A 72,089-nucleotide genomic window follows, 5' to 3' on the forward strand; every position below is an offset into this window, starting at 1 on the left:
GAGCAAAAGCAGTGATTATCGGGGGCCACAGTGCAAGACTTGCTCATTTTGATAGAACCTTTCCGTTCTTCTTCTATATACACGTAGATTTCCTCGAGCGCCTCAACGTGGAAGAAAACCTGTTGTCAAAAGAAGATCTTGCTTTCTTTTCTGTGGTTCCTCTGGTGGATTGGCTATTACTTCTATGGACTGCACAGCAGGCTGAATAGTTTTTCTTTACCTACCAGATTGAAGAACACAAATTATCCCCCACTTCCTTGATTTATATGGACCTACATTATGCCTCTCTGCTGAAGGTGCTTTTGGTGAGTCTGGGAAAGCATATGTGGTAACTCTCGTACTTGCACAAGGTCTATAACTCTTTGTTTCCTTCCGTTTCCTTGATACTTATGTTTCCTTTTTTTCTTTTTCAAACAGTTATCCCGCCATTGGTCCCTAGGACACCCACATCGCTGGTGGTTCTTTTTGGTCTCTCCATTCCCTTGGGATATCTTTCTACCCCCGGTATCCTAGCTCCTAGGGGTGGATATATTCTGCGGGAATGGTTAGACATTATCTTTGCTTCCGTGGATATTGGTCTGACGGTTCTGGAACATAAAATTCCGACAGTCTTGACCCTGTGCCTCATGGTAACAGTCCATTCCGAACTGCCAAGCTAGTTCCTCCCTGGACTGGAAACAAGCATCCTAGGACCGGTTTCGGGGTTTCACCCCTCTTCAGCCAGGAAAGCTTGATTGCAGTGGCATGGAGAGCACGGGACCCACGTCTGGGCATACCCTTCCCACTCGGGGTGAGAAATGCAAAAACAACAGTTGATGGACAGAATGCAGAACAATGTCATGCATTCACTCCAGTACAGAGATCTGCGGCTAAATCCATCGTTTTTTTGCTCACCATGCCATTCCAGTTTGATCCCAGCCATATGCAAATCAGTCTTGACCCTGTGCCTCATGGAAACAGTCCAGCCCGAACTGCAAAGCCAGGTCCTCCCTGGACTGGAAACAAACATCCTAGGACCGGTTTCAGGGTTTCACCCCTCTTCAGCCAGGATAGCTTGATTCCAGTGGCATGGAGAGCACGGGACCCACGTCTGGGCAAACCCTTCCCACTCGGGGTGACAAATGCAAAAACAAGAGTTGATGGACAGAATGCAGAGCAATGTCATACATTCACCCCAGAACAGAGATCTGGGCCTAAATCCATCATTTTTTTGCTCACCATGCCATTCCAGTTTGAACCCAGCAATATGAAAATCAGTCTTGACTCTGTGCCTCATGAGAACAGTCCAGCCCGAACTGCCAAGCGAGGTCCTCCCTGGACTGGAAACAAGCATGATAGAACCGGTTTCGGGTTTTCATCCCTCTTCAGCCAGGATAGCTTGATTCCAGGGGCATGGAGAGAACGTGACCCACGTCTGGGCATACCCTTCCCACTCAGGGTGACAAATGCAAAAACAACAGTTGATGGACAGAATGCAGAACAATGTCATCCATTCACCCCAGTACAGAGATCTGGGCCTAAATCCATCGTTTTATTGCTCACCATACCATTCCACTTTCAACCCAGCCATATGCAAATTTGTATTTGTATTTGTAGGGGAATTTATATAGCGCATGTGTACCGACAGGTGTCTTACCGGTTTCGGGGTTTCACCCCTCTTCAACCAGGATAGCTTGATTGCAGTGGCATGGAGAGCACGGGACCCACGACTGAGCATACCCTCATACTCGTTGTGACAAATGCAAAAACAACAGTTGATGGACAGAATGCAGAACAATGTCATACATTCACCCCATTACAGAGATCTGTTCCTAAATCCATCGTTTTTTTGCTCACCATGCCAGTCCAGTTTGATCCCAGCCATATGCAAATCAGTCTTGACCCTGTGCCTCATGGGAACAGTCCAGCCCGAACTGCCAAGCTAGTTCCTCCCTGGACTGGAAACAAGCATCCTAGGACCGGTTTCAGAGTTTCACCCCTTTTCAGCCAGGATAGCTTGATTCCAGTGGCATGGAGAGCACAAGACCTGTGTCTGGGCATACCCTTCCCACTCAGGGTGACAAATGCAAAAACAACAGTTGATGGACAGAATGCAGAACAATGTCATACATTAACTCCAGTACAGAGATCTGGGCCTAAATCCATCGTTTTATTGCTCTCCATGATATTCCACTTTGAACCCAGCCATATGCAAATCAGTCTTGACCCTGTGCCTCATGGGAACAGTCCAGCCCGAACTGCCAAGCCAGGTCCTCCCCGGACTGGAAAAAAGCATCCTAGGACTGGCTTCGTGGTTTCACCCTTCTTCAACCAGGATAACTTGCTTGCAGTGGCATGGAGAGCACGGGACCCATGTCTGGTTATACCCTTCCCACTCAGGGTGACAAATGCAAAAACAACAGTTGATGGACAGAATGCAGAGCAATATCATACATTCACCCCAGTACAGAGATCGGCGCCTAAATCCATCGTTTTATTGCTCACCATTCCATTCCACCTTCAACCCAGCCTTATGCAAATCAGTCTTGACCCTGTGCCTCATGGGAACAGTCCAGCCCGAACTGCCAAGCCAGGTCCTCCCCGGACTAGAAACAAGCATCCTAGTACCGGTTTCGGGGTTTCTCCCCTCATCAACCAGGATAGCTTGATTGCAGTGGCATGGAGAGCACGGGACCCACGTCTGGGCATACCCTTCCCACTCGGGGAGACAAATGCAAAAACAAAAGTTGATGGACAGAATGCAGAACAATGTCATACATTCACCCCAGAACAGAGATCTGGGCCTAAATCCATTGTTTTTTTGCTTGCGATGCCACTCCAGTTTGAACCCAGCCATATGCAAATCAGTCTTGACCCTGTGCCTCATGGGAACAGTCCAGCCCGAATTGCAAAGCCAGGTCCTCCCTGGACTGGAAACAAACATCCTAGGACCGGTTTCAGGGTTTCACCCCTCTTCAGCCAGGATAGCTTGATTCCAGTGGCATGGAGAGCACGGGACCCACGTCTGGGCAAACCCTTCCCACTCGGGGTGACAAATGCAAAAACAAGAGTTGATGGACAGAATGCAGAGCAATGTCATACATTCACCCCAGAACAGAGATCTGGGCCTAAATCCATCATTTTTTTGCTCACCATGCCATTCCAGTTTGAACCCAGCAATATGAAAATCAGTCTTGACTCTGTGCCTCATGAGAACAGTCCAGCCCGAACTGCCAAGCGAGGTCCTCCCTGGACTGGAAACAAGCATGATAGAACCGGTTTCGGGTTTTCATCCCTCTTCAGCCAGGATAGCTTGATTCCAGGGGCATGGAGAGAACGTGACCCACGTCTGGGCATACCCTTCCCACTCAGGGAGACAAATGCAAAAACAACAGTTGATGGACAGAATGCAGAACAATGTCATACATTCACCCCAGTAAAGAGATCTGGGCCTAAATCCATCGTTTTATTGCTCACCATACCATTCCACTTTCAACCCAGCCATATGCAAATTTGTATTTGTATTTGTAGGGGAATTTATATAGCGCATGTGTACCGACAGGTGTCTTACCGGTTTCGGGGTTTCACCCCTCTTCAACCAGGATAGCTTGATTGCAGTGGCATGGAGAGCACGGGACCCACGACTGAGCATACCCTCATACTCGTTGTGACAAATGCAAAAACAACAGTTGATGGACAGAATGCAGAACAATGTCATACATTCACCCCAGTGCAGAGATCTGTTCCTAAATCCATCGTTTTTTTGCTCACCATGCCAGTCCAGTTTGATCCCAGCCATATGCAAATCAGTCTTGACCCTGTGCCTCATGGGAACAGTCCAGCCCGAACTGCCAAGCTAGTTCCTCCCTGGACTGGAAACAAGCATCCTAGGACCGGTTTCAGAGTTTCACCCCTTTTCAGCCAGGATAGCTTGATTCCAGTGGCATGGAGAGCACAAGACCTGTGTCTGGGCATACCCTTCCCACTCGGGGTGACAAATGCAAAAACAACAGTTGATGGACAGAATGCAGAACAATGTCATACATTAACTCCAGTACAGAGATCTGGGCCTAAATCCATCGTTTTATTGCTCTCCATGATATTCCACTTTGAACCCAGCCATATGCAAATCAGTCTTGACCCTGTGCCTCATGGGAACAGTCCAGCCCGAACTGCCAAGCCAGGTCCTCCCCGGACTGGAAAAAAGCATCCTAGGACTGGCTTCGTGGTTTCACCCTTCTTCAACCAGGATAACTTGCTTGCAGTGGCATGGAGAGCACGGGACCCATGTCTGGTTATACCCTTCCCACTCAGGGTGACAAATGCAAAAACAACAGTTGATGGACAGAATGCAGAGCAATATCATACATTCACCCCAGTACAGAGATCGGCGCCTAAATCCATCGTTTTATTGCTCACCATTCCATTCCACCTTCAACCCAGCCTTATGCAAATCAGTCTTGACCCTGTGCCTCATGGGAACAATTCCAGCCCGAACTGCCAAGCCAGGTCCTCCCCGGACTGGAAACAAGCATCCTAGTACCGGTTTCGGGGTTTCTCCCCTCATCAACCAGGATAGCTTGATTGCAGTGGCATGGAGAGCACGGGACCCACGTCTGGGCATACCCTTCCCACTCGGGGAGACAAATGCAAAAACAACAGTTGATGGACAGAATGCAGAAAAATGTCATACATTCACCCCAGTACAGAGATCTGGGCCTAAATTTATCGTTTTATTGCTCACCATACCATTCCACTTTCAACCCAGCCATATGCAAATTTGTATTTGTATTTGTAGGGGAATTTATATAGCGCATGTGTACCGACAGGTGTCTTACCGGTTTCGGGGTTTCACCCCTCTTCAACCAGGATAGCTTGATTGCAGTGGCATGGAGAGCACGGGACCCACGACTGAGCATACCCTCATACTCGTTGTGACAAATGCAAAAACAACAGTTGATGGACAGAATGCAGAACAATGTCATACATTCACCCCAGTGCAGAGATCTGTTCCTAAATCCATCGTTTTTTTGCTCACCATGCCAGTCCAGTTTGATCCCAGCCATATGCAAATCAGTCTTGACCCTGTGCCTCATGGGAACAGTCCAGCCCGAACTGCCAAGCTAGTTCCTCCCTGGACTGGAAACAAGCATCCTAGGACCGGTTTCAGAGTTTCACCCCTTTTCAGCCAGGATAGCTTGATTCCAGTGGCATGGAGAGCACAAGACCTGTGTCTGGGCATACCCTTCCCACTCGGGGTGACAAATGCAAAAACAACAGTTGATGGACAGAATGCAGAACAATGTCATACATTAACTCCAGTACAGAGATCTGGGCCTAAATCCATCGTTTTATTGCTCTCCATGATATTCCACTTTGAACCCAGCCATATGCAAATCAGTCTTGACCCTGTGCCTCATGGGAACAGTCCAGCCCGAACTGCCAAGCCAGGTCCTCCCCGGACTGGAAAAAAGCATCCTAGGACTGGCTTCGTGGTTTCACCCTTCTTCAACCAGGATAACTTGCTTGCAGTGGCATGGAGAGCACGGGACCCATGTCTGGTTATACCCTTCCCACTCAGGGTGACAAATGCAAAAACAACAGTTGATGGACAGAATGCAGAGCAATATCATACATTCACCCCAGTACAGAGATCGGCGCCTAAATCCATCGTTTTATTGCTCACCATTCCATTCCACCTTCAACCCAGCCTTATGCAAATCAGTCTTGACCCTGTGCCTCATGGGAACAATTCCAGCCCGAACTGCCAAGCCAGGTCCTCCCCGGACTGGAAACAAGCATCCTAGTACCGGTTTCGGGGTTTCTCCCCTCATCAACCAGGATAGCTTGATTGCAGTGGCATGGAGAGCACGGGACCCACGTCTGGGCATACCCTTCCCACTCGGGGAGACAAATGCAAAAACAACAGTTGATGGACAGAATGCAGAAAAATGTCATACATTCACCCCAGTACAGAGATCTGGGCCTAAATTTATCGTTTGTTTGCTCACCATGCCATTCCAGTTTGAACCCAGCCATATGCAAATCAGTCTTGACCCTGTGCCTCATGGGAACATTCTAGCCCGAACTGCCAAGCGAGGTCCTCCCTGGACTGGAAACAAGCATCCTAGGACTGGTTTCGGGGTTTCACCCCTCTTCAGCCAGGATAGCTTGATTCCAGTGGCATGGAGAGCACGGGACCCACGTCTGAGCATACCCTTCCCACTCGTTGTGACAAATGCAAAAACAACAGTTGATGGACAGAATGCAGAACAATGTCATACATTCACCCCAGTACAGAGATCTGTGCCTAAATCCATCGTTTTTTTGCTCACCATGCCATTCCAGTTTGATCCCAGCCTTATGCAAATCAGTCTTGACCCTGTGCCTCATGGGAACAGTCCAGCCCGAACTGCCAAGCTAGTTCCTCCCTGGACTGGAAACAAGCATCCTAGGACCGGTTTCGGAGTTTCACCCCTTTTCAGCCAGGATAGCTTGATTCCAGTGGCATGGAGAGCACAAGATCTGTGTCTTCGCATACCATTCCTACTCGGGGTGACAAATGCAAAAACAACTGTTGATGGACAGAATGCAGAACAATGTCATATATTTACCCCAGTAGAGAGATCTGGGCCTAAATCCATTGTTTTTTGCTCACCATACCATTCCAGTTTGAACCCAACCAAATGCAAATCAGTCTTGACCCAGTTCCTCATGGGAACAGTCCAGCCCGAACTGCCAAGCGAGGTCCTCCCTGGACTGGAAACAAGCATCCTAGGACCGGTTTCGGGGTTTCACCCCTCTTCAGCCAGGATAGCTTGATTCCAGTGGCATGGAGAGCACGGGACCCACGTCTGAGCATATCCTTCCCACTCGTTGTGACAAATGCAAAAACAACAGTTGATGGACAGAATGCAGAAGAATGTCATACATTCACCCCAGTTGAGAGATCTGGGCCTAAATCCATCGTTGTTTGGCTCACCATGCCATTCCAGTTTGAACCCAGCCAAATGCAAATCAGTCTTGACCCTTTGCCTCATTGGAACAGTCCAGCCCGAACTGCTGAGCCAGGTCCTACCTGGACCGGAAACAAGCATCCTAGGACCGGTTTCGGAGTTTCACCCCTTTTCAGCCAGGATAGCTTGATTCCAGTGGCATGGAGAGCACAAGACCTATGTCTGGGCATACCCTTCCCACTCGGGGTGACAAATGCAAAAACAACAGTTGATGGACAGAATGCAGAACAATGTGATACATTTACCCCAGTAGAGAGATCTGGGCCTAAATCCATTGTTTTTTGCTCACCATACCATTCCAGTTTGAACCCAACCAAATGCAAATCAGTCTTGACCCTGTGCTTCATGGGAACAGTAAAGCCCGAACTGCCAAACCAGGTCCTCCCTGGACCGGAAACAAGCATCCTAAGACTGGTTTCGGGGTTTCAACCCTCTTCAGCCAGGATAGCTTGATTCCAGTGGCATGGAGAGCCCGGGACCCACGTCTGAGCATACCCTTCCCACTCGTTGTGACAAATGCAAAAGCAACAGTTGATGGATAGAATGCAGAACAATGTCATACATTTACCCCAGTAGAGAGATCTGGGCCTAAATGTATTGTTTTTTTGCTCACCATGCCATTCCAGTTTGATCCCAGCCATATGCAAATCAGTCTTTCTCAACCTCTGAGCCTCTTATATCTCGTCCCTATCTGTTTCCAACACTCACAACACTACATCTCCCATAATGCATTGTGGGGGCTATCACCCTGTATGCTTTCCCATGCTGCTCTGAAATGCAGGTCAGCTGACTTCTGGTATAAAGGCCAACCACGTCCGTTATCCAGTGCTTGGCTTCCTCTTTTGAGTTAGAACCACGCCCCCTTTTTTGAATTCCTTGAATCTGCAGAGTGAAGTTCTCTATCTGGACTGGGTAATATAGAGACTACCGCTCACTAAGAAGATCTTGCCTGGATATTACAGGCTGTGTCCGAACCTGAACCTATCCTGCAGCAGTGCGAGTTTACGCTGCATTCTCCCTTTCCTTGACAACGCGAGGACGCGTTGTAGCCTGATTCACTTTCCCAACCCCGCCCAGCTCTCGGTAACACGAGGACGCATTACCGTTTGAATTATCGGGACTCTCCTGGCTTCTGAAGAAACTGCGGAGAAAGAGCGCAAGGAAGTGCTGGTTACTTATTTTTGTTTTCTTTGGAGAGACACATACACACTTCCCCTTCGGCCGAGAAAGAGCGCGAGAAAGCGCTAACTATTATTTTTGATTATGCCTCTCACACGTCACACGTACTTTAGGAAATCTCTCTGGACATAGAAAGCTGTTTGTCCCGTGGGTGTGTGAGAGCGGACTTTTTCGTGTACACTGAGTCAGTCTGCTGTTTGTTCGTCTACCACAAACTCTCTGTAAAACGTGCGCCTGAGCAAAAGCAGTGATTATCGGGGGCCACAGTGCAAGACTTGCTCATTTTGATAGAACCTTTCCGTTCTTCTTCTATATACACGTAGATTTCCTCGAGCGCCTCAACGTGGAAGAAAACCTGTTGTCAAAAGAAGATCTTGCTTTCTTTTCTGTGGTTCCTCTGGTGGATTGGCTATTACTTCTATGGACTGCACAGCAGGCTGAATAGTTTTTCTTTACCTACCAGATTGAAGAACACAAATTATCCCCCACTTCCTTGATTTATATGGACCTACATTATGCCTCTCTGCTGAAGGTGCTTTTGGTGAGTCTGGGAAAGCATATGTGGTAACTCTCGTACTTGCACAAGGTCTATAACTCTTTGTTTCCTTCCGTTTCCTTGATACTTATGTTTCCTTTTTTTCTTTTTCAAACAGTTATCCCGCCATTGGTCCCTAGGACACCCACATCGCTGGTGGTTCTTTTTGGTCTCTCCATTTCCTTGGGATATCTTTCTACCCCCGGTATCCTAGCTCCTAGGGGTGGATATATTTTGCGGGAATGGTTAGACATTATCTTTGCTTCCGTGGATATTGGTCTGACGGTTCTGGAACATAAAATTCCGACAGTCTTGACCCTGTGCCTCATGGTAACAGTCCATTCCGAACTGCCAAGCTAGTTCCTCCCTGGACTGGAAACAAGCATCCTAGGACCGGTTTCGGGGTTTCACCCCTCTTCAGCCAGGAAAGCTTGATTCCAGTGGCATGGAGAGCACAGGACCTACGTCAGGGCATACCCTTCCCACTCGGGGTGAGAAATGCAAAAACAACAGTTGATGGACAGAATGCAGAACAATGTCATGCATTCACTCCAGTACAGAGATCTGCGGCTAAATCCATCGTTTTTTTGCTCACCATGCCATTCCAGTTTGATCCCAGCCATATGCAAATCAGTCTTGACCCTGTGCCTCATGGAAACAGTCCAGCCCGAACTGCAAAGCCAGGTCCTCCCTGGACTGGAAACAAACATCCTAGGACCGGTTTCGGGGTTTCACCCCTCTTCAGCCAGGATAGCTTGATTCCAGTGGCATGGAGAGCACGGGACCCACGTCTGGGCAAACCCTTCCCACTCGGGGTGACAAATGCAAAAACAAGAGTTGATGGACAGAATGCAGAGCAATGTCATACATTCACCCCAGAACAGAGATCTGGGCCTAAATCCATCATTTTTTTGCTCACCATGCCATTCCAGTTTGAACCCAGCAATATGAAAATCAGTCTTGACTCTGTGCCTCATGAGAACAGTCCAGCCCGAACTGCCAAGCGAGGTCCTCCCTGGACTGGAAACAAGCATGATAGAACCGGTTTCGGGTTTTCATCCCTCTTCAGCCAGGATAGCTTGATTCCAGGGGCATGGAGAGAACGTGACCCACGTCTGGGCATACCCTTCCCACTCAGGGTGACAAATGCAAAAACAACAGTTGATGGACAGAATGCAGAGCAATGTCATACATTCACCCCAGTACAGAGATCTGGGCCTAAATCCATCGTTTTATTGCTCACCATACCATTCCACTTTCAACCCAGCCATATGCAAATTTGTATTTGTATTTGTAGGGGAATTTATATAGCGCATGTATACCGACAGGTCTCTTACCGGTTTCGGGGTTTCACCCCTCTTCAACCAGGATAGCTTGATTGCAGTGGCATGGAGAGCACGGCACCCACGTCTGGGCATACCCTTCCCTCTCGGGGAGACAAATGCAAAAGCAACAGTTGATGGACATAATGCAGAAAAATGTCATACATTCACCCGAGTACAGAGATCTGGGCCTAAATCCATCGTTGTATTGCTCACCATGCCATTCCAGTTTGAACCCAGCCAAATGAAAATCAGTTTTGACCCTGTGCCTCATTGGAACAGTCCAGCCTGAACTGCCAAGCCAGGTCCTCCCTGGACCGGAAACAAGCATCCTAGGACCGGTTTCGGGGTTTCACCCCTCTTCGGCCAGGATAGCTTGATTCCAGAGTCATGGACAGCACGGGACCCACGTCTGAACATACGCTTCCCACTCGTTTTGACAAATGCAAAAACAACAGTTGATGGACAGTATGCAGAACAATGTCATACATTCACCCCAGTACAGAGATCTGGGCCTAAATCCATTGTTTTTTTGCCCACCATGCCAGTCCAGTTTGTACCCAGCCAAATGCAAATCAGTCTTGACCCTTTGCCTCATTGGAACAGTGCAGCCCGAACTGCTGAGCCAGGTCCTCCCTGGACTGGAAACAAGCATCCTAGGACCAGTTTTGGGGTTTCACCCCTCTTCAGCCAGGATAGCTTGATTCCAGTGGCATGGAGAGCACGGGACCCACGACTGAGCATACCCTCACACTCGTTGTGACAAATGCAAAAACAACAGTTGATGGACAGAATGCAGAACAATGTCATACATTCACCCCAGTACAGAGATCTGGGCCTAAATCCATTGTTTTTTTGCCCACCATGCCATTCCAGTTTGTACCCAGCCATATGCAAATCAGTCTTGACCCTGTGCCTCATGGGAACAGTCCAGCCCAAACTGCCAAGCTAGTTCCTTCCTGGATTGGAAACAAGCATCCTAGGACCGGTTTCGGAGTTTCACCCCTTTTCAGCCAGGATAGCTTGATTCCAGTGGCATGGAGAGCACAGGACCTATGTCTGGGCATACCCTTCCCACTCGGAGTGACAAATGCAAAAACAACAGTTGATGGACAGAATGCAGAACAATGTCATACATTCACCCCAGTACAGAGATCTGGGCCTAAATTCTTCGATTTTTTGCTCACCATGCCATTCCAGTTTGAACCCAGCCATATACAAATCAGTCTTGACCCTGTGCCCCATGGGAACAGTCCATACCGAACTGCCAAGCCAGGTCCTGCCCGGACTGGAAACACGCATCCTAGGACCGGTTTCGGGGTTTCACCCCTCTTCAGCCAGGATATCTTGATTCCAGTGGCATGAAGAGCACGGGACCCACGTCTGGACATACCCTTCCCACTCGGGGTGACAAATGCAAAAACAAAAGTTGATGGACAGAATGCAGAACAATGTCATACATTCACCCCAGTTAAGAGATCTGGGCCTAAATCCATTGTTTTTTTGCCCACCATGCCATTCCAGTTTGTACCCAGCCAAATGCAAATCAGTCTTGACCCTTTGCCTCATTGGAACAGTGCAGCCCGAACTGCTGAGCCAGGTCCTCCCTGGACCGGAAACAAGCATCCTAGGACCAGTTTTGGGGTTTCACCCCTCTTCAGCCAGGATAGCTTGATTCCAGTGGCATGGAGAGCACGGGACCCACGACTGAGCATACCCTTCCCACTCGTTGTGACAAATGCAAAAACAACAGTTGATGGACAGAATGCAGAACAATGTCATACATTCACCCCAGTACAGAGATCTGTGCCTAAATCCATCGTTTTTTTGCTCACCATGCCATTCCAGTTTGTACCCAGCCAAATGCAAATCAGTCTTGACCCTTTGCCTCATTGGAACAGTGCAGCCCGAACTGCTGAGCCAGGTCCTCCCTGGACCGGAAACAAGCATCCTAGGACCAGTTTTGGTTTTCACCCCTCTTCAGCCAGGATAGCTTGATTCCAGTGGCATGGAGAGCACGGGACCCACGACTGAGCATACCCTCATACTCGTTGTGACAAATGCAAAAACAACAGTTGATGGACAGAATGCAGAACAATGTCATACATTCACCCCAGTACAGAGATCTGTTCCTAAATCCATCGTTTTTTTGCTCACCATGCCAGTCCAGTTTGATCCCAGCCATATGCAAATCAGTCTTGACCCTGTGCCTCATGGGAACAGTCCAACCCGAACTGCCAAGCTAGTTCCTCCCTGGACTGGAAACAAGCATCCTAGGACCGGTTTCAGAGTTTCACCCCTCTTCAGCCAGGATAGCTTGATTCCAGTGGCATGGAGAGCACGGGACCGACGACTGAGCATACCCTCATACTCGTTGTGACAAATGCAAAAACAACAGTTGATGGACAGAATGCAGAACAATGTCATACATTAACCCCAGTACAGAGATCTGGGCCTAAATCCATCGTTTTATTGCTCTCCATGATATTCCACTTTGAACCCAGCCATATGCAAATCAGTCTTGACCCTGTGCCTCATGGGAACAGTCCAGCCCGAACTGCCAAGCCAGGTCCTCCCCGGACTGGAAAAAAGCATCCTAGGACTGGCTTCGTGGTTTCACCCCTCTTCAACCAGGATAACTTGCTTGCAGTGGCATGGAGAGCACGGGACCCATGTCTGGTTATACCCTTCCCACTCAGGGTGACAAATGCAAAAACAACAGTTGATGGACAGAATGCAGAGCAATATCATACATTCACCCCAGTACAGAGATCGGCGCCTAAATCCATTGTTTTATTGCTCACCATTCCATTCCACCTTCGACCCAGCCTTATGCAAATCAGTCTTGACCCTGTGCCTCATGGGAACAGTCCAGCCCGAACTGCCAAGCCAGGTCCTCCCCGGACTGGAAACAAGCATCCTAGTACCGGTTTCGGGGTTTCTCCCCTCATCAACCATGATAGCTTGATTGCAGTGGCATGGAGAGCACGGGACCCACGTCTGGGCATACCCTTCCCACTCGGGGAGACAAATGCAAAAACAACAGTTGATGGACAGAATGCAGAAAAATGTCATACATTCACCCCAGTACAGAGATCTGGGCCTAAATTTATCGTTTGTTTGCTCACCATGCCATTCCAGTTTGAACCCAGCCATATGCAAATCAGTCTTGACCCTGTGCCTCATGGGAACATTCTAGCCCGAACTGCCAAGCGAGGTCCTCCCTGGACTGGAAACAAGCATCCTAGGACTGGTTTCGGGGTTTCACCCCTCTTCAGCCAGGATAGCTTGATTCCAGTGGCATGGAGAGCACGGGACCCACGTCTGAGCATACCCTTCCCACTCGTTGTGACAAATGCAAAAACAACAGTTGATGGACAGAATGCAGAACAATGTCATACATTCACCCCAGTACAGAGATCTGTGCCTAAATCCATCGTTTTTTTGCTCACCATGCCATTCCAGTTTGTACCCAGCCAAATGCAAATCAGTCTTGACCCTTTGCCTCATTGGAACAGTGCAGCCCGAACTGCTGAGCCAGGTCCTCCCTGGACCGGAAACAAGCATCCTAGGACCAGTTTTGGGGTTTCACCCCTCTTCAGCCAGGATAGCTTGATTCCAGTGGCATGGAGAGCACGGGACCCACGACTGAGCATACCCTCATACTCGTTGTGACAAATGCAAAAACAACAGTTGATGGACAGAATGCAGAACAATGTCATACATTCACCCCAGTACAGAGATCTGTTCCTAAATCCATCGTTTTTTTGCTCACCATGCCAGTCCAGTTTGATCCCAGCCATATGCAAATCAGTCTTGACCCTGTGCCTCATGGGAACAGTCCAACCCGAACTGCCAAGCTAGTTCCTCCCTGGACTGGAAACAAGCATCCTAGGACCGGTTTCAGAGTTTCACCCCTTTTCAGCCAGGATAGCTTGATTCCAGTGGCATGGAGAGCACAAGACCTGTGTCTGGGCATACCCTTCCCACTCGGGGTGACAAATGCAAAAACAACAGTTGATGGACAGAATGCAGAACAATGTCATACATTAACCCCAGTACAGAGATCTGGGCCTAAATCCATCGTTTTATTGCTCTCCATGATATTCCACTTTGAACCCAGCCATATGCAAATCAGTCTTGACCCTGTGCCTCATGGGAACAGTCCAGCCCGAACTGCCAAGCCAGGTCCTCCCCGGACTGGAAAAAAGCATCCTAGGACTGGCTTCGTGGTTTCACCCCTCTTCAACCAGGATAACTTGCTTGCAGTGGCATGGAGAGCACGGGACCCATGTCTGGTTATACCCTTCCCACTCAGGGTGACAAATGCAAAAACAACAGTTGATGGACAGAATGCAGAGCAATATCATACATTCACCCCAGTACAGAGATCGGCGCCTAAATCCATCGTTTTATTGCTCACCATTCCATTCCACCTTCAACCCAGCCTTATGCAAATCAGTCTTGACCCTGTGCCTCATGGGAACATTCTAGCCCGAACTGCCAAGCGAGGTCCTCCCTGGACTGGAAACAAGCATCCTAGGACTGGTTTCGGGGTTTCACCCCTCTTCAGCCAGGATAGCTTGATTCCAGTGGCATGGAGAGCACGGGACCCACGTCAGAGCATACCCTTCCCACTCGTTGTGACAAATGCAAAAACAACAGTTGATGGACAGAATGCAGAACAATGTCATACATTCACCCCAGTACAGAGATCTGTGCCTAAATCCATCGTTTTTTTGCTCACCATGCCATTCCAGTTTGATCCCAGCCTTATGCAAATCAGTCTTGACCCTGTGCCTCATGGGAACAGTCCAGCCCGAACTGCCAAGCTAGTTCCTCCCTGGACTGGAAACAAGCATCCTAGGACCGGTTTCGGAGTTTCACCCCTTTTCAGCCAGGATAGCTTGATTCCAGTGGCATGGAGAGCACAAGATCTGTGTCTTCGCATACCCTTCCTACTCGGGGTGACAAATGCAAAAACAACAGTTGAAGGACAGAATGCAGAACAATGTCATACATTAACCCCAGTACAGAGATCTGGGCCTAAATCCATCGTTTTATTGCTCTCCATGATATTCCACTTTGAACCCAGCCATAAGCAAATCAGTCTTGACACTGTGCCTCATTGGAACAGTCCAGCCCGAACTGCCAAGCCAGGACCTCCCTGGACCGGAAACAAGCATCCTAGTACCGGTTTCGGGGTTTCAGCCCTCTTCAGCCAGGATAGCTTGATTCCAGTGGCATGGAGAGCACGGGACCCACGTCTGAGCATACCCTTCCCACTCCTTGTGACAAATGCAAAAACAACTGTTGATGGACAGAATGCAGAACAATGTCATATATTTACCCCAGTAGAGAGATCTGGGCCTAAATCCATTGTTTTTTGCTCACCATACCATTCCAGTTTGAACCCAACCAAATGCAAATCAGTCTTGACCCAGTGCCTCATGGGAACAGTCCAGCCCGAACTGCCAAGCGAGGTCCTCCCTGGACTGGAAACAAGCATCCTAGGACCGGTTTCGGGGTTTCACCCCTCTTCAGCCAGGATAGCTTGATTCCAGTGGCATGGAGAGCACGGGACCCACGTCTGAGCATATCCTTCCCACTCGTTGTGACAAATGCAAAAACAACAGTTGATGGACAGAATGCAGAACAATGTCATACATTCACCCCAGTTGAGAGATCTGGGCCTAAATCCATCGTTGTTTGGCTCACCATGCCATTCCAGTTTGAACCCAGCCAAATGCAAATCAGTCTTGACCCTTTGCCTCATTGGAACAGTCCAGCCCGAACTGCTGAGCCAGGTCCTACCTGGACCGGAAACAAGCATCCTAGGACCGGTTTCGGAGTTTCACCCCTTTTCAGCCAGGATAGCTTGATTCCAGTGGCATGGAGAGCACAAGACCTATGTCTGGGCATACCCTTCCCACTCGGGGTGACAAATGCAAAAACAACAGTTGATGGACAGAATACAGAACAATGTGATACATTTACCCCAGTAGAGAGATCTGGGCCTAAATCCATTGTTTTTTTGCTCACCATACCATTCCAGTTTGAACCCAACCAAATGCAAATCAGTCTTGACCCTGTGCTTCATGGGAACAGTAAAGCCCGAACTGCCAAACCAGGTCCTCCCTGGACCGGAAACAAGCATCCTAAGACTGGTTTCGGGGTTTCAACCCTCTTCAGCCAGGATAGCTTGATTCCAGTGGCATGGAGAGCCCGGGACCCACGTCTGAGCATACCCTTCCCACTCGTTGTGACAAATGCAAAAGCAACAGTTGATGGATAGAATGCAGAACAATGTCATACATTTACCCCAGTAGAGAGATCTGGGCCTAAATGTATTGTTTTTTTGCTCACCATGCCATTCCAGTTTGATCCCAGCCATATGCAAATCAGTCTTTCTCAACCTCTGAGCCTCTTATATCTCGTCCCTATCTGTTTCCAACACTCACAACACTACATCTCCCATAATGCATTGTTGGGGCTATCACCCTGTATGCTTTCCCATGCTGCTCTGAAATGCAGGTCAGCTGACTTCTGGTATAAAGGCCAACCACGTCCGTTATCCAGTGCTTGGCTTCCTCTTTTGGGTTAGAACCACGCCCCCTTTTTTGAATTCCTTGAATCTGCAGAGTGAAGTTCTCTATCTGGACTGGGTAATATAGAGACTACCGCTCGCTAAGAAGATCTTGCCTGGATATTACAGGCTGTGTCCGAACCTGAACCTATCCTGCAGCAGTGCGAGTTTACGCTGCATTCTCCCTTTCCTTGACAACGCGAGGACGCGTTGTAGCCTGATTCACTTTCCCAACCCCGCCCAGCTCTCGGTAACACGAGGACGCATTACCGTTTGAATTATCGGGACTCTCCTGGCTTCTGAAGAAACTGCGGAGAAAGAGCGCAAGGAAGTGCTGGTTACTTATTTTTGTTTTCTTTGGAGAGACACATACACACTTCCCCTTCGGCCGAGAAAGAGCGCGAGAAAGCGCTAACTATTATTTTTGATTATGCCTCTCACACGTCACACGTACTTTAGGAAATCTCTCTGGACATAGAAAGCTGTTTGTCCCGTGGGTGTGTGAGAGCGGACTTTTTCGTGTACACTGAGTCAGTCTGCTGTTTGTTCGTCTACCACAAACTCTCTGTAAAACGTGCGCCTGAGCAAAAACAGTGATTATCGGGGGCCACAGTGCAAGACTTGCTCATTTTGATAGAACCTTTCCGTTCTTCTTCTATATACACGTAGATTTCCTCGAGCGCCTCAACGTGGAAGAAAACCTGTTGTCAAAAGAAGATCTTGCTTTCTTTTCTGTGGTTCCTCTGGTGGATTGGCTATTACTTCTACGGACTGCACAGCAGGCTGAATAGTTTTTCTTTACCTACCAGATTGAAGAACACAAATTATCCCCCACTTCCTTGATTTATATGGACCTACATTATGCCTCTCTACTGAAGGTGCTTTTGGTGAGTCTGGGAAAGCATATGTGGTAACTCTCGTACTTGCACAAGGTCTATAACTCTTTGTTTCCTTCCGTTTCCTTGATACTTATGTTTCCTTTTTTTCTTTTTCAAACAGTTATCCCGCCATTGGTCCCTAGGACACCCACATCGCTGGTGGTTCTTTTTGGTCTCTCCATTCCCTTGGGATATCTTTCTACCCCCGGTATCCTAGCTCCTAGGGGTGGATATATTTTGCGGGAATGGTTAGACATTATCTTTGCTTCCGTGGATATTGGTCTGACGGTTCTGGAACATAAAATTCCGACAGTCTTGACCCTGTGCCTCATGGTAACAGTCCATTCCGAACTGCCAAGCTAGTTCCTCCCTGGACTGGAAACAAGCATCCTAGGACCGGTTTCGGGGTTTCACCCCTCTTCAGCCAGGAAAGCTTGATTCCAGTGGCATGGAGAGCACAGGACCTACGTCAGGGCATACCCTTCCCACTCGGGGTGAGAAATGCAAAAACAACAGTTGATGGACAGAATGCAGAACAATGTCATGCATTCACTCCAGTACAGAGATCTGCGGCTAAATCCATCGTTTGTTTGCTCACCATGCCATTCCAGTTTGATCCCAGCCATATGCAAATCAGTCTTGACCCTGTGCCTCATGGAAACAGTCCAGCCCGAACTGCAAAGCCAGGTCCTCCCTGGACTGGAAACAAACATCCTAGGAACGGTTTCGGGGTTTCACCCCTCTTCAGCCAGGATAGCTTGATTCCAGTGGCATGGAGAGCACGGGACCCACGTCTGGGCAAACCCTTCCCACTCGGGGTGACAAATGCAAAAACAAGAGTTGATGGACAGAATGCAGAGCAATGTCATACATTCACCCCAGAACAGAGATCTGGGCCTAAATCCATCATTTTTTTGCTCACCATGCCATTCCAGTTTGAACCCAGCAATATGAAAATCAGTCTTGACTCTGTGCCTCATGAGAACAGTCCAGCCCGAACTGCCAAGCGAGGTCCTCCCTGGACTGGAAACAAGCATGATAGAACCGGTTTCGGGTTTTCATCCCTCTTCAGCCAGGATAGCTTGATTCCAGGGGCATGGAGAGAACGTGACCCACGTCTGGGCATACCCTTCCCACTCAGGGTGACAAATGCAAAAACAAGAGTTGATGGACAGAATGCAGAGCAATGTCATACATTCACCCCAGAACAGAGATCTGGGCCTAAATCCATCATTTTTTTGCTCACCATGCCATTCCAGTTTGAACCCAGCAATATGAAAATCAGTCTTGACTCTGTGCCTCATGAGAACAGTCCAGCCCGAACTGCCAAGCGAGGTCCTCCCTGGACTGGAAACAAGCATGATAGAACCGGTTTCGGGTTTTCATCCCTCTTCAGCCAGGATAGCTTGATTCCAGGGGCATGGAGAGAACGTGACCCACGTCTGGGCATACCCTTCCCACTCAGGGTGACAAATGCAAAAACAACAGTTGATGGACAGAATGCAGAGCAATGTCATACATTCACCCCAGTACAGAGATCTGGGCCTAAATCCATCGTTTTATTGCTCACCATACCATTCCACTTTCAACCCAGCCATATGCAAATTTGTATTTGTATTTGTAGGGGAATTTATATAGCGCATGTATACCGACAGGTCTCTTACCGGTTTCGGGGTTTCACCCCTCTTCAACCAGGATAGCTTGATTGCAGTGGCATGGAGAGCACGGCACCCACGTCTGGGCATACCCTTCCCTCTCGGGGAGACAAATGCAAAAGCAACAGTTGATGGACATAATGCAGAAAAATGTCATACATTCACCCGAGTACAGAGATCTGGGCCTAAATCCATCGTTGTATTGCTCACCATGCCATTCCAGTTTGAACCCAGCCAAATGAAAATCAGTTTTGACCCTGTGCCTCATTGGAACAGTCCAGCCTGAACTGCCAAGCCAGGTCCTCCCTGGACCGGAAACAAGCATCCTAGGACCGGTTTCGGGGTTTCACCCCTCTTCGGCCAGGATAGCTTGATTCCAGAGTCATGGACAGCACGGGACCCACGTCTGAACATACGCTTCCCACTCGTTTTGACAAATGCAAAAACAACAGTTGATGGACAGTATGCAGAACAATGTCATACATTCACCCCAGTACAGAGATCTGGGCCTAAATCCATTGTTTTTTTGCCCACCATGCCAGTCCAGTTTGTACCCAGCCAAATGCAAATCAGTCTTGACCCTTTGCCTCATTGGAACAGTGCAGCCCGAACTGCTGAGCCAGGTCCTCCCTGGACTGGAAACAAGCATCCTAGGACCAGTTTTGGGGTTTCACCCCTCTTCAGCCAGGATAGCTTGATTCCAGTGGCATGGAGAGCACGGGACCCACGACTGAGCATACCCTCACACTCGTTGTGACAAATGCAAAAACAACAGTTGATGGACAGAATGCAGAACAATGTCATACATTCACCCCAGTACAGAGATCTGGGCCTAAATCCATTGTTTTTTTGCCCACCATGCCATTCCAGTTTGTACCCAGCCATATGCAAATCAGTCTTGACCCTGTGCCTCATGGGAACAGTCCAGCCCAAACTGCCAAGCTAGTTCCTTCCTGGATTGGAAACAAGCATCCTAGGACCGGTTTCGGAGTTTCACCCCTTTTCAGCCAGGATAGCTTGATTCCAGTGGCATGGAGAGCACAGGACCTATGTCTGGGCATACCCTTCCCACTCGGAGTGACAAATGCAAAAACAACAGTTGATGGACAGAATGCAGAACAATGTCATACATTCACCCCAGTACAGAGATCTGGGCCTAAATTCTTCGATTTTTTGCTCACCATGCCATTCCAGTTTGAACCCAGCCATATACAAATCAGTCTTGACCCTGTGCCCCATGGGAACAGTCCATACCGAACTGCCAAGCCAGGTCCTGCCCGGACTGGAAACACGCATCCTAGGACCGGTTTCGGGGTTTCACCCCTCTTCAGCCAGGATATCTTGATTCCAGTGGCATGAAGAGCACGGGACCCACGTCTGGACATACCCTTCCCACTCGGGGTGACAAATGCAAAAACAAAAGTTGATGGACAGAATGCAGAACAATGTCATACATTCACCCCAGTTAAGAGATCTGGGCCTAAATCCATTGTTTTTTTGCCCACCATGCCATTCCAGTTTGTACCCAGCCAAATGCAAATCAGTCTTGACCCTTTGCCTCATTGGAACAGTGCAGCCCGAACTGCTGAGCCAGGTCCTCCCTGGACCGGAAACAAGCATCCTAGGACCAGTTTTGGGGTTTCACCCCTCTTCAGCCAGGATAGCTTGATTCCAGTGGCATGGAGAGCACGGGACCCACGACTGAGCATACCCTTCCCACTCGTTGTGACAAATGCAAAAACAACAGTTGATGGACAGAATGCAGAACAATGTCATACATTCACCCCAGTACAGAGATCTGTGCCTAAATCCATCGTTTTTTTGCTCACCATGCCATTCCAGTTTGTACCCAGCCAAATGCAAATCAGTCTTGACCCTTTGCCTCATTGGAACAGTGCAGCCCGAACTGCTGAGCCAGGTCCTCCCTGGACCGGAAACAAGCATCCTAGGACCAGTTTTGGTTTTCACCCCTCTTCAGCCAGGATAGCTTGATTCCAGTGGCATGGAGAGCACGGGACCCACGACTGAGCATACCCTCATACTCGTTGTGACAAATGCAAAAACAACAGTTGATGGACAGAATGCAGAACAATGTCATACATTCACCCCAGTACAGAGATCTGTTCCTAAATCCATCGTTTTTTTGCTCACCATGCCAGTCCAGTTTGATCCCAGCCATATGCAAATCAGTCTTGACCCTGTGCCTCATGGGAACAGTCCAACCCGAACTGCCAAGCTAGTTCCTCCCTGGACTGGAAACAAGCATCCTAGGACCGGTTTCAGAGTTTCACCCCTCTTCAGCCAGGATAGCTTGATTCCAGTGGCATGGAGAGCACGGGACCGACGACTGAGCATACCCTCATACTCGTTGTGACAAATGCAAAAACAACAGTTGATGGACAGAATGCAGAACAATGTCATACATTAACCCCAGTACAGAGATCTGGGCCTAAATCCATCGTTTTATTGCTCTCCATGATATTCCACTTTGAACCCAGCCATATGCAAATCAGTCTTGACCCTGTGCCTCATGGGAACAGTCCAGCCCGAACTGCCAAGCCAGGTCCTCCCCGGACTGGAAAAAAGCATCCTAGGACTGGCTTCGTGGTTTCACCCCTCTTCAACCAGGATAACTTGCTTGCAGTGGCATGGAGAGCACGGGACCCATGTCTGGTTATACCCTTCCCACTCAGGGTGACAAATGCAAAAACAACAGTTGATGGACAGAATGCAGAGCAATATCATACATTCACCCCAGTACAGAGATCGGCGCCTAAATCCATTGTTTTATTGCTCACCATTCCATTCCACCTTCGACCCAGCCTTATGCAAATCAGTCTTGACCCTGTGCCTCATGGGAACAGTCCAGCCCGAACTGCCAAGCCAGGTCCTCCCCGGACTGGAAACAAGCATCCTAGTACCGGTTTCGGGGTTTCTCCCCTCATCAACCATGATAGCTTGATTGCAGTGGCATGGAGAGCACGGGACCCACGTCTGGGCATACCCTTCCCACTCGGGGAGACAAATGCAAAAACAACAGTTGATGGACAGAATGCAGAAAAATGTCATACATTCACCCCAGTACAGAGATCTGGGCCTAAATTTATCGTTTGTTTGCTCACCATGCCATTCCAGTTTGAACCCAGCCATATGCAAATCAGTCTTGACCCTGTGCCTCATGGGAACATTCTAGCCCGAACTGCCAAGCGAGGTCCTCCCTGGACTGGAAACAAGCATCCTAGGACTGGTTTCGGGGTTTCACCCCTCTTCAGCCAGGATAGCTTGATTCCAGTGGCATGGAGAGCACGGGACCCACGTCTGAGCATACCCTTCCCACTCGTTGTGACAAATGCAAAAACAACAGTTGATGGACAGAATGCAGAACAATGTCATACATTCACCCCAGTACAGAGATCTGTGCCTAAATCCATCGTTTTTTTGCTCACCATGCCATTCCAGTTTGTACCCAGCCAAATGCAAATCAGTCTTGACCCTTTGCCTCATTGGAACAGTGCAGCCCGAACTGCTGAGCCAGGTCCTCCCTGGACCGGAAACAAGCATCCTAGGACCAGTTTTGGGGTTTCACCCCTCTTCAGCCAGGATAGCTTGATTCCAGTGGCATGGAGAGCACGGGACCCACGACTGAGCATACCCTCATACTCGTTGTGACAAATGCAAAAACAACAGTTGATGGACAGAATGCAGAACAATGTCATACATTCACCCCAGTACAGAGATCTGTTCCTAAATCCATCGTTTTTTTGCTCACCATGCCAGTCCAGTTTGATCCCAGCCATATGCAAATCAGTCTTGACCCTGTGCCTCATGGGAACAGTCCAACCCGAACTGCCAAGCTAGTTCCTCCCTGGACTGGAAACAAGCATCCTAGGACCGGTTTCAGAGTTTCACCCCTTTTCAGCCAGGATAGCTTGATTCCAGTGGCATGGAGAGCACAAGACCTGTGTCTGGGCATACCCTTCCCACTCGGGGTGACAAATGCAAAAACAACAGTTGATGGACAGAATGCAGAACAATGTCATACATTAACCCCAGTACAGAGATCTGGGCCTAAATCCATCGTTTTATTGCTCTCCATGATATTCCACTTTGAACCCAGCCATATGCAAATCAGTCTTGACCCTGTGCCTCATGGGAACAGTCCAGCCCGAACTGCCAAGCCAGGTCCTCCCCGGACTGGAAAAAAGCATCCTAGGACTGGCTTCGTGGTTTCACCCCTCTTCAACCAGGATAACTTGCTTGCAGTGGCATGGAGAGCACGGGACCCATGTCTGGTTATACCCTTCCCACTCAGGGTGACAAATGCAAAAACAACAGTTGATGGACAGAATGCAGAGCAATATCATACATTCACCCCAGTACAGAGATCGGCGCCTAAATCCATCGTTTTATTGCTCACCATTCCATTCCACCTTCAACCCAGCCTTATGCAAATCAGTCTTGACCCTGTGCCTCATGGGAACATTCTAGCCCGAACTGCCAAGCGAGGTCCTCCCTGGACTGGAAACAAGCATCCTAGGACTGGTTTCGGGGTTTCACCCCTCTTCAGCCAGGATAGCTTGATTCCAGTGGCATGGAGAGCACGGGACCCACGTCAGAGCATACCCTTCCCACTCGTTGTGACAAATGCAAAAACAACAGTTGATGGACAGAATGCAGAACAATGTCATACATTCACCCCAGTACAGAGATCTGTGCCTAAATCCATCGTTTTTTTGCTCACCATGCCATTCCAGTTTGATCCCAGCCTTATGCAAATCAGTCTTGACCCTGTGCCTCATGGGAACAGTCCAGCCCGAACTGCCAAGCTAGTTCCTCCCTGGACTGGAAACAAGCATCCTAGGACCGGTTTCGGAGTTTCACCCCTTTTCAGCCAGGATAGCTTGATTCCAGTGGCATGGAGAGCACAAGATCTGTGTCTTCGCATACCCTTCCTACTCGGGGTGACAAATGCAAAAACAACAGTTGAAGGACAGAATGCAGAACAATGTCATACATTAACCCCAGTACAGAGATCTGGGCCTAAATCCATCGTTTTATTGCTCTCCATGATATTCCACTTTGAACCCAGCCATAAGCAAATCAGTCTTGACACTGTGCCTCATTGGAACAGTCCAGCCCGAACTGCCAAGCCAGGACCTCCCTGGACCGGAAACAAGCATCCTAGTACCGGTTTCGGGGTTTCAGCCCTCTTCAGCCAGGATAGCTTGATTCCAGTGGCATGGAGAGCACGGGACCCACGTCTGAGCATACCCTTCCCACTCCTTGTGACAAATGCAAAAACAACTGTTGATGGACAGAATGCAGAACAATGTCATATATTTACCCCAGTAGAGAGATCTGGGCCTAAATCCATTGTTTTTTGCTCACCATACCATTCCAGTTTGAACCCAACCAAATGCAAATCAGTCTTGACCCAGTGCCTCATGGGAACAGTCCAGCCCGAACTGCCAAGCGAGGTCCTCCCTGGACTGGAAACAAGCATCCTAGGACCGGTTTCGGGGTTTCACCCCTCTTCAGCCAGGATAGCTTGATTCCAGTGGCATGGAGAGCACGGGACCCACGTCTGAGCATATCCTTCCCACTCGTTGTGACAAATGCAAAAACAACAGTTGATGGACAGAATGCAGAACAATGTCATACATTCACCCCAGTTGAGAGATCTGGGCCTAAATCCATCGTTGTTTGGCTCACCATGCCATTCCAGTTTGAACCCAGCCAAATGCAAATCAGTCTTGACCCTTTGCCTCATTGGAACAGTCCAGCCCGAACTGCTGAGCCAGGTCCTACCTGGACCGGAAACAAGCATCCTAGGACCGGTTTCGGAGTTTCACCCCTTTTCAGCCAGGATAGCTTGATTCCAGTGGCATGGAGAGCACAAGACCTATGTCTGGGCATACCCTTCCCACTCGGGGTGACAAATGCAAAAACAACAGTTGATGGACAGAATACAGAACAATGTGATACATTTACCCCAGTAGAGAGATCTGGGCCTAAATCCATTGTTTTTTTGCTCACCATACCATTCCAGTTTGAACCCAACCAAATGCAAATCAGTCTTGACCCTGTGCTTCATGGGAACAGTAAAGCCCGAACTGCCAAACCAGGTCCTCCCTGGACCGGAAACAAGCATCCTAAGACTGGTTTCGGGGTTTCAACCCTCTTCAGCCAGGATAGCTTGATTCCAGTGGCATGGAGAGCCCGGGACCCACGTCTGAGCATACCCTTCCCACTCGTTGTGACAAATGCAAAAGCAACAGTTGATGGATAGAATGCAGAACAATGTCATACATTTACCCCAGTAGAGAGATCTGGGCCTAAATGTATTGTTTTTTTGCTCACCATGCCATTCCAGTTTGATCCCAGCCATATGCAAATCAGTCTTTCTCAACCTCTGAGCCTCTTATATCTCGTCCCTATCTGTTTCCAACACTCACAACACTACATCTCCCATAATGCATTGTTGGGGCTATCACCCTGTATGCTTTCCCATGCTGCTCTGAAATGCAGGTCAGCTGACTTCTGGTATAAAGGCCAACCACGTCCGTTATCCAGTGCTTGGCTTCCTCTTTTGGGTTAGAACCACGCCCCCTTTTTTGAATTCCTTGAATCTGCAGAGTGAAGTTCTCTATCTGGACTGGGTAATATAGAGACTACCGCTCGCTAAGAAGATCTTGCCTGGATATTACAGGCTGTGTCCGAACCTGAACCTATCCTGCAGCAGTGCGAGTTTACGCTGCATTCTCCCTTTCCTTGACAACGCGAGGACGCGTTGTAGCCTGATTCACTTTCCCAACCCCGCCCAGCTCTCGGTAACACGAGGACGCATTACCGTTTGAATTATCGGGACTCTCCTGGCTTCTGAAGAAACTGCGGAGAAAGAGCGCAAGGAAGTGCTGGTTACTTATTTTTGTTTTCTTTGGAGAGACACATACACACTTCCCCTTCGGCCGAGAAAGAGCGCGAGAAAGCGCTAACTATTATTTTTGATTATGCCTCTCACACGTCACACGTACTTTAGGAAATCTCTCTGGACATAGAAAGCTGTTTGTCCCGTGGGTGTGTGAGAGCGGACTTTTTCGTGTACACTGAGTCAGTCTGCTGTTTGTTCGTCTACCACAAACTCTCTGTAAAACGTGCGCCTGAGCAAAAACAGTGATTATCGGGGGCCACAGTGCAAGACTTGCTCATTTTGATAGAACCTTTCCGTTCTTCTTCTATATACACGTAGATTTCCTCGAGCGCCTCAACGTGGAAGAAAACCTGTTGTCAAAAGAAGATCTTGCTTTCTTTTCTGTGGTTCCTCTGGTGGATTGGCTATTACTTCTACGGACTGCACAGCAGGCTGAATAGTTTTTCTTTACCTACCAGATTGAAGAACACAAATTATCCCCCACTTCCTTGATTTATATGGACCTACATTATGCCTCTCTGCTGAAGGTGCTTTTGGTGAGTCTGGGAAAGCATATGTGGTAACTCTCGTACTTGCACAAGGTCTATAACTCTTTGTTTCCTTCCGTTTCCTTGATACTTATGTTTCCTTTTTTTCTTTTTCAAACAGTTATCCCGCCATTGGTCCCTAGGACACCCACATCGCTGGTGGTTCTTTTTGGTCTCTCCATTCCCTTGGGATATCTTTCTACCCCCGGTATCCTAGCTCCTAGGGGTGGATATATTTTGCGGGAATGGTTAGACATTATCTTTGCTTCCGTGGATATTGGTCTGACGGTTCTGGAACATAAAATTCCGACAGTCTTGACCCTGTGCCTCATGGTAACAGTCCATTCCGAACTGCCAAGCTAGTTCCTCCCTGGACTGGAAACAAGCATCCTAGGACCGGTTTCGGGGTTTCACCCCTCTTCAGCCAGGAAAGCTTGATTCCAGTGGCATGGAGAGCACAGGACCTACGTCAGGGCATACCCTTCCCACTCGGGGTGAGAAATGCAAAAACAACAGTTGATGGACAGAATGCAGAACAATGTCATGCATTCACTCCAGTACAGAGATCTGCGGCTAAATCCATCGTTTGTTTGCTCACCATGCCATTCCAGTTTGATCCCAGCCATATGCAAATCAGTCTTGACCCTGTGCCTCATGGAAACAGTCCAGCCCGAACTGCAAAGCCAGGTCCTCCCTGGACTGGAAACAAACATCCTAGGAACGGTTTCGGGGTTTCACCCCTCTTCAGCCAGGATAGCTTGATTCCAGTGGCATGGAGAGCACGGGACCCACGTCTGGGCAAACCCTTCCCACTCGGGGTGACAAATGCAAAAACAAGAGTTGATGGACAGAATGCAGAGCAATGTCATACATTCACCCCAGAACAGAGATCTGGGCCTAAATCCATCATTTTTTTGCTCACCATGCCATTCCAGTTTGAACCCAGCAATATGAAAATCAGTCTTGACTCTGTGCCTCATAAGAACAGTCCAGCCCGAACTGCCAAGCGAGGTCCTCCCTGGACTGGAAACAAGCATGATAGAACCGGTTTCGGGTTTTCATCCCTCTTCAGCCAGGATAGCTTGATTCCAGGGGCATGGAGAGAACGTGACCCACGTCTGGGCATACCCTTCCTACTCAGGGTGACAAATGCAAAAACAACAGTTGATGGACAGAATGCAGAGCAATGTCATACATTCACCTCAGTACAGAGATCTGGGCCTAAATCCATCGTTTTATTGCTCACCATACCATTCCACTTTCAACCCAGCCATATGCCAATTTGTATTTGTATTTGTAGGGGAATTTATATAGCGCATGTATACCGACAGGTCTCTTACCGGTTTCGGGGTTTCACCCCTCTTCAACCAGGATAGCTTGATTGCAGTGGCATGGAGAGCACGGCACCCACGTCTGGGCATACCCTTCCCTCTCGGGGAGACAAATGCAAAAGCAACAGTTGATGGACATAATGCAGAAAAATGTCATACATTCACCCGAGTACAGAGATCTGGGCCTAAATCCATCGTTTTTTTGCTCACCATGCCATTCCAGTTTGAACCCAGCCAAATGCAAATCAGTCTTGACCCTGTGCCTCATTGGAACAGTCCAGCCTGAACTGCCAAGCCAGGTCCTCCCTGGACCGGAAACAAGCATCCTAGGACCGGTTTCGGGGTTTCACCCCTCTTCGGCCAGGATAGCTTGATTCCAGAGTCATGGACAGCACGGGACCCACGTCTGAACATACGCTTCCCACTCGTTTTGACAAATGCAAAAACAACAGTTGATGGACAGTATGCAGAACAATGTCATACATTCACCCCAGTTAAGAGATCTGGGCCTAAATCCATTGTTTTTTTGCCCACCATGCCATTCCAGTTTGTACCCAGCCAAATGCAAATCAGTCTTGACCCTTTGCCTCATTGGAACAGTGCAGCCCGAACTGCTGAGCCAGGTCCTCCCTGGACCGGAAACAAGCATCCTAGGACCAGTTTTGGGGTTTCACCCCTCTTCAGCCAGGATAGCTTGATTCCAGTGGCATGGAGAGCACGGGACCCACGACTGAGCATACCCTCACACTCGTTGTGACAAATGCAAAAACAACAGTTGATGGACAGAATGCAGAACAATGTCATACATTCACCCCAGTACAGAGATCTGTTCCTAAATCCATCGTTTTTTTGCTCACCATGCCATTACAGTTTGATCCCAGCCATATGCAAATCAGTCTTGACCCTGTGCCTCATGGGAACAGTCCAGCCCAAACTGCCAAGCTAGTTCCTTCCTGGATTGGAAACAAGCATCCTAGGACAGGGTTCGGAGTTTCACCCCTTTTCAGCCAGGATAGCTTGATTCCAGTGGCATGGAGAGCACAGGACCTATGTCTGGGCATACCCTTCCCACTCGGAGTGACAAATGCAAAAACAACAGTTGATGGACAGAATGCAGAACAATGTCATACATTCACCCCAGTACAGAGATCTGGGCCTAAATTCTTCGATTTTTTGCTCACCATGCCATTCCAGTTTGAACCCAGCCATATACAAATCAGTCTTGACCCTGTGCCCCATGGGAACAGTCCATACCGAACTGCCAAGCCAGGTCCTGCCTGGACTGGAAACACGCATCCTAGGACCGGTTTCGGGGTTTCACCCCTCTTCAGCCAGGATATCTTGATTCCAGTGGCATGAAGAGCACGGGACCCACGTCTGGACATACCCTTCCCACTCGGGGTGACAAATGCAAAAATAAAAGTTGATGGACAGAATGCAGAACAGTGACATACATTCACTCCAGTACAGAGATCTGGACCTAAATCCATCTCTTTTTGTTCACCATGCCTTTCCAGTTTGATCCCAGCCATACCCAAATCAGTCTTGACCCTGTACCTCATGGCAACAGTCCAGCCCGATCTGTCAAGCCAGGTCCTCCCTGGACTGGAAACAAGCATCAAAGGACCGGTTTCGTGTTTTCATCCCTCTTCAGCCAGGATAGCTTGATTCCAGTGGCATGGAGAGCAAGGGACCCACGTCTGGGCATACCCGTCCCACTCGGGGTGACAAATGCAAAAACAACAGTTGATGGACATAATGCAGAAAAATGTCATACATTCACCCCAGTACAGAGATCTGGGCCTAAATCCATCGTTTTTTTGCTCACCATGCCATTCCAGTTTGAACCCAGTCAAATGCAAATCAGTCTTGACCCTGTGCCTCATGGAAACAGTCCAGCCCGAACTGCTAAGCCAGGTCCTCCATGGACTGGAAACAAACATCCTAGGACCGGTTTCGGGGTTTCACCCCTCTTCAGCCAGGATAGCTTGATTCCAGTAGCATGGAGAGCAAGGGACCCACATCTGGGGATACACTTCCCACTCATTGTGACAATTGCAAAAACAAAAGTTGATGGACAGAATGCAGAACAATGTCATGCATTCAACCTCGTACAGAGATATGGGCCTAAATCCATCGTTTTTTTGCTCACAATGTCATTCCAGTTTGAACCCAGCCCTATGAAAATCAGTCTTGACCCTGTGCCTCATGGAAACAGTGCAGCCCGAACTGCCAAGCCAGGTCCTCCCTGGACTGGAACCAAGCATCCTAGAACAGTTTCTGTGTTTCACCCCTCTTCAGCAAGGATAGCTTGATTCCAGTGGCATGGCGAGCACGGGACCCACGTCTGGGCATACCCTTCCCACTCGGGGTGACAAATGCAAAAACAAAAGTTGATGGACAGAATGCAGAAAAATGTCATACATTCACCCCAGTACAGAGATCTGGGCCTAAATCCATCATTTTGTTGCTCACCATGCCATTCCAGTTTGAACCCAGCCACATACAAATCAGTCTTGTCCCTGTGCCTCATTGGAACAGTCCATCCCGAACTGCCAAGCGAGGTCCTCCCTGGACTGGAAACAAGCATCATAGAACCGGTTTCGGGTTTTCATCCCTCTTCAGCCAGGATAGCTTGATTCCAGGGGCATGGAGAGCACGGGACCCACGTCTGGGCATACCCTTCCCACTCAGGGTGACAAATGCAAAAACAACAGTTGATAGACAGAATGCAGAGCAATGTCATACATTCACCCCAGTACAGAGATCTGGGCCTAAATCCATCGTTTTATTGCTCACCATGCCATTCCACTTTCAACCCAGCCATATGCAAATCAGTCTTGACCCTGTGCCTCATGGGAACAGTCCAGCCCGAACTGCCAAGCGAGGTCCTCCCTGGACTGGAAACAAGCATCATAGAACCAGTTTCGGGTTTTCAGCCAGGATAGCTTGATTCCAGGGGCATGGAGAGCACGGGACCCACGTCTGGGCATACCCTTCCCACTCGGGGTGAGAAATGCAAAAACAACAGTTGATGGACAGAATGCAGAACAATGTCATGCATTCACTCCAGTACAGAGATCTGGGGCTAAATCCATCGTTTTTTTGCTTACCATGCCATTCCAGTTTGATCCCAGCCATATGCAAATCTGTCTTGACCTTGTGCCTCATGGAAGCAGTCCAGCCCGTACTGCCAAGCCAGGTCCTCCCTGGACTGGAAACAAACATCCTAGGACTGGTTTCGGGGTTTCACCGCTCTTCAGCCAGGATAGCTTGATTCCAGTGGCATGGAGAGCAAGGGACCCATGTCTGGGCCTACCCTTCACACTCAGTGTGACAATTGCAAAAACAAAAGTTGAGGGACAGAATGCAGAACAATGTCATACATTCACCCTCGTTCAGAGATCTGGGCCTAAATCCATCGTTTTTTTGCTCACAATGCCATTCCAGTTTGAACCCAGCCCTATGCAAATCAGTCTTGACCCTGTGCCTCGTGGGAACAGTCCAGACCGAACTGCCAAGCCAGGTCCTCCCTGGACTGGAACCAAGCATCCTAGAACAGTTTCTGGATTTCACCCCTCTTCAGCAAGGATAGCTTGATTCCAGTGGCATGGAGAGCAAGGGACCCATGTCTGGGCCTACCCTTCACACTCAGTGTGACAATTGCAAAAACAAAAGTTGATGGACAGAATGCAGAGCAATGTCATACATTCACCCCAGTACAGCGATCTGGGCCTAAATCCATCGTTTGTTTGCTCACCATGCCATTCCAGTTTGAACCCAGCCATATACAAATCAGTCTTGACCCTGTGCCTCATGGGAACAGTCCATCCCGAACTGCCAAACCAGGTCCTGCCCGGACTGGAAACACGCATCCTAGGACCGGTTTCGCGGATTCACCCCTCTTCAGCTAGGATAGCTTGATTCCAGTGGCATGAAGAGCACGGGACCCACTTCTGGACATACCCTTCCCACTCTGGGTGACAAATGCAAAAACAAAAGTTGATGGACAGAATGCAGAACAGTGACATACATTCACTCCAGTACAGAGATCTGGGCCTAAATCCATCTTTTTTTGTTCACCATGCCATTCCAGTTTGAACCCAGCCATACCCAAATCAGTCTTGACCCTGTACCTCATGGGAACAGTCCAGCCTGATCTGCCAAGCCAGGTCCTCCCTGGACTGGAAACAAGCATCATAGGACCGGTTTCATGTTTTCATCCCTCTTCAGCCAGGATAGCTTGATTCCAGTGGCATGGAGAGCAAGGGACTCCATCTGGGCATACCCGTACCACTCGGGGTGACAAATGCAAAAACAACAGTTGATGGGCAGAATGCAGAACAATGTCATACATTCACTCCAGTACAGAGATCTGGGCCTAAATCCATCGTTTTTTTGCTCACCATGCCATTCCAGTTTGAACCCAGTCATATGCAAATCAGTCTTGACCCTGTGCCTCATGGGAACAGTCCAGCCCGAAATGCCAAGCCAGGTCCTCCCTGGACTGGAAACAAGCATCATAGGACCGGTTTCATGTTTTCATCCCTCTTCAGCCAGGATAGCTTGATTCCAGTGGCATGGAGAGCAAGGGACTCCGTCTGGGCATACCTGTCCCACTCGGGGTGACAAATGCAAAAACAACAGTTGATGAACAGAATGCAGAACAATGTCATACATTCACCCGAGTACAGAGATCTGGGCCTAAATCCATCGTTTTTTTGCTCACCATGCCATTCCAGTTTGATCCCAGCCATATGCAAATCAGTCTTGACCCTGTGCCTCATGGAAACAGTCCAGCCCGAACTGCCAAGCCAGGTCCTCCCTGGACTGGAAACAAACATCCTAGGACCGGTTTCGGGGTTTCACCCCTCTTCAGCCAGGATTGCTTGATTCCAGTGGCATGGAGAGCAAGGGACCCACAACTGGGCATACACTTCCCACTCAGTGTGACAATTGCAAAAACAAAAGTTGATGGACAGAATGCAGAACAATATCATACATTCAACCTCGTACAGAGATATGGGCCTATATCCATAGTTTTTTCTCACAATGCCATTCCAGTTTGAGCCCAGCCCTATGCAAATCAGTCTTGACCCTGTGCCTCACGGAAACAGTGCAGCCCGACTGCCAAGCCAGGTCCTCCCTGGACTGGAACCAAGCATCCTAGAACAGTTTCTGGGATCCACCCCTCTTCAGCAAGGATAGCTTGATTCCAGTGGCATGGCGAGCACGGGACCCACGTCTGGGCATACCCTTCCCACTCGGGGTGACAAATGCAAAAACAAAAGTTGATGGACAGAATGCAGAACAATGTCATACATTCACCCCAGTACAGCGATCTGGGCCTAAATCCATCGTTTTTCTGCTCACCATGCTATTCCAGTTTGAACCCAGTCATATGCAAATCAGTCTTGACCCTGTGCCTCATGGGAACAGTCCAGCCCGAACTGCCAAGCCAGGTCCTGCCCGGACTGGAAAGACGCATCCTAGGACCGGTTTCGGGGTTTCACCCCTCTTCAGGCAGGATAGCTTGATTCCAGTGGCATGAAGAGCACGGGACCCACGTCTGGACATACCCTTCCCACTCGGGGTGACAAATGCAAAAACAAAAGTTGATGGACAGAATGCAGAACAGTGACATACATTCAATCCAGTACAGAGATCTGGGCCTAAATCCATCTTTTTTTGTTCACCATGCCATTCCAGTTTGAACCCAGCCATACCCAAATCAGTCTTGACCCTGTACCTCATGGCAACAGTCCAGCCCGATCTGCCAAGCCAGGTCCGCCCTGGACTGGAAACAAGCATCATAGGACCGGTTTCGTGTTTTCATCCCTCTTCAGCCAGGATAGCTTGATTCCAGTGGCATGGAGAGCAAGGGACCCACGTCTGGGCATACCCGTCCCACTCGGGGTGACAAATGCAAAAACAACAGCTGATGGACAGAATGCAGAACAATGTCATACATTCACCCCAGAACAGAGATCTGGGCCTAAATCCATCATTTTATTGCTCACCATGGCATTCCACTTTCAACCCAGCCATATGCAAATCAGTCTTGACCCTGTGCCTCATGGGAACTGTCCAGTCCGAACTGCCAAGCCAGGTCCTCCCTGGACTGGAAACAAGCATCCTAGGAGCGGTTTCGGGGATTCACCCCTGTTCAACCAGGATAGCTTGATTGCAGTGGCATGGAGAGCACGGCACCCACGTCTGGGCATACCCTTCCCACTCGGGGAGACAAATGCAAAAACAACAGTTGATGGACAGAATGCAGAACAATGTCATACATTCACCCCAGTTGAGAGATCTGGGCCTAAATCCATTGTTTTTTTGCTCACCATGCCATTCCAGTTTGAACCCAGCCAAATGCAAATCAGTCTTGACCCTTTGCCTCATTGGAACAGTCCTGCCCGAACTGCTGAGCCAGGTCCTCCCTGGACCAGAAACAAGCATCCTAGGACCGGTTTCGGGGTTTCACCCCTCTTCAGCCAGGATAGCTTGATTCCAGTTGCATGGTGAGCACGGGACCCACGACTGGGCATACTTTTCACACTCGTTGTGTCAAATGCAAAAACAACAGTTGATGGACAGAATGCAGAACAATGTCATACATTCACCCCAGCACAGAGATATGTGCCTAAATCCATCGTTTTTTTGCTCACCATGCCATTCCAGTTTGATCCCAGCCATATGCAAACCAGTCTTGACCCTGTGCCTCATGGGAACAGTCCAGCCCGAACTGCCAAGCTAGTTCCTCCCTGGACTGGAAACAAGCATCCTAGGACCGGTTTCGGAGTTCCACCCCTTTTTAGCCAGGATAGCTTGATTCCAGTGGCATGGAGAGCACAGGACCTATTTCTGGGCATACCCTTCCCACTCGGGGTGACAAATGCAAAAACAACAGTTAATGGACAGAATGCAGAACAATGTCATACATTAATCCCAGTACAGAGATCTGGGCCTAAATCCATCGTTTTATTGCTCTCCATGATATTCCACTTTGAACCCAGCCATATGCAAATCAGTCTTGACCCTGTGCCTCATGGGAACAGTCCAGCCCGAACTGCCAAGCCAGGTCCTCCCCGGACTGGAAACAAGCATCCTAGGACCGGTTTCGGGGTTTCACCCTTTTTCAACCAGGATAGCTTGATTGAAGTGGCATGGAGAGCACGGGACCCACGTCTGGGTATACCCTTCCCACTCGGGGAGCCAAATGCAAAAACAACAGTTGATGGACAGAATGCAGAACAATGTCATACATTCACCCCAGTACAGAGATCTGGGCCTAAATCCATCGATTTTTTGCTCACCATGCCATTCTAGTTTGAACCCAGTCAAATGCAAATCAGTCTTGACCCTGTGCTTCATTGGAACAGTCCAGCCCGAACTGCCAAGCAAGGTCCTCCCTGGACCGGAAACAAGCATCCTAGGACCGGTTTTGGGGTTTCACCCCTCTTCAGCCAGGATAGCTTGATTCCAGTGGCATGGAGAGCACAGGACCTATGTCTGGGCATACCCTTCCCACTCGGGGTGACAAATGCAAAAACAACAGTTGATGGACAGAATGCAGAACAATGTCATACATTTACCCCAGTAGAGAGATCTGGGCCTAAATCCATTGTTTTTTTGCTCACCATACTATTCCAGTTTGAACCCAATCAAATGCAAATCAATCTTGACCCTGTGCCTCATGGGAACAGTCCAGCCCGAACTGCCAAGCTTGTTCCTCCCTGGACTGGAAACAAGCATCCTAGGACCTGTTTCGGGGTATCACCCCTTTTCAGCCAGGATAGCTTGATTCCAGTGGCATGGAGAGCACAGGACCTACGTCTGGGCATACCCTTCACACTCGGGGTGACAAATGCAAAAACAACAGTTGATGGACAGAATGCAGAACAATGTCATACATTCACCCCAGTACAGAGATCTGGGCCTAAATCCATCGTTTTTTGCTCACCATGCCATTCCAGTTTGATCCCAGTCATATGCAAATCAGTCTTGACCCTGTGCCTCATGGGAACAGTCCAGCCCGAACTGCCAAGCCAGGTCCTCCCTAGACTGGAAACAAGCATCCTATGACCGGTTTTAGGGTTTCACCCCTCTTCAGCCAGGATAGTTTGATTCCAGTGGCATGGAGAGCACGGGACCCAAGTCTGGGCATACCCTTCCCACTCGGGGTGACAAATGCAAAAACAACAGCTGATGGACAGAATGCAGAACAATGTCATACATTCACCCCAGAACAGAGATCTGGGCCTAAATCCATCATTTTTTTGCTCACAATTCCATTCCAGTTTGAACCCAGCCATATAAAAATCAGTCTTGACCATGTGTCTCATGGGAACAGTCCAGCCCGAACTGCCAAGCCAGGTCCTCCCTTGACTGGAAACAAGCATCATAGGACCGGTTTCATGTTTGCATCCCTCTTCAGCCAGGATAGCTTGATTCCAGTGGCATGGAGAGCAAGGGACTCCATCTGGGCATACCCGTCCCACTCGGGGTGACAAATGCAAAAACAACAGTTGATGGGCAGAATGCAGAACAATGTCATACATTCACTTCAGTACAGAGATCTGAGCCTAAATCCATCGTTTTTTTGCTCACCATGCCATTCCAGTTTGAACCCAGTCATATGCAAATCAGTCTTGACCCTGTGCCTCATGGGAACAGTCCAGCCCGAAATGCCAAACCAGGTCCTCCCTGGACTAGAAACAAGCATCATAGGACCGGTTTCACGTTTTCATCCCTCTTCAGCCAGGATAGGTTGATTCCAGTGGCATGGAGAGCAAGGGACTCCGTCTGGGCATACCCGTCCCACTCGGGGTGACAAATGCAAAAACAACAGTTGATGAACAGAATGCAAAACAATGTCATACATTCACCCCAGTACAGAGATCTGGGCCTAAATCCATCGTTTTTTTGCTCACCATGCCATTCCAGTTTGATCCCAGCCATATGCAAATCAGTCTTGACCCTGTGCCTCATGGAAACAGTCCAGCCCGAACTGCCAAGCCAGGTCCTCCCTGGACTGGAAACAAACATCCTAGGACCGGTTTCGGGGTTTCACCCCTCTTCAGCCAGGATTGCTTGATTCCAGTGGCATGGAGAGCAAGGGACCCACAACTGGGCATACACTTCCCACTCAGTGTGACAATTGCAAAAACAAAAGTTGATGGACAGAATGCAGAACAATGTCATACATTCACACTCGTACAGAGATATGGGCCTATATCCATAGTTTTTTTGCTCACAATGCCATTCCAGTTTGAACCCAGCCCTATGCAAATCAGTTTTGACCCTGTGCCTCACGGAAACAGTGCAGCCCGACTGCCAAGCCAGGTCCTCCCTGGACTGGAACCAAGCATCCTAGAACAGTTTCTGGGATTCACCCCTCTTCAGCAAGGATAGCTTGATTCCAGTGGCATGGCGAGCACGGGACCCACGTCTGGGCATACCCTTCCCACTCGGGGTGACAAATGCAAAAACAAAAGTTGATGGACAGAATGCAGAACAATGTCATACATTCACCCCAGTACAGCGATCCGGGCCTAAATCCATCGTTTTTCTGCTCACCATGCCATTACAGTTTGAACCCAGTCATATGCAAATCAGTCTTGACCCTGTGCCTCATGGGAACAGTCCAGCCCGAACTGCCAAGCCAGGTCTTGCCCGGACTGGAAAGACGCATCCTAGGTTTGGTTTCGGGGTTTCACCCCTCTTCAGGCAGGATAGCTTGATTCCAGTGGCATGAAGAGCACGGGACCCACGTCTGGACATACCCTTCCCACTCGGGGTGACAAATGCAAAAACAAAAGTTGATGGACAGAATGCAGAACAGTGACATACATTCAATCCAGTACAGAGATCTGGGCCTAAATCCATCTTTTTTTGTTCACCATGCCATTCCAGTTTGAACCCAGCCATACCCAAATCAGTCTTGACCCTTTACCTCATGGCAACAGTCCAGCCCGATCTGCCAAAACCAGGTCCGCCCTGGACTGGAAACACGCATCATAGGACCGGTTTCGTGTTTTCATCCCTCTTCAGCCAGGATAGCTTGATTCCAGTGGCATGGAGAGCAAGGGACCCACGTCTGGGCATACCCGTCCCACTCGGGGTGACAAATGCAAAAACAACAGCTGATGGACAGAATGCAGAACAATGTCATACATACACCCCAGAACAGAGATCTGGGCCTAAATCCATCATTTTATTGCTCACCATGCCATTCCACTTTCAACCCAGCCATATGCAAATCAGTCTTGACCCTGTGCCTCATGGGAACAGTCCAGTCCGAACCGCCAAGCCAGGTCCTCCCTGGACTGGAAACAAGCATCCTAGGACCGGTTTCGGGGATTCACCCCTGTTCAACCAGGATAACTTGATTGCAGTGGCATGGAGAGCACAGCACCCACGTCTGGGCATACCCTTCCCACTCGGGGAGACAAATGCAAAAACAACAGTTGATGGACAGAATGCAGAACAATGTCATACATTCACCCCAGTTGAGAGATCTGGGCCTAAATCCATCGTTTTTTTGCTCACCATGCCATTCCAGTTTGAACCCAGCCAAATGCAAATCAGTCTTGACCCTTTGCCTCATTGGAACAGTCCTGCCCGAACTGCTGAGCCAGGTCCTCCCTGGACCAGAAACAAGCATCCTAGGACCGGTTTCGGGGTTTCACCCCTCTTCAGCCAGGATAGCTTGATTCCAGTGGCATGGTGAGCACGGGACCCACGACTGGGCATACTTTTCACACTCGTTGTGTCAAATGCAAAAACAACAGTTGATGGACAGAATGCAGAACAATGTCATACATTCACCCCAGCACAGAGATATGTGCCTAAATCAATCGTTTTTTTGCTCACCATGCCATTCCAGTTTGATCCCAGCCATATGCACATCAGTCTTGACCCTGTGCCTCATGTGAACAGTCCAGCCCGAACTGCCAAGCTAGTTCCTCCCTGGACTGGAAACAAGCATCCTAGGACCGGTTTCGGAGTTCCACCCCTTTTCAGCCAGGATAGCTTGATTCCAGTGGCATGGAGAGCACAGGACCTATTTCTGGGCATACCCTTCCCACTCGGGGTGACAAATGCAAAAACAACAGTTAATGGACAGAATGCAGAACAATGTCATTCATTAACCCCAGTACAGGGATCTGGGCCTAAATCCATCGTTTTATTGCTCTCCATGATATTCCACTTTGAACCCAGCCATATGCAAATCAGTCTTGACCCTGTGCCTCATGGGAACAGTCCAGCCCGAACTGCCAAGCCAGGTCCTCCCCGGACTGGAAACAAGCATCCTAGGACCGGTTTCGGGGTTTCACCCTTTTTCAACCAGGATAGCTTGATTGAAGTGGCATGGAGAGCACGGGACCCACGTCTGGGTATACCCTTCCCACGCGGGGAGACAAATGCAAAAACAACAGTTGATGGACAGAATGCAGAACAATGTCATACATTCACCCCAGTACAGAGATCTAGGCCTAAATCCATCGATTTCTTGCTCACCATGCCATTCCAGTTTGAACCCAGTCAAATGCAAATCAGTCTTGACCCTGTGCTTCATTGGAACAGTCCAGCCCGAACTGCCAAGCAAGGTCCTCCCTGGACCGGAAACAAGCATCATCGAACCGGTTTCGGGTTTTCATCCCTCTTCAGCCAGGATAGCTTGATTCCAGGGGCATGGAGATCACGGGACCCACGTCTGGGCATACCCTTCCCACTCGGGGTGACAAATGCAAAAACAACAGTTGATGGACAGAATGCAGAACAATGTCATACTTTTACCCCAGTACAGAGATCTGGGGCTAAATCCATCGTTTTATTGCTCTCCATGATATTTCACTGGGAACCCAGTCATATGCAAATCAGTCTTGACCCTGTGCCTCATGGGAACAGTCCATTCCGAACTGCCAAGCTAGTTCCTCCCTGGACTGGAAACAAGCATCCTAGGACCGGTTTCGGGGTTTCACCCCTCTTCAGCCAGGATAGCTTAATTCCAGTTTCTTGGAGAGCACAGGACCTATGTCTGGGCATACCCTTTCAACTCGGGGTGAGAAATGCAAAAACAACAGCTGATGGACAGAATGCAGAACAATGTCATGCATTCACTCCAGTACAGAGATCTGGGGCTAAATCCATCGTTTTTTTGCTCACCTTGCCATTCCAGTTTGATCCCAGCCATATGCAAATCAGTCTTGACCCTGTGCCTCATGGAAACAGTCCAGCCCGAACTGCCAAGCCAGGTCCTTCATGGACTGCAAACAATTATCCTAGGACCGGTTTCGGGGTTTCACCCCTCTTCAGCCAGGATAGCTTGATTTCAGTGGCATGGAGTGCAAGGGACCAACGTCTGGGCATACCCGTCCCACTCAGTGTGACAATTGCAAAAACAAAAGTTGATGGACAGAATGCAGAACAATGTCATACATTCACCCTCGTACAGAGATATGGGCCTAAATCCATCGTTTTTTTGCTCACAATGCCATTCCAGTTTGAACCCAGCCCTATGCAAATCAGTCTTGACCCTGTGCCTCATGGGAACAGTCCAGCCCGAACTGCCAAGCCAGGTCCTCCCTGGACTGGAACCAAGCATCCTAGAACAGTTTCTGGGTTTCACCCCTCTTCAGCAAGGATAGCTTGATTCCAGTGGCATGGCGACCACGGGACCCACGTCTGGGCATAACCGTCCCACTCGGTGTGACAAATGCAAAAACAAAAGTTGATGGACAGAATGCAGAACAATGTCATACATTCACCCGAGTACAGAGATCTGGGCCTAAATCCATCGTTTGTTTGCTCACCATGCCATTCCAGTTTGAACCCAGCCATATACAAATCAGTCTTGACCCTGTGCCTCATGGGAACAGTCCAACCCGAACTGCCAAGCGAGGTCCTCCCTGGACTGGAAACAAGCATCATAGAACCGGTTTCGGGTTTTCATCCCTCTTAAGCCAGGATAGCTTGATTCCAGGGGCATGGAGAGCACGGGACCCACGTCTGGGCATACCCTTCCCACTCATGGTGACAAATGCAAAAACAAGAGTTGATGGACAGAATGCAGAGCAATGTCATACATTCACCCCAGTACAGAGATCTGGTCCTAAATCCATCGTTTTATTGCTCACCATGCCATTCCACTTTTAACGCAGCCATATGCAAATCAGTCTTGACCCTGTGCCTCATGGGAACAGTCCAGCCCGAACTGCCAAGCCAGGTCCTCCCTGGACTGGAAACAAGCATCCTAGGACCGGTTTTGGGGTTTCACCCCTCTTCAACCAGGATAGCGTGATTGCAGTGGCATGGAGAGCACGGCACTCACGTCTGGGCATACCCTTCCCACTCGGGGAGACAAATGCAAAAACAACAGTTGATGGACAGAATGCAGAGCAATGTCATACATTCACCCCATTACAGAGATCTGGCCTAAATCCATCGTTTTTTTGCTCACCATGCCATTCCAGTTTGAACCCAGCCAAATGCAAATCAGTCTTGACCCTGTGCCTCATTGGAACAGTCCAGCCCGAACTGCCAAGCCAGTTCCGCCCTGGACCGGAAACAAGCATCCTAGGACCAGATTCGGGGTTTCACCCCTCTTCAGCCAGGATAGCTTCATTCCAGTGGCATGGAGAGCACAGGACCCACGTCTGAGCATACCCTTCCCACTCGTTGTGACAAATGCAAAAACAACAGTTGATGGACAGAATGCAGAACAATGTCATACATTAACCCCAGTACAGAGATCTGTGACTAAATCCATTGTTTTATTGCTCTCCATGATATTCCACTTTGAACCCAGCCATATGCAAATCAGTCTTGACCCTGTGCCTCATGGGAACAGTCCAGCCCGAACTGCCAAGCCAGGTCCTCCCCGGACTGGAAACAAGCATCCTAGGACCGGTTTCGGGGTTTCACCCCTCTTGAACCAGGATAGCTTGATTGCAGTGGCATGGAGAGCACGGGACCCATGTCTGGGTATACCCTTCCCACTCGGGGAGACAAATGCAAAAACAACAGTTGATGGACAGAATGCAGAACAATGTCATACATTCACCCTTGTACAGAGATATGGGCCTAAATCCATCGTTTTTTTGCTCACAATGCCATTCCAGTTTGAACCCAGCCAAATGCAAATCAGTCTTGACCCTGTGCCTCATTGGAACAGTCCAGCCCGAACTGCCAAGCCAGGTGCTCCCTGGACCGGAAACAAGCATCCTACGACTGGTTCCGGGTTTCACCCCTCTTCAGCCAGGATAGCTTGATTCCAGTGGCATGGAGAGCACGGGACCCACGTCTGAGCATGCCCTTCACACTTGTGACAAATGCAAAAACAACAGTTGATGGACAGAATGCAGAACAATGTAATACATTCACCCCAGTACAGAGATCTGGGCCTTAATCCATCGTTTTTTGCTCACCATGCCATTCCAGTTTGATCCCAGCCATATGCAAATAATTCTTGACCCTGTGCCTCATGGGAACAGTCCAGCCCGAACTGCCAAGCTTGTTCCTCCCTGGACTGGAAACAAGCATCCTAGGACCTGTTTCGGGGTTTCACCCCTCTTCAGCCAGGATAGCTTGATTCCAGTGGCATGGAGAGCACGGGACCCACGTCTGAGCATACCCTTCCCACTCGTTGGGAAAAATGCAAAAACAACAGTTGATGGACATAATGCAGAACAATGTCATACATTTACCCCAGTAGAGAGATCTGGGCCTAAATCCATTGCTTTTTTGCTCACCATGCCATTCCAGTTTGATCCCAGCCATATGCAAATCAGTCTTGACCCTGTGCCTCATGGGAACAGTCCATTCCGAACTGCCAAGCTAGTTCCTCCCTGGACTGGATACAAGCATCCTAGGACCGGTTTAGGGGTATCACCCCTCTTCAGCCAGGATAGCTTGATTCCAGTGGCATGGAGAGCACAGGACCTACGTCTGGACGTACCCTTCCCACTCGGGGTGAGAAATGCAAAAACAACAGTTGATGGACAGAATGCAGAACAATGTCATGCATTCACTCCAGTACAGAGTTCTGGGGCTAAATCCATCGTTTTTTTGCTCACCATGCCATTCCAGTTTGATCCCAGCCATATGCAAATCAGTCTTGACCTTGTGCCTCATTGAAGCAGTCCAGCCCGTACTGCCAAGCCAGGTCCTCCCTGGACTGGAAACAAACATCCTAGGACCGGTTTCGGGGTTTCACCCCTCTTCAGCCAGGATAGCTTGATTCCAGTGGCATGGAGAGCACAGGACCTACGTCTGGGCGTACCCTTCCCACTCAGGGTGAGAAATGCAAAAACAACAGTTGATGGACAGAATGCAGAACAATGTCATGCATTCACTCCAGTACAGAGATCTGGGCCTAAATCCATCGTTTTTTTGCTCACAATGCCATTCCAGTTTGAACCCAGCCCTTTGCAAATCAGTCTTGCCCCTGTGCCTCGTGGGAACAGTCCAGACCGAACTGCCAAGCAAGGTCCTGCCCGGACTGGAAACACGCATCTTAGGAACGGTTTCGTGGTTTCACCCCTCTTCAGCCAGGATAGCTTGATTCCAGTGGCATGAAGAGCACGGGACCCACGTCTGGACATACCCTTCCCACTCGGGGTGACAAATGAAAAAACAAAAATTGATGGACAGAATGTAGAACAGTGACATACATTCACTCCAGTACAGAGATCTGGGCCTAAATCCATCTTTTTTTGTTCACCATGCCATTCCAGTTTGAACCCAGCCATACCCAAATCAGTCTTGACCCTGTACCTCATGTGAACAGTCCAGCCCGAACTGCCAAGCCAGGTCCTCCCTTGACTGGAAACAAGCATCATCGAACCAGTTTTGGGTTTTCATCCCTCTTCAGCCAAGATAGCTTGATTCCAGGGGCATGGAAATCACGGGACCCACGTCTGGGCATACCCTTCCCACTCGGGGTGACAAATGCAAAAACAAAAGTTGATGAACAGAATGCAGAACAATGTCATACATTCACCCCAGTACAGAGATCTGGGCCTAAATCCATTGTTTTTTTGCTCACCATGCCATTCCAGTTTGATCCCACCCATATGCAAATCAGTCTTGACCCTGTGCCTCATGGAAACAGTCCAGTCCGAACTGCCGAGCCAGGTCCTCCCTGGACTGGAAACAAACATCCTAGGACCGGTTTCGGGGTTTCACCCCTCTTCAGCAAGGATAGCTTGATTCCAGTGGCATGGCGAGCACGGGACCCACGACTGGGCATACCCTTCACACTTGTTGTGACAAATGCAAAAACAACAGTTGATGGACAGAATGCAGAATAATGTCATACATTCACCCCAGTACAGAGATCTGGGCCTAAATCCATCGTTTTTTTGGTCACCATGCCATTCCAGTTTGAACCCAGCCAAATGCAAATCAGTCTTGACTCTGTGCCTCATGGTAACAGTCCAGCCCGAACTGCCAAGCCAGGTCCTCCCTGGACTGGAACCAAGCATCCTAGAACAGTTTCTGGGTTTCACCTCTCTTCAGCAAGGATAGCTTGATTCCAGTGGCATGGCGAGCACGGGACCCACGTCTGGGCATACACGTCCCACTCGGGGTGACAAATGCAAAAAGAAAAGTTGATGGACAGAATGCAGAACAATGGCATACATTCACCCCAGTACAGAGATCTGGGCCTAAATCCATCGTTTTTTTGCTCACCATGCCATTCCTGTTTGAACCCAGCCAAATGCAAATCAGTCTTGACCCTGTGCCTCATTGGAACGGTCTAGCCCGAACTGCCAAGCCAGGTGCTCCCTGGACCGGAAACAAGCATCCTAGGACCGGTTCAGGGTTTCACCCCTCTTCAGCCAGGATAGCTTGATTCCAGTGGCATGGCGAGCACGGGACCCACGACTGGGCATACCCTTCACACTTGTTGTGACAAATGCAAAAACAACAGTTGATGGACAGAATGCAGAATAATGTCATACATTCACCCCAGTACAGAGATCTGGGCCTAAATCCATCGTTTTTTTGGTCACCATGCCATTCCAGTTTGAACCCAGCCAAATGCAAATCAGTCTTGACTCTGTGCCTCATGGTAACAGTCCAGCCCGAACTGCCAAGCCAGGTCCTCCCTGGACTGGAACCAAGCATCCTAGAACAGTTTCTGGGTTTCACCTCTCTTCAGCAAGGATAGCTTGATTCCAGTGGCATGGCGAGCACGGGACCCACGTCTGGGCATACACGTCCCACTCGGGGTGACAAATGAAAAAACAAAAGTTGATGGACAGAATGCAGAACAATGGCATACATTCACCCCAGTACAGAGATCTGGGCCTAAATCCATCGTTTTTTTGCTCACCATGCCATTCCTGTTTGAACCCAGCCAAATGCAAATCAGTCTTGACCCTGTGCCTCATTGGAACAGTCCAGCCCGAACTGCCAAGCCAGGTCCTCCCTGGACTGGAAACAAGCATCCTAGGACCGGTTCAGGGTTTCACCCCTCTTCAGCCAGGATAGCTTGATTCCAGTGGCATGGCGAGCACGGGACCCACGACTGGGCATACCCTTCACACTTGTTGTGACAAATGCAAAAACAACAGTTGATGGACAGAATGCAGAATAATGTCATACATTCACCCCAGTACAGAGATCTGGGCCTAAATCCATCGTTTTTTTGGTCACCGTGCCATTCCAGTTTGAACCCAGCCAAATGCAAATCAGTCTTGACTCTGTGCCTCATGGTAACAGTCCAGCCCGAACTGCCAAGCCAGGTCCTCCCTGGACTGGAACCAAGCATCCTAGAACAGTTTCTGGGTTTCACCTCTCTTCAGCAAGGATAGCTTGATTCCAGTGGCATGGCGAGCACGGGACCCACGTCTGGGCATACACGTCCCACTCGGGGTGACAAATGAAAAAACAAAAGTTGATAGATAGAATGCAGAACAATGGCATACATTCACCCCAGTACAGAGATCTGGGCCTAAATCCATCGTTTTTTTGCTCACCATGCCATTCCTGTTTGAACCCAGCCAAATGCAAATCAGTCTTGACCCTGTGCCTCATTGGAACAGTCCAGCCCGAACTGCCAAGCCAGGTGCTCCCTGGACCGGAAACAAGCATCCTAGGACCGGTTCAGGGTTTCACCCCTCTTCAGCCAGGATAGCTTGATTCCAGTGGCATGGAGAGCACGGGACCCACGTCTGAGCATACCCTTCACACTTGTGACAAATGCAAAAACAACAGTTGATGGACAGAATGCAGAACAATGTCATACATTCACCCCAGTACAGAGATCTGGGCCTAAATCCATCGATTTTTGCTCACCATGCCATTCCAGTTTGATCCCAGCCATATGCAAATCATTCTTGACCCTGTGCCTCATGGGAACAGTCCAGCCCGAACTGCCAAGCTTGTTCCTCCCTGGACTGGAAACAAGCATCCTAGGACCTGTTTCAGGGTATCACCCCTTTTCAGCCAGGATAGCTTCATTCCAGTGGCATGGAGAGCACAGGACCTACGTCTGGGCATACCCTTCCTACTCGGGGTGACAAATGCAAAAACAACAGTTGATGGACAAAATGCAGAACAATGTCATATATTCACCCCAGTACAGAGATCTGGGCCTAAATCCATCGATTTCTTGCTCACCATGCCATTCCAGTTTGAACCCAGCCTAACACAAATCAGTCTTGACCCTGTGCCTCATGGGAACAGTCCAACCCGAACTGCCAAGCGAGGTCCTCCCTGGACTGGAAACAAGCATCATAGAACCGGTTTCGGGTTTTCATCCCTCTTAAGCCAGGATAGCTTGATTCCAGGGGCATGGAGAGCACGGGACCCACGTCTGGGCATACCCTTCCCACTCATGGTGACAAATGCAAAAACAAGAGTTGATGGACAGAATGCAGAGCAATGTCATACATTCACCCCAGTACAGAGATCTGGTCCTAAATCCATCGTTTTATTGCTCACCATGCCGTTCCACTTTTAACGCAGCCATATGCAAATCAGTCTTGACCCTGTGCCTCATGGGAACAGTCCAGCCCGAACTGCCAAGCCAGGTCCTTCCTGGACTGGAAACAAGCATCCTAGGACCGGTTTCGGGGTTTCACCCCTCTTCAACCAGGATAGCGTGATTGCAGTGGCATGGAGAGCACGGCACTCACGTCTGGGCATACCCTTCCCACTCGGGGAGACAAATGCAAAAACAACAGTTGATGGACAGAATGCAGAAAAATGTCATACATTCACCCCATTACAGAGATCTGGCCTAAATCCATCGTTTTTTTGCTCACCATCCCATTCCAGTTTGAACCCAGCCAAATGCAAATCTGTCTTGACCCTGTGCCTCATTGGAACAGTCCAGCCCGAACTGCCAAGCCAGTTCCTCCCTGGACCGGAAACAAGCATCCTAGGACCGGATTCGGGGTTTCACCCCTCTTCAGCCAGGATAGCTTCATTCCAGTGGCATGGAGAGCACGGGACCCACGTCTGGGCATACCCTTCCCACTCGGGGTGACAAATGCAAAAACAACAGTTGATGGACAGAATGCAGAACAATGTCATACATTCACCCCAGCACAGACATCTGTGCCTAAATCCATCGATTTTTTGCTCACCATGCCATTCCAGTTTGATCCCAGCCATATGCAAATCAGTCTTGACCCTGTGCCTCATGGGAATAGTCCAACCCGAACTGCCAAGATAGTTCCTCCCTGGACTGGAAACAAGCATCCTAGGAACGGTTTCGGAGTTTCACCCCTTTTCAGCCAGGATAGCCTGATTCCACTGGCATGGAGAGCACAGGACCTATGTCTGGGCATACCCTTCCCACTCGGGGTGACAAATGCAAAAACAACAGTTGATGGACAGAATGCAGAACAATGTCATACATTAACCCCAGTACAGAGATCTGTGACTAAATCCATTGTTTTATTGCTCTCCATGATATTCCACTTTGAACCCAGCCATATGCAAATCAGTCTTGACCCTGTGCCTCATGGGAACAGTCCAGCCCGAACTGCCAAGCCAGGTCCTCCCCGGACTGGAAACAAGCATCCTAGGACCGGTTTCGGGGTTTCACCCCTCTTGAACCAGGATAGCTTGATTGCAGTGGCATGGAGAGCACGGGACCCATGTCTGGGTATACCCTTCCCACTCGGGGAGACAAATGCAAAAACAACAGTTGATGGACAGAATGCAGAACAATGTCATACATTCACCCTTGTACAGAGATATGGGCCTAAATCCATCGTTTTTTTGCTCACAATGCCATTCCAGTTTGAACCCAGCCAAATGCAAATCAGTCTTGACCCTGTGCCTCATTGGAACAGTCCAGCCCGAACTGCCAAGCCAGGTGCTCCCTGGACCGGAAACAAGCATCCTACGACCGGTTCAGGGTTTCACCCCTCTTCAGCCAGGATAGCTTGATTCCAGTGGCATGGAGAGCACGGGACCCTCGTCTGAGCATGCCCTTCACACTTGTGACAAATGCAAAAACAACAGTTGATGGACAGAATGCAGAACAATGTAATACATTCACCCCAGTACAGAGATCTGGGCCTAAATCCATCGTTTTTTGCTCACCATGCCATTCCAGTTTGATCCCAGCCAAATGCAAATAATTCTTGACCCTGTGCCTCATGGGAACAGTCCAGCCCGAACTGCCAAGCTTGTTCCTCCCTGGACTGGAAACAAGCATCCTAGGACCTGTTTCGGGGTTTCACCCCTCTTCAGCCAGGATAGCTTGATTCCAGTGGCATGGAGAGCACGGGACCCACGTCTGAGCATACTCTTCACACTTGTTGTGACAAATGCAAAAACAACAGTTGATGGACAGAATGCAGAATAATGTCATACATTCACCCCAGTACAGAGATCTGGGCCTAAATCCATCGTTTTTGTTGGTCACCATGCCATTCCAGTTTGAACCCAGCCAAATGCAAATCAGTCTTGACTCTGTGCCTCATGGTAACAGTCCAGCCCGAACTGCCAAGCCAGGTCCTCCCTGGACTGGAACCAAGCATCCTAGAACAGTTTCTGGGTTTCACCTCTCTTCAGCAAGGATAGCTTGATTCCAGTGGCATGGCGAGCACGGGACCCACGTCTGGGCATACACGTCCCACTCGGGGTGACAAATGCAAAAAGAAAAGTTGATGGACAGAATGCAGAACAATGGCATACATTCACCCCAGTACAGAGATCTGGGCCTAAATCCATTGTTTTTTTGCTCACCATGCCATTCCTGTTTGAACCCAGCCAAATGCAAATCAGTCTTGACCCTGTGCCTCATTGGAACGGTCTAGCCCGAACTGCCAAGCCAGGTGCTCCCTGGACCGGAAACAAGCATCCTACGACCGGTTCAGGGTCTCACCCCTCTTCAGCCAGGATAGCTTGATTCCAGTGGCATGGCGAGCACGGGACCCACGACTGGGCATACCCTTCACACTTGTTGTGACAAATGCAAAAACAACAGTTGATGGACAGAATGCAGAATAATGTCATACATTCACCCCAGTACAGAGATCTGGGCCTAAATCCATCGTTTTTTTGGTCACCATGCCATTCCAGTTTGAACCCAGCCAAATGCAAATCAGTCTTGACTCTGTGCCTCATGGTAACAGTCCAGCCCGAACTGCCAAGCCAGGTCCTCCCTGGACTGGAACCAAGCATCCTAGAACAGTTTCTGGGTTTCACCTCTCTTCAGCAAGGATAGCTTGATTCCAGTGGCATGGCGAGCACGGGACCCACGTCTGGGCATACACGTCCCACTCGGGGTGACAAATGCAAAAACAAAAGTTGATGGACAGAATGCAGAACAATGGCATATATTCACCCCAGTACAGAGATCTGGGCCTAAATCCATCGTTTTTTTGCTCACCATGCCATTCCTGTTTGAACCCAGCCAAATGCAAATCAGTCTTGACCCTGTGCCTCATTGGAACAGTCCAGCCCGAACTGCCAAGCCAGGTGCTCCCTGGACCGGAAACAAGCATCCTAGGACCGGTTCAGGGTTTCACCCCTCTTCAGCCAGGATAGCTTGATTCCAGTGGCATGGAGAGCACGGGACCCACGTCTGAGCATACCCTTCACACTTGTGACAAATGCAAAAAGAACAGTTGATGGACAGAATGCAGAACAATGTCATACATTCACCCCAGTACAGAGATCTGGGCCTAAATCCATCGTTTTTTGCTCACCATGCCATTCCAGTTTGATCCCAGCCATATGCAAATCATTCTTGACCCTGTGCCTCATGGGAACAGTCCAGCCCGAACTGCCAAGCTTGTTCCTCCCTGGACTGGAAACAAGCATCCTAGGACCTGTTTCAGGGTATCACCCCTTTTCAGCCAGGATAGCTTGATTCCAGTGGCATGGAGAGCACAGGACCTACGTCTGGGCATACCCTTCCTACTCGGGGTTACAAATGCAAAAACAACAGTTGATGGACAAAATGCAGAACAATGTCATATATTCACCCCAGTACAGGGATCTGGGCCTAAATCCATCGATTTCTTGCTCACCATGCCATTCCAGTTTGAACCCAGCCTAACACAAATCAGTCTTGACCCTGTGCCTCATTGGAACAGTCCAGCCCGAACTGCCAAGCCAGGTCCTCCCTGGCCTGGAAACAAGCATCCTAGGACCGGTTTCGGGGTTTCACCCCTCTTCAGCCAGGATAGCTTGATTCCAGTGGCATGGAGAGCACGGGACCCACGTCTGAGCATACCCTTCCCACTCGTTGGGAAAAATGCAAAAACAACAGTTGATGGACAGAATGCAGAACAATGTCATACATTTACCCCAGTAGAGATCTGGGCCTAAATCCATTGTTTTTTGCTCACCATGCCATTCCAGTTTTATCCCAGCCATATGCAAATCAGTCTTGACCCTGTGCCTCATGGGAACAGTCCATTCCGAACTGCCAAGCTAGTTCCTCCCTGGACTGGATACAAGCATCCTAGGACCGGTTTCTGGGTATCACCCCTCTTCAGCCAGGATAGCTTGATTCCAGTGGCATGGAGAGCACAGGACCTACGTCTGGGCGTACTCTTCCCACTCGGGGTGAGAAATGCAAAAACAACAGTTGATGGACAGAATGCAGAACAATGTCATGCATTCACTCCAGTACAGAGATCTGGGCCTAAATCCATCATTTTTTTGCTCACAATGCCATTCCAGTTTGAACCCAGCCCTATGCAATTCAGTCTTGACCCTGTGCCTCGTGGGAACAGTCCAGACCGAACTGCCAAGCAAGGTCCTGCCCGGACTGGAAACACGCATCCTAGGAACGGTTTTGGGGTTTCACCTCTCTTCAGCAAGGATAGCTTGAGTCCAGTGGCATGGCGAGCACGGGACCCACGTCTGGGCATACCCTTTCCACTCGGGGTGACAAATGCAAAAACAACAGTTGATGGACAGAATGGAGAACAATGTCATACATTAACCCCAGTACAGAGATCTGTGACTAAATCCATTGTTTTTTTGCTCTCCATGATATTCCACTTTGAACCCAGCCATATGCAAATCAGTCTTGACCCTGTGCCTCATGGGAACAGTCCAGCCCGAACTGCCAAGCCAGGTCCTCCCCGGACTGGAAACAAGCATCCTAGGACCGGTTTTGGGGTTTCACCCCTCTTGAACCAGGATAGCTTGATTGCAGTGGCATGGAGAGCATGGGACCCATGTCTGGGTATACCCTTCCCACTCGGGGAGACAAATGCAAAAACAACAGTTGATGGACAGAATGCAGAACAATGTCATACATTCACCTCAGTACAGAGATCTGGGCCTAAATCCATCGTTTTTTGCTCACCATGCCATTCCAGTTTGATCCCAGCCATATGCAAATAATTCTTGACCCTGTGCCTCATGGGAACAGTCCAGCCCGAACTGCCAAGCTTGTTCCTCCCTGGACTGGAAACAAGCATCCTAGGACCTGTTTCGGGGTTTCACCCCTCTTCAGCCAGGATAGCTTGATTCCAGTGGCATGGAGAGCACGGGACCCACGTCTGAGCATACCCTTCCCACTCGTTGGGAAAAATGCAAAAACAACAGTTGATGGACATAATGCAGAACAATGTCATACATTTACCCCAGTAGAGAGATCTGGGCCTAAATCCATTGCTTTTTTGCTCACCATGCCATTCCAGTTTGATCCCAGCCATATGCAAATCAGTCTTGACCCTGTGCCTCATGGGAACAGTCCATTCCGAACTGCCAAGCTAGTTCCTCCCTGGACTGGATACAAGCATCCTAGGACCGGTTTAGGGGTATCACCCCTCTTCAGCCAGGATAGCTTGATTCCAGTGGCATGGAGAGCACAGGACCTACGTCTGGGCGTACCCTTCCCACTCGGGGTGAGAAATGCAAAAACAACAGTTGATGGACAGAATGCAGAACAATGTCATGCATTCACTCCAGTACAGAGTTCTGGGGCTAAATCCATCGTTTTTTTCTCACCATGCCATTCCAGTTTGATCCCAGCCATATGCAAATCAGTCTTGACCTTGTGCCTCATTGAAGCAGTCCAGCCCGTACTGCCAAGCCAGGTCCTCCCTGGACTGGAAACAAACATCCCAATACCGGTTTCGGGGTTTCACCCCTCTTCAGCCAGGATAGCTTGATTCCAGTGGCATGGAGAGCACAGGACCTACGTCTGGGCGTACCCTTCTCACTCAGGGTGAGAAATGCAAAAACAACAGTTGATGAACAGAATGCAGAACAATGTCATGCATTCACTCCAGTACAGAGATCTGGGCCTAAATCCATCGTTTTTTTGCTCACAATGCCATTCCAGTTTGAACCCAGCCCTATGCAAATCAGTCTTGACCCTGTGCCTCGTGGGATCAGTCCAGACCGAACTGCCAAGCAAGGTCCTGCCCGGACTGGAAACACGCATCTTAGGAACGGTTTCGGGGTTTCACCCCTCTTCAGCCAGGATGGCTTGATTCCAGTGGCATGAAGAGCACGGGACCCACGTCTGGACATACCCTTCCCACTCGGGGTGACAAATGCAAAAACAAAAATTGATGGACAGAATGTAGAACAGTGACATACATTCACTCCAGTACAGAGATCTGGGCCTAAATCCATCTTTTTTTGTTCACCATGCCATTCCAGTTTGAACCCAGCCATACCCAAATCAGTCTTGACCCTGTACCTCATGTGAACAGTCCAGCCCGAACTGCCAAGCCAGGTCCTCCCTTGACTGGAAACAAGCATCATCGAACCGGTTTTGGGTTTTCATCCCTCTTCAGCCAAGATAGCTTGATTCCAGGGGCATGGAGATCACGGGACCCACGTCTGGGCATACCCTTCCCACTCGGGGTGACAAATGCAAAAACAAAAGTTGATGAACAGAATGCAGAACAATGTCATACATTCACCCCAGTACAGAGATCTGGGCCTAAATCCATTGTTTTTTTGCTCACCATGCCATTCCAGTTTGATCCCCCCCATATGCAAATCAGTCTTGACCCTGTGCCTCATGGAAACAGTCCAGTCCGAACTGCAGAGCCAGGTCCTCCCTGGACTGGAAACAAACATCCTAGGACCGGTTTCGGGGTTTCACCCCTCTTCAGCCAGGATAGCTTGATTCCAGTGGCATGGAGAGCACGGGACCCACGACTGGGCATACCCTTCACACTTGTTGTGACAAATGCAAAAACAACAGTTGATGGACAGAATGCAGAATAATGTCATACATTCACCCTTGTACAGAGATATGGGCCTAAATCCATCGTTTTTTTGCTCACAATGCCATTCCAGTTTGAACCCAGCCCTATGCAAATCAGTCTTGACCCTGTGCCTCACGGAAACAGTGCAGCCCGAACTGCCAAGCCAGGTCCTCCCTGGACTGGAACCAAGCATCCTAGAACAGTTTCTGGGTTTCACCCCTCTTCAGCAAGGATAGCTTGATTCCAGTGGCATGGCGAGCACGGGACCCACGACTGGGCATACCCTTCACACTTGTTGTGACAAATGCAAAAACAACAGTTGATGGACAGAATGCAGAATAATGTCATACATTCACCCCAGTACAGAGATCTGGGCCTAAATCCATCGTTTTTTTGGTCACCATGCCATTCCAGTTTGAACCCAGCCAAATGCAAATCAGTCTTGACTCTGTGCCTCATGGTAACAGTCCAGCCCGAACTGCCAAGCCAGGTCCTCCCTGGACTGGAACCAAGCATCCAAGAACAGTTTCTGGGTTTCACCTCTCTTCAGCAAGGATAGCTTGATTCCAGTGGCATGGCGAGCACGGGACCCACGTCTGGGCATACATGTCCCACTCGGGGTGACAAATGCAAAAACAAAAGTTGATGGACAGAATGCAGAACAATGGCATACATTCACCCCAGTACAGAGATCTGGGCCTAAATCCATCGTTTTTTTGCTCACCATGCCATTCCTGTTTGAACCCAGCCAAATGCAAATCAGTCTTGACCCTGTGCCTCATTGGAACGGTCTAGCCCGAACTGCCAAGCCAGGTGCTCCCTGGACCGGAAACAAGCATCCTAGGACCGGTTCAGGGTTTCACCCCTCTTCAGCCAGGATAGCTTGATTCCAGTGGCATGGCGAGCACGGGACCCACGACTGGGCATACCCTTCACACTTGTTGTGACAAATGCAAAAACAACAGTTGATGGACAGAATGCAGAATAATGTCATACATTCACCCCAGTACAGAGATCTGGGCCTAAATCCATCGTTTTTTTGGTCACCATGCCATTCCAGTTTGAACCCAGCCAAATGCAAATCAGTCTTGACTCTGTGCCTCATGGTAACAGTCCAGCCCGAACTGCCAAGCCAGGTCCTCCCTGGACTGGAACCAAGCATCCTAGAACAGTTTCTGGGTTTCACCTCTCTTCAGCAAGGATAGCTTGATTCCAGTGGCATGGCGAGCACGGGACCCACGTCTGGGCATACACGTCCCACTCGGGGTGACAAATGCAAAAACAAAAGTTGATGGACAGAATGCAGAACAATGGCATACATTCACCCCAGTACAGAGATCTGGGTCTAAATCCATCGTTTTTTTGCTCACCATGCCATTCCTGTTTGAACCCAGCCAAATGCAAATCAGTCTTGACCCTGTGCCTCATTGGAACAGTCCAGCCCGAACTGCCAAGCCAGGTGCTCCCTGGACCGGAAACAAGCATCCTAGGACCGGTTCAGGGTTTCACCCCTCTTCAGCCAGGATAGCTTGATTCCAGTGGCATGGAGAGCACGGGACCCACGTCTGAGCATACCCTTCACACTTGTGACAAATGCAAAAACAACAGTTGATGGACAGAATGCAGAACAATGTCATACATTCACCCCAGTACAGAGATCTGGGCCTAAATCCATCGTTTTTTGCTCACCATGCCATTCCAGTTTGATCCCAGCCATATGCAAATCATTCTTGACCCTGTGCCTCATGGGAACAGTCCAGCCCGAACTGCCAAGCTTGTTCCTCCCTGGACTGGAAACAAGCATCCTAGGACCTGTTTCAGGGTATCACCCCTTTTCAGCCAGGATAGCTTGATTCCAGTGGCATGGAGAGCACAGGACCTACGTCTGGGCATACCCTTCCTACTCGGGGTTACAAATGCAAAAACAACAGTTGATGGACAAAATGCAGAACAATGTCATATATTCACCCCAGTACAGAGATCTGGGCCTAAATCCATCGATTTCTTGCTCACCATGCCATTCCAGTTTGAACCCAGCCTAACACAAATCAGTCTTGACCCTGTGCCTCATTGGAACAGTCCAGCCCGAACTGCCAAGCCAGGTCCTCCCTGGCCTGGAAACAAGCATCCTAGGACCGGTTTCGGGGTTTCACCCCTCTTCAGCCAGGATAGCTTGATTCCAGTGGCATGGAGAGCACGGGACCCACGTCTGAGCATACCCTTCCCACTCGTTGGGAAAAATGCAAAAACAACAGTTGATGGACAGAATGCAGAACAATGTCATACATTTACCCCAGTAGAGATCTGGGCCTAAATCCATTGTTTTTTGCTCACCATGCCATTCCAGTTTTATCCCAGCCATATGCAAATCAGTCTTGACCCTGTGCCTCATGAGAACAGTCCATTCCGAACTGCCAAGCTAGTTCCTCCCTGGACTGGATACAAGCATCCTAGGACCGGTTTCGGGGTATCACCCCTCTTCAGCCAGGATAGCTTGATTCCAGTGGCATGGAGAGCACAGGACCTACGTCTGGGCGTACTCTTCCCACTCGGGGTGAGAAATGCAAAAACAACAGTTGATGGACAGAATGCAGAACAATGTCATGCATTCACTCCAGTACAGAGATCTGGGCCTAAATCCATCGTTTTTTTGCTCACAATTCCATTCCAGTTTGAACCCAGCCCTATGCAATTCAGTCTTGACCCTGTGCCTCGTGGGAACAGTCCAGACCGAACTGCCAAGCAAGGTCCTGCCCGGACTGGAAACACGCATCCTAGGAACGGTTTCGGGGTTTCACCTCTCTTCAGCAAGGATAGCTTGATTCCAGTGGCATGGCGAGCACGGGACCCACGTCTGGGCATACCCTTCCCACTCGGGGTGACAAATGCAAAAACAACAGTTGATGGACAGAATGGGGAACAATGTCATACATTAACCCCAGTACAGAGATCTGTGACTAAATCCATTGTTTTATTGCTCTCCATGATATTCCACTTTGAACCCAGCCATATGCAAATCAGTCTTGACCCTGTGCCTCATGGGAACAGTCCAGCCCGAACTGCCAAGCCAGGTCCTCCCCGGACTGGAAACAAGCATCCTAGGACCGGTTTTGGGGTTTCACCCCTCTTGAACCAGGATAGCTTGATTGCAGTGGCATGGAGAGCACGGGACCCATGTCTGGGTATACCCTTCCCACTCGGGGAGACAAATGCAAAAACAACAGTTGATGGACAGAATGCAGAACAATGTCATACATTCACCTCAGTACAGAGATCTGGGCCTAAATCCATCGTTTTTTGCTCACCATGCCATTCCAGTTTGATCCCAGCCATATGCAAATCAGTCTTGACCCTGTGCCTCATGGGAACAGTCCATTCCGAACTGCCAAGCTAGTTCCTCCCTGGACTGGATACAAGCATCCTAGGACCGGTTTAGGGGTATCACCCCTCTTCAGCCAGGATAGCTTGATTCCAGTGGCATGGAGAGCACAGGACCTACGTCTGGGCGTACCCTTCCCACTCGGGGTGAGAAATGCAAAAACAACAGTTGATGGACAGAATGCAGAACAATGTCATGCATTCACTCCAGTACAGAGTTCTGGGGCTAAATCCATCGTTTTTTTGCTCACCATGCCATTCCAGTTTGATCCCAGCCATATGCAAATCAGTCTTGACCTTGTGCCTCATTGAAGCAGTCCAGCCCGTACTGCCAAGCCAGGTCCTCCCTGGACTGGAAACAAACATCCTAGGACCGGTTTCGGGGTTTTACCCCTCTTCAGCCAGGATAGCTTGATTCCAGTGGCATGGAGAGCACAGGACCTACGTCTGGGCGTACCCTTCCCACTCAGGGTGAGAAATGCAAAAACAACAGTTGATGGACAGAATGCAGAACAATGTCATGCATTCACTCCAGTACAGAGATCTGGGCCTAAATCCATCGTTTTTTTGCTCACAATGCCATTCCAGTTTGAACCCAGCCCTATGCAAATCAGTCTTGACCCTGTGCCTCGTGGGATCAGTCCAGACCGAACTGCCAAGCAAGGTCCTGCCCGGACTGGAAACACGCATCTTAGGAACGGTTTCGGGGTTTCACCCCTCTTCAGCCAGGATGGCTTGATTCCAGTGGCATGAAGAGCACGGGACCCACGTCTGGACATACCCTTCCCACTCGGGGTGACAAATGCAAAAACAAAAATTGATGGACAGAATGTAGAACAGTGACATACATTCACTCCAGTACAGAGATCTGGGCCTAAATCCATCTTTTTTTGTTCACCATGCCATTCCAGTTTGAACCCAGCCATACCCAAATCAGTCTTGACCCTGTACCTCATGTGAACAGTCCAGCCCGAACTGCCAAGCCAGGTCCTCCCTTGACTGGAAACAAGCATCATCGAACCGGTTTTGGGTTTTCATCCCTCTTCAGCCAAGATAGCTTGATTCCAGGGGCATGGAGATCACGGGACCCACGTCTGGGCATACCCTTCCCACTCGGGGTGACAAATGCAAAAACAAAAGTTGATGAACAGAATGCAGAACAATGTCATACATTCACCCCAGTACAGAGATCTGGGCCTAAATCCATTGTTTTTTTGCTCACCATGCCATTCCAGTTTGATCCCACCCATATGCAAATCAGTCTTGACCCTGTGCCTCATGGAAACAGTCCAGTCCGAACTGCCGAGCCAGGTCCTCCCTGGACTGGAAACAAACATCCTAGGACCGGTTTCGGGGTTTCACCCCTCTTCAGCCAGGATAGCTTGATTCCAGTGGCATGGAGAGCAAGGGACCCACATCTGGGCATACACTTCCCACTCAGTGTGACAATTGTAAAAACAAAAGTTGATGGACAGAATGCAGAACAATGTCATACATTCACCCTTGTACAGAGATATGGGCCTAAATCCATCGTTTTTTTGCTCACAATGCCATTCCAGTTTGAACCCAGCCCTATGCAAATCAGTCTTGACCCTGTGCCTCACGGAAACAGTGCAGCCCGAACTGCCAAGCCAGGTCCTCCCTGGACTGGAACCAAGCATCCTAGAACAGTTTCTGGGTTTCACCCCTCTTCAGCAAGGATAGCTTGATTCCAGTGGCATGGCGAGCACGGGACCCACGACTGGGCATACCCTTCACACTTGTTGTGACAAATGCAAAAACAACAGTTGATGGACAGAATGCAGAATAATGTCATACATTCACCCCAGTACAGAGATCTGGGCCTAAATCCATCGTTTTTTTGGTCACCATGCCATTCCAGTTTGAACCCAGCCAAATGCAAATCAGTCTTGACTCTGTGCCTCATGGTAACAGTCCAGTCCGAACTGCCAAGCCAGGTCCTCCCTGGACTGGAACCAAGCATCCTAGAACAGTTTCTGGGTTTCACCTCTCTTCAGCAAGGATAGCTTGATTCCAGTGGCATGGCGAGCACGGGACCCACGTCTGGGCATACACGTCCCACTCGGGGTGACAAATGCAAAAACAAAAGTTGATGGACAGAATGCAGAACAATGGCATACATTCACCCCAGTACAGAGATCTGGGCCTAAATCCATCGTTTTTTTGCTCACCATGCCATTCCTGTTTGAACCCAGCCAAATGCAAATCAGTCTTGACCCTGTGCCTCATTGGAACGGTCTAGCCCGAACTGCCAAGCCAGGTGCTCCCTGGACCGGAAACAAGCATCCTAGGACCGGTTCAGGGTTTCACCCCTCTTCAGCCAGGATAGCTTGATTCCAGTGGCATGGCGAGCACGGGACCCACGACTGGGCATACCCTTCACACTTGTTGTGACAAATGCAAAAACAACAGTTGATGGACAGAATGCAGAATAATGTCATACATTCACCCCAGTACAGAGATCTGGGCCTAAATCCATCGTTTTTTTGGTCACCATGCCATTCCAGTTTGAACCCAGCCAAATGCAAATCAGTCTTGACTCTGTGCCTCATGGTAACAGTCCAGCCCGAACTGCCAAGCCAGGTCCTCCCTGGACTGGAACCAAGCATCCTAGAACAGTTTCTGGGTTTCACCTCTCTTCAGCAAGGATAGCTTGATTCCAGTGGCATGGCGAGCACGGGACCCACGTCTGGGCATACACGTCCCACTCGGGGTGACAAATGCAAAAACAAAAGTTGATGGACAGAATGCAGAACAATGGCATACATTCACCCCAGTACAGAGATCTGGGCCTAAATCCATCGTTTTTTTGCTCACCATGCCATTCCTGTTTGAACCCAGCCAAATGCAAATCAGTCTTGACCCTGTGCCTCATTGGAACGGTCTAGCCCGAACTGCCAAGCCAGGTGCTCCCTGGACCGGAAACAAGCATCCTAGGACCGGTTCAGGGTTTCACCCCTCTTCAGCCAGGATAGCTTGATTCCAGTGGCATGGCGAGCACGGGACCCACGACTGGGCATACCCTTCACACTTGTTGTGACAAATGCAAAAACAACAGTTGATGGACAGAATGCAGAATAATGTCATACATTCACCCCAGTACAGAGATCTGGGCCTAAATCCATCGTTTTTTTGGTCACCATGCCATTCCAGTTTGAACCCAGCCAAATGCAAATCAGTCTTGACTCTGTGCCTCATGGTAACAGTCCAGCCCGAACTGCCAAGCCAGGTCCTCCCTGGACTGGAACCAAGCATCCTAGAACAGTTTCTGGGTTTCACCTCTCTTCAGCAAGGATAGCTTGATTCCAGTGGCATGGCGAGCACGGGACCCACGTCTGGGCATACACGTCCCACTCGGGGTGACAAATGCAAAAACAAAAGTTGATGGACAGAATGCAGAACAATGGCATACATTCACCCCAGTACAGAGATCTGGGCCTAAATCCATCGTTTTTTTGCTCACCATGCCATTCCTGTTTGAACCCAGCCAAATGCAAATCAGTCTTGACCCTGTGCCTCATTGGAACAGTCCAGCCCGAACTGCCAAGCCAGGTGCTCCCTGGACCGGAAACAAGCATCCTAGGACCGGTTCAGGGTTTCACCCCTCTTCAGCCAGGATAGCTTGATTCCAGTGGCATGGAGAGCACGGGACCCACGTCTGAGCATACCCTTCACACTTGTGACAAATGCAAAAACAACAGTTGATGGACAGAATGCAGAACAATGTCATACATTCACCCCAGTACAGAGATCTGGGCCTAAATCCATCGTTTTTTGCTCACCATGCCATTCCAGTTTGATCCCAGCCATATGCAAATCATTCTTGACCCTGTGCCTCATGGGAACAGTCCAGCCCGAACTGCCAAGCTTGTTCCTCCCTGGACTGGAAACAAGCATCCTAGGACCTGTTTCAGGGTATCACCCCTTTTCAGCCAGGATAGCTTGATTCCAGTGGCATGGAGAGCACAGGACCTACGTCTGGGCATACCCTTCCTACTCGGGGTTACAAATGCAAAAACAACAGTTGATGGACAAAATGCAGAACAATGTCATATATTCACCCCAGTACAGAGATCTGGGCCTAAATCCATCGATTTCTTGCTCACCATGCAATTCCAGTTTGAACCCAGCCTAACACAAATCAGTCTTGACCCTGTGCCTCATTGGAACAGTCCAGCCCAAACTGCCTAGCCAGGTCCTCCCTGGCCTGGAAAGAAGCATCCTAGGACCGGTTTCGTGGTTTCACCCCTCTTCAGCCAGGATAGCTTGATTCCAGTGGCATGGAGAGCACGGGACCCACGTCTGAGCATACCCTTCCCACTCGTTGGGAAAAATGCAAAAACAACAGTTGATGGACAGAATGCAGAACAATGTCATACATTTACCCCAGTAGAGATCTGGGCCTAAATCCATTGTTTTTTGCTCACCATGCCATTCCAGTTTTATCCCAGCCATATGCAAATCAGTCTTGACCCTCTGCCTCATGGGAACAGTCCATTCCGAACTGCCAAGCTAGTTCCTCCCTGGACTGGATACAAGCATCCTAGGACCGGTTTCGGGGTATCACCCCTCTTCAGCCAGGATAGCTTGATTCCAGTGGCATGGAGAGCACAGGACCTACGTCTGGGCGTACTCTTCCCACTCGGGGTGAGAAATGCAAAAACAACAGTTGATGGACAGAATGCAGAACAATGTCATGCATTCACTCCAGTACAGAGATCTGGGCCTAAATCCATCGTTTTTTTGCTCACAATGCCATTCCAGTTTGAACCCAGCCCTATGCAAATCAGTCTTGACCCTGTGCCTCGTGGGAACAGTCCAGACCGAACTGCCAAGCAAGGTCCTGCCCGGACTGGAAACACGCATCCTAGGAACGGTTTCGGGGTTTCACCTCTCTTCAGCCAGGATAGCTTGATTCCAGTGGCATGGCGAGCACGGGACCCACGTCTGGGCATACCCTTCCCACTCGGGGTGACAAATGCAAAAACAACAGTTGATGGACAGAATGGAGAACAATGTCATACATTAACCCCAGTACAGAGATCTGTGACTAAATCCATTGTTTTATTGCTCTCCATGATATTCCACTTTGAACCCAGCCATATGCAAATCAGTCTTGACCCTGTGCCTCATGGGAACAGTCCAGCCCGAACTGCCAAGCCAGGTCCTCCCCGGACTGGAAACAAGCATCCTAGGACCGGTTTTGGGGTTTCACCCCTCTTGAACCAGGATAGCTTGATTGCAGTGGCATGGAGAGCACGGGACCCATGTCTGGGTATACCCTTCCCACTCGGGGAGACAAATGCAAAAACAACAGTTGATGGACAGAATGCAGAACAATGTCATACATTCACCTCAGTACAGAGATCTGGGCCTAAATCCATCGTTTTTTGCTCACCATGCCATTCCAGTTTGATCCCAGCCATATGCAAATAATTCTTGACCCTGTGCCTCATGGGAACAGTCCAGCCCGAACTGCCAAGCTTGTTCCTCCCTGGACTGGAAACAAGCATCCTAGGACCTGTTTCGGGGTTTCACCCCTCTTCAGCCAGGATAGCTTGATTCCAGTGGCATGGAGAGCACGGGACCCACGTCTGAGCATACCCTTCCCACTCGTTGGGAAAAATGCAAAAACAACAGTTGATGGACATAATGCAGAACAATGTCATACATTTACCCCAGTAGAGAGATCTGGGCCTAAATCCATTGCTTTTTTGCTCACCATGCCATTCCAGTTTGATCCCAGCCATATGCAAATCAGTCTTGACCCTGTGCCTCATGGGAACAGTCCATTCCGAACTGCCAAGATAGTTCCTCCCTGGACTGGATACAAGCATCCTAGGACCGGTTTCGGGGTATCACCCCTCTTCAGCCAGGATAGCTTGATTCCAGTGGCATGGAGAGCACAGGACCTACGTCTGGGCGTACTCTTCCCACTCGGGGTGAGAAATGCAAAAACAACAGTTGATGGACAGAATGTAGAACAATGTCATGCATTCACTCCAGTACAGAGATCTGGGCCTAAATCCATCGTTTTTTTGCTCACAATGCCATTCCAGTTTGAACCCAGCCCTATGCAAATCAGTCTTGACCCTGTGCCTCGTGGGAACAGTCCAGACCGAACTGCCAAGCAAGGTCCTGCCCGGACTGGAAACACGCATCCTAGGAACGGTTTCGGGGTTTCACCTCTCTTCAGCCAGGATAGCTTGATTCCAGTGGCATGGCGAGCACGGGACCCACGTCTGGGCATACCCTTCCCACTCGGGGTGACAAATGCAAAAACAACAGTTGATGGACAGAATGGAGAACAATGTCATACATTAACCCCAGTACAGAGATCTGTGACTAAATCCATTGTTTTATTGCTCTCCATGATATTCCACTTTGAACCCAGCCATATGCAAATCAGTCTTGACCCTGTGCCTCATGGGAACAGTCCAGCCCGAACTGCCAAGCCAGGTCCTCCCCGGACTGGAAACAAGCATCCTAGGACCGGTTTTGGGGTTTCACCCCTCTTGAACCAGGATAGCTTGATTGCAGTGGCATGGAGAGCACGGGACCCATGTCTGGGTATACCCTTCCCACTCGGGGAGACAAATGCAAAAACAACAGTTGATGGACAGAATGCAGAACAATGTCATACATTCACCTCAGTACAGAGATCTGGGCCTAAATCCATCGTTTTTTGCTCACCATGCCATTCCAGTTTGATCCCAGCCATATGCAAATAATTCTTGACCCTGTGCCTCATGGGAACAGTCCAGCCCGAACTGCCAAGCTTGTTCCTCCCTGGACTGGAAACAAGCATCCTAGGACCTGTTTCGGGGTTTCACCCCTCTTCAGCCAGGATAGCTTGATTCCAGTGGCATGGAGAGCACGGGACCCACGTCTGAGCATACCCTTCCCAATCGTTGGGAAAAATGCAAAAACAACAGTTGATGGACATAATGCAGAACAATGTCATACATTTACCCCAGTAGAGAGATCTGGGCCTAAATCCATTGCTTTTTTGCTCACCATGCCATTCCAGTTTGATCCCAGCCATATGCAAATCAGTCTTGACCCTGTGCCTCATGGGAACAGTCCATTCCGAACTGCCAAGCTAGTTCCTCCCTGGACTGGATACAAGCATCCTAGGACCGGTTTAGGGGTATCACCCCTCTTCAGCCAGGATAGCTTGATTCCAGTGGCATGGAGAGCACAGGACCTATGTCTGGGCGTACCCTTCCCACTCGGGGTGAGAAATGCAAAAACAACAGTTGATGGACAGAATGCAGAACAATGTCATGCATTCACTCCAGTACAGAGTTCTGGGGCTAAATCCATCGTTTTTTTGCTCACCATGCCATTCCAGTTTGATCCCAGCCATATTCAAATCAGTCTTGACCTTGTGCCTCATTGAAGCAGTCCAGCCCGTACTGCCAAGCCAGGTCCTCCCTGGACTGGAAACAAACATCCTAGTACCGGTTTCGGGGTTTCACCCCTCTTCAGCCAGGATAGCTTGATTCCAGTGGCATGGAGAGCACAGGACCTACGTCTGGGCGTACCCTTCCCACTCAGGGTGAGAAATGCAAAAACAACAGTTGATGGACAGAATGCAGAACAATGTCATGCATTCACTCCAGTACAGAGATCTGGGCCTAAATCCATCGTTTTTTTGCTCACAATGCCATTCCAGTTTGAACACAGCCCTATGCAAATCAGTCTTGACCCTGTGCCTCGTGGGAACAGTCCAGACCGAACTGCCAAGCAAGGTCCTGCCCGGACTGGAAACACGCATCTTAGGAACGGTTTCGGGGTTTCACCCCTCTTCAGCCAGGATAGCTTGATTCCAGTGGCATGAAGAGCACGGGACCCACGTCTGGACATACCCTTCCCACTCGGGGTGACAAATGCAAAAACAAAAATTGATGGACAGAATGTAGAACAGTGACATACATTCACTCCAGTACAGAGATCTGGGCCTAAATCCATCTTTTTTTGTTCACCATGCCATTCCAGTTTGAACCCAGCCATACCCAAATCAGTCTTGACCCTGTACCTCATGTGAACAGTCCAGCCCGAACTGCCAAGCCAGGTCCTCCCTTGACTGGAAACAAGCATCATCAAACCGGTTTTGGGTTTTCATCCCTCTTCAGCCAAGATAGCTTGATTCCAGGGGCATGGAGATCACGGGACCCACGTCTGGGCATACCCTTCCCACTCGGGGTGACAAATGCAAAAACAAAAGTTTTTTGTTTTTTTTTTAAACCGTTTATTGCAATCTCAAATATATACAGGTACGGGCCTACAACCTTCCGGCCGGCCGCTAAAATGACAGAAATAAATGACATATATACAATAAGGCACTTGGTGTTACAGAGACGTTAAAGCAGGAGGTATCAGCAACGTGGGCCACATGACTCTGAGCCCACAATACGGTTTCGTTTTATACAACACAACAACATAAAACCACACCCGCAAGGCAACCCGAGAGCGAAAATGACAACATACGCTCCTCAAATGGGGGGACCCCAACCATACACTAAAATCGAAGGAGGGGAAGGGGAATAGGTCTGGGACTGGGAAAACTCTGTGCCCGGGATTGAGGGAGGGGGTCATCTAGGGGGACGGAGCTGGTGAAGCGGGCGGCAACAACGGCGGCTCGCAAATACCCCCGCGGTAGGCGTTCCAGGGGCCCCACACCTTCAGCCACGCCCCAGGCTTACCCCGCGCCACATACACCACCTTCTCTCGGAACATGCACCAATCCATGTGTTCTTTCCAGGCCGACACTGCCGGGGGCCTCTGGGATCCCCACAGTTGAGCGATGTCACGTTTAGCAATCATATAACCCAGCGTCACCCATCGCGTCTGCGGAACCGAGTAGTCGGTCGGTTCCCACACATTCAGCAGGCATCTCCTCGCTTCAGGCACCAGCACGACATGCGTAACCGCTCGCAGGACCTCATGCACACCACGCCAGAATCGCTCCACCCTCGGACATTCCCACAGAATATGTAAAAAGGTCGCCAATGCACCGCACCCACGCTTACACAGTCCATCCTCGGCATAGCCCATACGCAGAAGCCCTGGCCCCGTCACGTACACCCGGTGAAGTATCTTAAGCTGGACGAAGCGAAGGCGAGCCGGGATGGCCACCTCCTTCGGGGAGGCCACCGCGGAAATCCAGTCCTCGTCGTCCAGCTCCAACCCATCGGCAACCCAAGCCTCTCGGAGCCCAGTCAGTAAGCCCGAGCGGTCATTAATCAACTTCTTGTAGATGAGGGAGATCGTGCTGTCCGGAACGTGGCCATCTAGCACTCTATCCTCCAGTGGGGAGGACTCCGGAATGGCGGCCACGTCTGGGAAGACAGAGCCCAGTGCGTGACGGACCTGCAGGTATCGAAAGTATTCACTGCCCTGCAGCTGAAACTCCGCCTGCAGTGGCAAAAACAAAAGTTGATGAACAGAATGCAGAACAATGTCATACATTCACCCCAGTACAGAGATCTGGGCCTAAATCCATCGTTTTTTGCTCACCATGCCATTCCAGTTTGATCCCAGCCATATGCAAATCATTCTTGACCCTGTGCCTCATGGGAACAGTCCAGCCCGAACTGCCAAGCTTGTTCCTCCCTGGACTGGAAACAAGCATCCTAGGACCTGTTTCAGGGTATCACCCCTTTTCAGCCAGGATAGCTTGATTCCAGTGGCATGGAGAGCACAGGACCTACGTCTGGGCATACCCTTCCTACTCGGGGTTACAAATGCAAAAACAACAGTTGATGGACAAAATGCAGAACAATGTCATATATTCACCCCAGTACAGGGATCTGGGCCTAAATCCATCGATTTCTTGGTCACCATGCCATTCCAGTTTGAACCCAGCCAAATGTAAATCAGTCTTGACTCTGTGCCTCATGGTAACAGTCCAGCCCGAACTGCCAAGCCAGGTCCTCCCTGGACTGGAACCAAGCATCCTAGAACAGTTTCTGGGTTTCACCTCTCTTCAGCAAGGATAGCTTGATTCCAGTGGCATGGCGAGCACGGGACCCACGTCTGGGCATACACGTCCCACTCGGGGTGACAAATGAAAAAACAAAAGTTGATGGACAGAATGCAGAACAATGGCATACATTCACCCCAGTACAGAGATCTGGGCCTAAATCCATCGTTTTTTTGCTCACCATGCCATTCCTGTTTGAACCCAGCCAAATGCAAATCAGTCTTGACCCTGTGCCTCATTGGAACAGTCCAGCCCGAACTGCCAAGCCAGGTGCTCCCTGGACCGGAAACAAGCATCCTAGGACCGGTTCAGGGTTTCACCCCTCTTCAGCCAGGATAGCTTGATTCCAGTGGCATGGAGAGCACGGGACCCACGTCTGAGCATACCCTTCACACTTGTGACAAATGCAAAAACAACAGTTGATGGACAGAATGCAGAACAATGTCATACATTCACCCCAGTACAGAGATCTGGGCCTAAATCCATTGTTTTTTTGCTCACCATGCCATTCCAGTTTGATCCCACCCATATGCAAATCAGTCTTGACCCTGTGCCTCATGGAAACAGTCCAGTCCGAACTGCCGAGCCAGGTCCTCCCTGGACTGGAAACAAACATCCTAGGACCGGTTTCGGGGTTTCACCCCTCTTCAGCCAGGATAGCTTGATTCCAGTGGCATGGAGAGCAAGGGACCCACATCTGGGCATACACTTCCCACTCAGTGTGACAATTGTAAAAACAAAAGTTGATGGACAGAATGCAGAACAATGTCATACATTCACCCTTGTACAGAGATATGGGCCTAAATCCATCGTTTTTTTGCTCACAATGCCATTCCAGTTTGAACCCAGCCCTATGAAAATCAGTCTTGACCCTGTGCCTCACGGAAACAGTGCAGCCCGAACTGCCAAGCCAGGTCCTCCCTGGACTGGAACCAAGCATCCTAGAACAGTTTCTGGGTTTCACCCCTCTTCAGCAAGGATAGCTTGATTCCAGTGGCATGGCGAGCACGGGACCCACGACTGGGCATACCCTTCACACTTGTGACAAATGCAAAAACAACAGTTGATGGACAGAATGCAGAATAATGTCATACATTCACCCCAGTACAGAGATCTGGGCCTAACTCCATCGTTTTTTTGGTCACCATGCCATTCCAGTTTGAACCCAGCCAAATGCAAATCAGTCTTGACTCTGTGCCTCATGGTAACAGTCCAGCCCGAACTGCCAAGCCAGGTCCTCCCTGGACTGGAACCAAGCATCCTAGAACAGTTTCTGGGTTTCACCTCTCTTCAGCAAGGATAGCTTGATTCCAGTGGCATGGCGAGCACGGGACCCACGTCTGGGCATACACGTCCCACTCGGGGTGACAAATGCAAAAACAAAAGTTGATGGACAGAATGCAGAACAATGGCATACATTCACCCCAGTACAGAGATCTGGGCCTAAATCCATCGTTTTTTTGCTCACCATGCCATTCCTGTTTGAACCCAGCCAAATGCAAATCAGTCTTGACCCTTTGCCTCATTGGAACGGTCTAGCCCGAACTGCCAAGCCAGGTGCTCCCTGGACCGGAAACAAGCATCCTAGGACCGGTTCAGGGTTTCACCCCTCTTCAGCCAGGATAGCTTGATTCCAGTGGCATGGCGAGCACGGGACCCACGACTGGGCATACCCTTCACACTTGTTGTGACAAATGCAAAAACAACAGTTGATGGACAGAATGCAGAGGGGAACCACCTTTACAACGCAACTTTTACAACGCTATGCTATTACAACGCAAAAACTTTTACAACGCATGCTTTTACAACGCATGCTATTATATGGTAAGTACTTTTACAACGCATATACCTTTACAACGCATTATTTGAAAATGCCTTTACAACGCATGCATTTACAACGCATGCATTTACAACGCAAGATGTTATATGGTAAGTACTTTTACAACGCATATACTATTACAACGCATTTTTTAATGTTGGAATTTTAAATTAAATAAATATATATCGTATAATTATTTTTTAGAAAAACAAATTGTAATTGATAAAAAGTGAGTAGTTTATCAAAATATTAATACTTGAGTATTTGGTCTAGTAGAAATGTTTAGTTGGATAGGTAAATTAATACTTGAGTATTTTAATATTAATACTTGATACTTAATACTTGAGTATTTTGTCTAGTTTAGTTGGATAGGTAAATTAATACTTGAGTATTTTAATATTAATACTTGATACTTAATACTTGAGTATTTTGTCTAGTAGAAATGTTTTGTTGGATAGTTAAATTAATACTTGAGTATTTCTCAAAATATAATGAGTTTTTTTATATTTAATTTTATACATATTACAGTGAATAGTGAGTTTTGTTGGATAGTTAAATTAATACTTGAGTATTTTAATATTAATGCTTGATACTTAATACTTGAGTATTTTGTCTAGTAGAATTTTTTTGTTGGATAGTTAAATTAATACTTGAGTATTTCTCAAAATACAATGAGTTTTTTTATATTTAATTTTATACATATTACAGTGAATAGTGAGTATTTTTAAAGTTAAATTAATAATTGAGAATTATACTAAATAGAAAGAGTATTTAATATTTTATTTAAAATAAATAAGAGTGAGTAACTAATTTTTAATACTTGAGTATTTTTTAAATATTAAAGTGTATTTCTTAGATTAATTTAAAAATATAATAATAATTTAAATATTAAAAGAGTAATAAGGAATGCATTTTAAAAACAATAATAGTTAAATAAAAAAAAAAAAAACAATTACTTACTTTTTTTAAAAAATTCCCACGCTTTTCCATTGAAGTCTATGAGCGTCTTTGTCCTTCATTTATTTTGGCAGCTTCAGATTATACAACCCGCGGAACAAGAAAAGAAGGCTTAGATAGTGAAGAAAGAGAAAGATTTGAAGGGAAAAGACAATAGAGTCGAGGTAAGGTATATATTTAGTAAATTTACATTTAATTAGTTACAATTTTGAAGTTTAAATAACTATTAAAAAAATAATAACAGGAAACAATTATTGTTTTCAAATTTTTTATTGATAAAAAAATCATGAAAAAATAAACCATATTTTTAATGAATTTTGCAATTTAAGTAACATTTTTAAAACAAAATATAAATATTTTATTAACATTTATAAACATATATTTACAGATTAGTTAAATAAAGTAGTCCGTTATAAATTTAGATGCACGCGATGACGTAATGACGTGAGCGTCGACGTAATGCGCCATTTTGCAGAGCATCGGAGGAGGAAGCAGCAGGAAGCTGATCTGCGGCCAGGTAGGAAATATTTTCATTTGTAATTGTAGAATAAACCTTTAAAAGGGATACATATATAGTGAGGAAAGAATAAGGGGAGGTTGCGGGAAAACTAATTGATTACTTAAATGTTTTTAAACATGTCCACATTAATGTCATTAATGTATGCCTATGTCGGGTCGCTAACAGTTATTTATTTAGTTTAAAAAAGTATGTAACTGTTAAAAAATTAAAAGTTACTGTTCAGAAAGTTGATTTGTTTATTTAGGAAGTAACAAAAGTAATGTCGATCTTCATTTCTAAGTGCAAAAAAGTTGCGTACTTTCAAATTTTGGAAATTAACGATTGTTAAAAAAATGATGATTAAGCTGCAAAGTGCATTTTGGAATATGGTTTGAATTGTAGAATTTACATATGTTTGAGTTTTGGTGATTTGATATGACGGTAATTAAATTGGAAATTTTCGGAAATTATATTAATGGAGTTCCGATGTAGAACAATTGATCAAATACTATGGGACAGTAAATTTGTAGACAGTGGTAGTTTTTGCTTGAAATGAAGATTTGTTTTAAAAAAAAGGACCCGACTTGTTTGATTGAAAAATATTTAAGAAAAAAACATTGTATGCCAATTGTAATTTGAAAATTATTAAATTTTGAAGCAAAGCAGGAAAGTAAGTTATTACATTATTTTAAAAAGAAAGAATGTTAGAAAGATTTTCCAGGTAGTCTATAGCCACACACAACGAAAATTGTTGTAGAATTGCCAATAGTCTCTCAGACATTTCCCTTGTTTTGACTGTTACTCGTGGGTTTAGACTACCTGCGAGTGTTTGTGCTATTCTCATTTCTTGGAAACTTTGCTCCTTCTTCAAAGTTTCCAAAAATGAGTAGAAGTTAGGATGTGGTTTGCCAATTGTATGGTTGAAGGAGTTATGCCATCCCTCAATGGCATTGTTTGTTTTTGCTTCTCCCTCTAAACAACTCGTGTAGCAGTTCCACCACTCCACATGGAATCGTGGCTTCCTCCTGCGACCCGATCTGCTTAGGTGTCCAATCCATGTGTCCTCAAAATAATTTAGAATGGGTGCCAATTTTTCTTCGTTACTCGTATAATAAACAGATTCTATAATTGCAGTGTAGTACTCGTCCACACTATCGGGAGGAACAAAACAAAGTGCAGTTAATTTTTTTAGTTCAAATTGTAGTTTGCTATCCCGAGAATAATCTGCAACTAGGGATGTTTTCTGTAATTTACGCCAAAATGCCTGCGAAAAATGGAAAAAACATCCCTGAATTTGGGTATCCGTGTACGTTTTAGTGATCACATTGATCATGCTCAATTCAAAATCAATAATTATTTTTCGAGGACTTGAAGATGTTTTACTTTTAATCACTGATAAAAGTTCAGTGTATGTTGCAGAAGTCTTATCAGGTAGCAAACTATAAACTAAGGGAATTACACTATTGTTAATTTTAGCATGTATAGTGTAAATTTGAGTGAAAGGATGGGGTGTACTTTTAAACGTCCCATCCATCATCCAAATTTCACTACTTTCTAACTTAGCAAGGTTACGTGGGGTACTAAAAATTAAAATACGTTTCTGAGGGTTTTCGTTGTCATGCAGAAGGAAAGGTTCATCAGAAAAAGAAATAGAAAGATCATGAGGAATTCTAATGTCAGAGAAAGAATGTGGTGTAGATAATTGGATGTTACTTGCCTGCTTTTGTCTCTGAATAATTCTTCTCAAATTAGGTATTATAGGCATGTTACTAGCAACATGACTGGGGACATGCTGTGCAACCTCTCTTAAAATTGATCCTGTAG

This window comes from Triturus cristatus, chromosome 1_1 (assembly GCF_964204655.1).
Source record: "Triturus cristatus chromosome 1_1, aTriCri1.1, whole genome shotgun sequence".
Lineage (NCBI taxonomy): Eukaryota > Metazoa > Chordata > Amphibia > Caudata > Salamandridae > Triturus > Triturus cristatus.